General features: G+C 34.8%; 3 protein-coding genes across 5 annotated transcripts; all 3 read right to left on the reverse strand.

Moving 5' to 3' along the window:
* Positions 1-12232: 12232 nt before the first annotated feature.
* Positions 12233-18031, reverse strand: LOC104892797 (ubiquitin carboxyl-terminal hydrolase 3). The gene is made up of 9 exons (XM_010678803.4): positions 17871-18031; positions 17344-17475; positions 17152-17190; positions 16018-16123; positions 13614-13672; positions 13451-13525; positions 13239-13287; positions 13034-13110; positions 12233-12623 (listed from the first exon to the last, which is right to left on the reverse strand). Exons 1-9 carry the CDS (start codon positions 17934-17936, stop codon positions 12534-12536), a joined length of 693 nt encoding a protein of 230 aa, XP_010677105.1. The 5' UTR covers positions 17937-18031; the 3' UTR covers positions 12233-12533.
* A 6965-nt stretch (positions 18032-24996) lies between these two features.
* On the reverse strand, positions 24997-30031 carry LOC104892798 (probable enoyl-CoA hydratase 2, mitochondrial). Of its 3 annotated transcripts, XM_057394994.1 has the most exons (9): positions 29769-29910; positions 28204-28375; positions 27877-28046; positions 27635-27709; positions 27208-27298; positions 27046-27097; positions 25919-26022; positions 25753-25844; positions 24997-25306 (listed from the first exon to the last, which is right to left on the reverse strand). In XM_057394994.1, the coding sequence occupies exons 2-9, from the start codon at positions 28286-28288 to the stop codon at positions 25130-25132; spliced, it is 846 nt and encodes a 281-aa protein (XP_057250977.1). In that variant the 5' UTR covers positions 28289-28375; positions 29769-29910; the 3' UTR covers positions 24997-25129. The 3 variants fall into 3 exon arrangements, with proteins under 3 accessions (XP_057250977.1, XP_057250976.1, XP_010677106.2); XM_057394993.1 differs by lacking the exon at positions 28204-28375 and having other exon boundaries at positions 29769-30031; XM_010678804.4 differs by lacking the exon at positions 28204-28375 and having other exon boundaries at positions 25753-25829; positions 29769-30029.
* Positions 30032-34149: 4118 nt separating this feature from the next.
* Positions 34150-34812, reverse strand: LOC125497906 (histone-lysine N-methyltransferase, H3 lysine-9 specific SUVH5-like). The gene has a single exon (XM_048645624.1). The coding sequence runs from the start codon at positions 34810-34812 to the stop codon at positions 34150-34152; it is 663 nt and encodes a 220-aa protein (XP_048501581.1).
* Between the last annotated feature and the right edge of the window lie 37277 nt (positions 34813-72089).

Consider the following 72089-nt stretch of genomic DNA (forward strand, 5'->3'; position numbering starts at 1 on the left):
GGAAGAGAAATACTTCCCCCGTCCCATAATATAGTGTTTTTTTTCTTTTTTTATACGGCTTTCAAGATAAATATTTGACCGGTAACATACACCTTCAATTCCTTATTGATAAAAAATATAAAAAAATATTATTAAACTACACATTGAAGCAATTATAACAAGATCCCTTATAAATATGTTTTTTTCATATATACAAACGAGAATATTTGGTCAAAGATTTTTAAGTTTGACCTCAAGAGAGAGAAACAAGCACTATATTATAAGACGTAAGGAGTACTTTAATTGAGGAAAAAGAAAAAAGGCATTTGGGAAGACCGAAAGAGTAAGTCAAAATCATTACAACACGGATTATGTAGCTCAATTGTTGCTCTCTCGAAACATGACCAACATTTAATACAAAAAGTTAGTTGATCTTGGGATTGGTTGAAATGAAAATGGGGCCCCCTATTATTTGAGGCCCTGTGCAAATGACCATGTTGCACAGGCTTATCACCGGCCTTGCTTAGTCACTAAATGAATTAAACTAATCAGCGAAAGAAATTAACCTAGTTATTATTTGACTAATTTTCTTTTTAATATTGGGCTTACCTTTGTCTAATTTTAATTTAAAATTGTAGGCGTTCTCTTACAAGACAAACTCTCGCAATAAATTGTCATACATAATACAATGCATCTAGCCTATTTACAAGGAAGATCTCATGTAAAATAAGGTTAAAGTAGAATACACTAGGGGAAAAAACATAAAGGGCTGCGCAGGAAGGGCTGCGCTTTTCGTAAAAGCGCAGCCCTACTAGTGAAGGGCTGCGCTTATTTAAAAAAGCGCAGCTCTACTAAGCAGAAGGGCTGCGCTTATTTAAAAAAGCGCAGCCCTTCACTAGTAGAGCTGCGCTTTTTTAAATAAGCGCAGCCCTTCTGTAGGTAAGAAGGGTTGCGCTTTTAAAAAAGCGCAGCCCTACTAAGTGAAGGGCTGCGTTTTTTTAAAAAGTGCAGCCCTTCTGCTTAGTAGGGCTGCGCTTTTTTAAAAAAGCGCAGCCCTTCCTGAAAAAATTTGAAATTTCGGAATCGCGGGCTTTGAAATATTGAGCGGGGATTCGTCAAATATATTATCTCTCATTCTCTCTCCTCTCTCACGTCCCTCATTATTCCTTTCCTCCTTCTCTCTCATCCTCTCTTCTCTCTCATCCTCTCTTCTCTCTCAAAAACTCCCATAAACATTTGCGACAAAAAGCTTGAAATGATTTGCACTAAACATGGCGACGGAGTCCGATTGCCTATTGTGATACCTTTTCGGAAGCGGAACGAGCCAACGAGTCAAAATCACCGCTATGCTGTGACGTTTAGGCTTTTTAAGCCATCCGAGTTCGTTTAAGCCTCCAAATAGCCATTTTAAGTTTTTCCGAATTTTTTTTTTCCTTAAATTATGTATTTGGGTTTTGTTTTATGTATTTAAACATTATTAGGTTGTAGTTCTTGTATTTTCAGATCTATAATGTTCTTGTATACTTCTCTTTGTTTATATGTTTTGATTAATGTTCTTGTATACTTCTCTTTGTTTATATGTTTTGATTAATGTTCTTGTATACTTCTCTTTGTTTTGATTAATATTCTTGTATACTTCTCTTTGTTTATTTTGATTAATGTTATTCTTGTATGCTTCTCTTTGTTTATTTTGATTAATGTTCTTGTATACTTCTCTTTCTATATAATTTCTTGTATTTTCATCTTTGTTTTGATTAATGTTCTTGTATACTTATTGTATACTTCTCTTTGTATATTAGTTTTTGTTCCTTTTTTTCATTTTCGTTTCATTCTTTTTATTGTTTTGGGTTTAGTATTTTCGTTTCGTTTCTCTTCTCTTCTGTTTAATTTCAGAAAATGTGAGATAATGAGTAAAAAAATGACAAAATTTTTTTTTATTTTTTATTTTTTTTTTGGTAGGAAGGGCTGCGCTAGTTAGGAAAAAGCGCAGCCTTTAAGCCCAGAAGGGCTGCGCTTTTTCTTAACTAGCGCAGCCCTTCTGGGCTAGAAGGGTTGCGCTTTTTCCTAACTAGCGCAGCCCTTCTAGCTTAAGGGCTGCGCTTTTCTAGCGCAGCCCTACTTAAAAAGTGAAGGGCTGCTACTGAAAGGGCTGCTGTCAAAAAGCGCAGCCCTACATGCCTTTTTTAGCGCAGCCCTTCTTCATTTTTCCACTAGTGATATATGACATTTATTGATACATTGCACAACTTCATCACAAGGTTAACCTCAAAGATGGTAATAAAGTTAAATATTCAAATAAAGTTTATAAAGTAAAAAAAAGAACTAGTACATATCTGTATCTTATCGATAAATGTGGATATAATCTAGCTTAGTCGGTAAATTATTGTGATGATGACAATCAATTTCTGAAATCGAATTTCGTCATATCAACTATGCATGTATATTATATAAAGCCACATCATACATATAATTACTTCTTATCATTAGTCCACTTTGAGTCTTTGATAATTTCTTTAATTTCGAGATTTTGTTTTGAAATTTTTAAGTGATGTAGGAGGAGAATCTTTATAGTAGACTTGGGTTTACCATGCTTATGGTACACCAAGGCTATTTTCAGCAAATGAGCAAAATGAGCAAATGAGTAAATGAACAAATGAGTAAATGAGTAAAATGAGCAAATGAGCAAAATGAGCAAGCATTTCTACTCATTTAAGAAAATGAGCAAACTTTTACCCAAACGAGCAAACTTTATCATTTGCTCATCATCTTCTTCCTCAATTTCAAATCAAAAAATTTCTTTTTTTTTTCCGCGAATTTTAGATCTCCATTGTTGTGTTTGGAAGGAAGGAGGAGAGAGAGAACTATTGAAACAACAACAACAGATCAATTGAACAAATGAGCAACAATGAACAAAACAACAAGAACAACACAAATGAACAATGAAAAATTGAACAAATCGACAAATTTCAACTCGTTTCGTTTTGTTTCGCGGATTTCAGATCTGTCGACTTTCACGTGGAATTTCAGTCGCCTCATCATCATCATCTCGCGAATTTCAGATCGTGGAAGTTTTGATTTCTATGTTTCTGGCGACAAAGAAGAGCGAGAAAGAAGAGATCGAGAGAAAGAATTGAGAGATGAGCCCTGAAACAACGATGACGACAAAAATGACGAAGACTTGAACGGTCACCGCCGTCGTCGCACACCCCGTCAGAAATGAGCAGCGGCAGGCCCGGCAGCATCGCCGGAATAAATGGTAGTGAAAGCACGCGAAAGAGGAGAACACGCAGAAGAGGAAGAGGAGAGAGAGTACGCGGAATTACAAACGTGCCCCTGAAGTTGTAATTTATTACAAAAATACATGAGTGCTCTCGATGTAGGAGTACCATCAATTTAAGCATACTATTGGATTATTTTTGCAATTTGGTAATTATTTTGGAATAATTGTGTGAAGATAATGATAAGTACATATTTTAATGTCATTTAGTTGCACATTAGGCTAGGGTTTATTTTCATGATCATTTGTACCTCGGTTGTTCATATATAGTCTCTTTTATGGATGTTGTTACTTTGATAGGGTTAGTTGTTCAGTATTTTTGGTGTTCCAAGTCTTAAACATCTACGGAAGAATGTGATGAATAAGGTGCTTGAATGAGCTGTTGAAATGACATATCATTAATAGATTGAAATCAAAGAAGATAACTTGCTTTCCAAACTTGTGCTAGTACTATATCTGCGCACGCACTATTTTTGCTTTGTTTTTATTTTTTTTACATAAGGAGAATAGTTTTTAAAGTAGAATAAAAGAACAATCGATATATTACATGAATTTTGCAAGTATGTATAGAAATGCATCTTAAACTTCTGAAAGTGCATGTTTGCCTCTAGAATGCTTTGCACGTTCATGCACCTCCATGAATAATGGTGCTTGATATTAGTGATAAGAGTTAGACGTAGTCAAATTAAACTCTATCTATAGTTTGTTTTATTGTAGTAGATAACTTGTATAATATCTCATCATATCTCTTAGTTTGTTATATCGTAAACTTATCCTCTTGTGTTGATAAGTATCTTTAGCATTCTTGATGTATCTCGTGTAGTGTTGTATAAATAGTTTGGAGTATTAATGAAACCATTAAGTCTTTCCCAATCTCATATGGTAGAACAATAGGTTAATCTCTCCTCCTTAAAACAAAAAAAAATTCGGGCCTTCCCATGGCTACTACTACCATCCCTAACGATGTTGAACCCAACCACCCTCTTGTTGTGGCTTCCCTCACCAACATCATCAAACTCACCAACACCAATTACCTACTCATGGAAGCTTCAGCTTCAAGCCACTCTCACTGGCTATGACCTTTTCGCCTACCTTGATGGCTCTCTCCTGGAGCCTCCTACTCACCTTCACCACTGAATCTACTTCGACACCCAAAGCCAACCCTGCGCACACCACTTGGGGGCGCCAAGACAAGTTACTGTTCTGTGCTATCATTGGCACCCTTGACTCTTCCATTGACCCTCTTGTCACCCGTGCCTCCACGGTCGAGGACACATGGAATATCCTTGTCCATACTTTTGCGCGCCACTCTCAGGCCGGGATCATGCCAAACTCCATTAAAACCAACCTACGTAATATTACCAAAGACACGCATACCATCCCCGACTACATGAATGTTATCTGCATTTGTGCAGATCAACTAGCCCTTCTTGGTGAACTGTCACTCTGGAAGATTTGATTGAACGTGTCCTCAACGGGATTCAATCCCAACTTCACTTGTGTCATTGATGTCGTAAATGCTCGTGATTCCTAGATTGATTTTGACGAACTTCGTGAGAATTTATGGGCACGTGAGATGAACCTAGCCAAAGAAAACCCCACCCCACCTATCCCCACACCCACACCCCTCTTGCTACTGTCAACTACACTCGCCATACCCCTCCCTCTAACGACACCTACCACTCCCCCCCTCGCTACTCCTTTCCCAAGCTACCCCCTCACTCCACAAAAAAAATCTAATTCTCCCAAGATCGGTAGCTATCAAGGCAAGTGGCAGTGGTGTCATACCACTGGTCACTTGATGGGTTTTAAAATATACCGCAAGTGCACGGTGTCTGTTTAGCAGAAACTGGCAAATACGGGTCGATGAACAAAGGAAGAATCGGCATATCAATGAAGAAGTAGTTGAGACTGCTCTCGCAACAAAATTCAAGAAAATGCCTAAGAAGAATGATGAGTATGAAGACGAAGAGAAGTCATCCAAAGATATGAAAAAAAACTTTATTGTAATATTTGCAAAAAGACTAACCATGATACTACAGACTGTTGGCATAAAGGAAAGGCACAGTGTTGGCAGTGCAAGAGGTTTGGTCATGTAGGAAAGAATTGCAAGACCAAGAAAAACAATGAGATTGTCAATATTGACAAAGAAACTCAATAAGAAAAAACTTTATATTGAACTTTGCTAATGACAAGAGCATTAGCAGGGTGGGTTGGTGACATGAGCACGAACAACAACAAAAGAAAATTAGGAGGAAACTTTTTTTTGGGCGATGGCTGGTGACACGAGCATCAGTAAAATAGTTGGTAATATGTGTACTACTTACGAGAAGATAAAAAAATTGAAAAATCATACTAGAAGATGGGTGTTGGTAACATGAGTGCGAACATAGAAACTCAAAAGTACATATCCTTTGATTGTTGGTGATAAAGTGCATCAACAAGTTTTTTCCTTAAAAGAATTTTGGAGTTCAAGTTTTTTCAGATTAGGGGAGTGTTGAATAATCTACAAAAATCTTGAACACTTTAGAAATATGCATCCTAGATATATCTAGATTAAGGTTATGTTTAGTTCACCTGAAATTTTCTGATCTGAACTTATCTGATCTGATTTGATCTGATCTGAACTTATTTTTTCTGATCTGATCTGATCTGATCTGATTTGAACTGATCTGATCTGATTACAAGATCTTATCTTTTAGATTTTTCTCAATATATAAGAAAAAATATAGTCATGTGAGGTCTTGTTTGATTTGTCTCAGTGAGTACTTTATTAATATTCAATTATTATAATTTTTACTCATATGTAATGAAAGATATAATGATTTTTAAATATAAGCATGATCTGAATTGATCTGATCTGAACTTATTTTCTCTAATCTGATCTGATCTGATTAGATCTGAAATAAGCAAAAATAAGATGAACTGAACATGAAAAATGTAGTAACAAAAGAAAAGTTTAGAAATTCTAGATGAGAAATTAAACATGTAATGTCGGTTGACTTTGCCAACATTAACATGTATAAATAGGTTATGTCAGCTTGTACGTATGAAATGCAAAAAGCCATTAATTTCTATCAATTCTTTGTCCACTAAAAGGTCTAAAACCCATCAATACAAAAATCATTTCATTACTTCCCTGCTCTAAATTCCCATCTTTGTGCATTCTAAAACCATCAATTATTTCTTTAAGGCCGTAACAATATTTCTAACCGATGACAATATTATAAAGCCATCATTATAAAAGAATTAACAATATTTCTTATCCACTCAAAAAAAAAAAGTAACAATATTTCTTTAAGGCATACTATATTATAAAGCCATCAATTATAATTTATAGACCATGAGAACCAAACAATTTCAGCTACAAAATTCACTATTTCAGCTACCACATGCAATGAGATTGCGCTGCAGCCAACAGTTAACTTAACCGATGACCAGATTCAGAATCCACGTGCGGTTTTCTTTTCTTTTATGTAAAATAGGTCAAATGTTATCCTTAAACTTAGACCTTCAAATATAAAGACTTGACCCATTTAATTAATTAATTATGTATCTCAAACAAATTAATCTTTGACTTTTCTTACTACAACTATCTTACATATTTCGTCAATATACCTAAAATACAACACATCACAATATTATCATTATTATTATTATATAGTAGAAGTATATACAATTTATGGTGGCAACCCTTTTGAGCTGGAACATGACCAACTGCCTTCCTCTGATTGAATTTTGTTTCTTTTACGTAAAGGATTCTCTTTTCTTCAACTAATTAAATCATATATCAATTAATAATTTAATGTATATATACACTCTAATATATGTTTTTTCTGATGTTCTAGATGCATACCTAGTATGAGAATATGTCGAATAGTAATATAGTATATTACTTTGATTTTGCTTTCATTATGTTGTATATTCATACCATGATGATTGATGAGTAACGTATTACCTGCATCTACTCTTTTGAACCTGAACGTTTCCTAATTTAATAATGGTGTATCAAGTTGTTCTCATCTCTGTCATGCTGACTATATATTGAGGTTGGTTTGGGTATCCAAACCACCTTAGTCAGTTCTCTAAGGCTGATCTTGACCTCTCATAAACACAAAATAAAAATTTCTAATTACATGCTAATAATTATGATGAAAAATTAGTATTTTGAGAAAATATGTAGTATTAAGATGAATCTTACATGACCCTATTGGATTTAATTTATTCTTTCTTATATATGACTTATTATATATGTGATCAGATTTACGAAGCATTAACTCAAGAATTAACAAAGGTCGAATGATAAAAAATAAAGTTTGATTATCCGTATATCATGTCAGCTTTTTTAGTTTTTCCAACCATCCTAGGTTGCTAGAATATACTATTGCAATTTCTATTTAATTAACACGGCTTGTTTTGGGATATAACCAAGAAAAAAGTGAAAAAAGTAGGGGAGAGAGGAGACGAATAGTAGAGAGTAAGAAGTACAAAAAGTAAATAAAAGAATTCAAGACACATATTCACATCAATTGAGGTAATAAATGTTTGATTCAATATTTTATTTCCATTTTAAGCACCTTATACATAGCCCTAAGGGCTATGTATATCATTTTCCATAAAAGAAATAGAGAGAGAAAATGGGGTAGTGGGAATTTTAGGTGGGTTAATTTATTTGGTGAGGGATCACAAGGGAGACAAAAGTGAGGAATATTGATTAGATATTTTACCTTATATAGATGAAATAATAGTGTAACTATTAAGAAGGATTGAAGGAACGACCTAAAAAGAAAAGTATATATTAAAATGAAACTAAAGTAGTAGTACATAGTTTATGATGCTAAATGAGGGGAGAGCCTCCACAAGGAAATCAAACCTAAACTACAAACTAATTCGATGTGGCAAAACCGCACCTATTATTGTTAGCTTGTTTCGCACCCTTATTGGCAAAGCCAATTAGTTGCACGATTACCTTCACAAAAGAATTATTCCTCTTCAATAAAATTGAGAACCCCTCAGTTTTAAGTAAATGTAATGAGGTTAGATCCCACAACCTAATGATTATAACTTTATAAGATTACCAACCTAATCACTAGACTAAGTTTGTAGTTGGTAATAGGATGCTACTCATGCAATTATACACTCATGCTAGTATATACATCTATGTTCTAATAGATTTAGACTAACTAGATATCATCATCTTTTTAGGTAAGATAGATTAGTAAAGTCCTTAAACTCCACAACCAAAAAGGCCAAAAGAGTGAAACAGAAAATGGAATTAAGCAGGCCCACAGGTGGGGAAAAAATGTTGGTGCCCTAGCCCACATTGTCTTGGAGTTAGCCAGACCTTAAGCTAGTCAATCACTCAAATTGACAAATTCTAAAGACTCAAGCTTGATCAGACCTCGGGTTAGGTGGGGTGATACATGGGCTGCCTAGTGGCCCACCTATTGCAATAGGACATCAACAAAGCTATTTCTAGTCTTTCTTTAATTTGTTTATTTACTTATTTTGTTTAACTGTTCTAATACTGATAATATGTTCCTAACTAACGAAGTTTCATATGATGAAATTAAGGACGCTACTTTGATCTAGCTCCCTATTAATGGTTGGGGCCAGACGGTTTCCTCGTTTTTCTTTCGGAAATATTAGACATTAGTTGGGAATTTGACTGTCCAAACTAATTTTTTTTTTTTTTTTTTTGCCATTCTAGTAATTTATTACAAAAAAACGAAAAATTAATCACACCTTTCTTGCTTTAGTCCCAAAAGTCTATAAACCTTCGTGTATATCGTCCTATTAGTCTTTGTTCATCTACTATCTATAAGATCATTTCAAAAGTAATTACTAATCGGTTAAAAATTGTAATGGGTAAAGTTATTCACCTCCTTTAAGGAGTCTTTGTTCCTGAAAGATTAATCTAGGATAATATCCTAATAGCTCATAAGGTATTCCATTCCTTCGATAAGAGAACAGGTAATGAGCGGTGGATTGCATCAAATTAGATATGAAAAAAGCCGATGATAGATTGGAATGGGACTACATCCTTATTTCTTTTTAAAAACATGATTTCTGTTCTCAATGAGTAGATTGGATTAAATCTTGTATTTCTTCCCCGTCTTTTTCCGTTTTGGTTAATGGAATTCCAGGGGATAGATTCATCCCTCTAGAGGTATTTGTCAAGGAGACCCACTATCCCCATACTAGTTTATTCTTTGTGCTCAGCTTCTAGCTAGATATATCTCCTTTGCTAGCTCTCGGAAAGAAAAAAAAAATAGGAGTTTCTGTTAGAAAATCATGAATAAGAATCCCTTTTCACTTTTACGGATGACACAATGATCTTTTCTAAAGTTAATTATTAAACTTGCGCTATTATTAAGGATATATTGGATGAGTATTGTTCTATATGACAGGAAAACAAGTCAACTTTCATAAATCTGCTTTTCAATGTTCTTCCAATGTTCCGGATCTTGCCAAAACTAATTTTGCAACCATTTTGGGTATGAACGAGTCTGATAATTTGGGGGATTACTTGGGCTGCCCAATCATTGATTCACGAGTTACTAAAGAAACCTTTTGGGGAAATTTCTTTTGGGAAAATTGCAAGATCCTTACCTCCTCAGACAAAACTTATAAAAATTTCTTTTGGGACAAAGATGTCTTAAATAAATCAGCCAATTTTATTGGTTGGGACAAAATTTGTCTACCAAAATAGTATGGTGGTCTTGGTATTCATAAAGCAGATACCAGATACCAACAATATAATGCTCCAGATGAAGCTTCTTTGGAAATAATCCAAAACGCTTCTAATCTTTGGTTAGTTTGGTAAAGAAAAATTATAGCAAGTATCAGGATATTATGACTCATAATGTTTCTTCAGTGGCCTCTTGATCTGACAGTGGGAGAAACTTATAAGTCTTCGACCCCTTTTAAAGAAAGGTCTCAGGTGGCAGGTGGCTAATGGGAAGGATGTTTGTTTGTGGGATGATAATTGGATTTTCCAATATCCCATTAGAAATGTTATTGATCCTCCTCCTTTTAGTAAAAATCTAAAAGTTAGTGAGGTGATTGATAGTCATGGTAATTGCTGGAACTAGGAAAAATAGACTCTCTTATCTCTCGTTACATTGCTTCTACTATTTCCTTGTCTTTTCTTCCCTCTAATTCTCAGCCTCCTACTTTGGTTTGGAGTTTAACAGTGAATAGTGATTATTCTGTTAAGTCTGGCTCTCTTCTAACACAAGGTTTGTTTAATCCAAATTATAATAGTTGATTATGATTGGATTTGGAAGCTTAGGATCCCTTTTAAAATTAAAAAAAATTCTTTGGGAAAGCCTGTCGTGCGTGATGGGCTCCCCACCAACTATAGACTTGAAAAGCGTAATATATCTCTTCCGAATAGTGTGTCCTTTGTAGCAATGCCCCTGAGTCATTGAATCACTTGTGCTTTGATTGCCCTTTCGCTTTAGATATTTTTGCCTGTCTCCATTCAAGTGGAGATTGGCCTCTTCTCCCTGCTGAGATGGATTTCTCTAATCAATTCTCCTTTTGGGTTTGGCTCAACTCTTGTAAGTTTGTATTTTCTTCTAACATTATCGCCAAATTCTTCTTTATGTGGTGGTTTATTTGGTTTTTGTTAGAGACATAGTTATTTTTAACGATGAAAATATTTCTCCCATGAGCTAGTTTCAAATTAATAAGTTATTTTTGTAACTAGGGTAAAGCGGAGAGTGAAGATTTTGAGCATTCCTCCATCTCTCGTTTTCCTAAGCAAAAGCTCCCTAAATCGCTCAGGTCGGGTACTAAACTTATCTGGTTCCCCCTCCCTCTAATATTTTTCATATTAAATTTTGATGGTTCCAAGTTTAGTAATGGTGTTGGTGAAGTGGTGCTTGCCGGTGCTAAGTCTATGGGTTCCCATGTTTCTAATTATTCAAGTTGAGGTATGTGCTCGTAGTGAAAGTGTTAATGATGATCTTTCCCTTGATATCTCCCATCTCATTATTGAAGGAGGCAATTTAGGTGTTATCAACTCAATGAAAACAATCCGTCTTACATGGACCCGGTTTACATTAAAAATAGTGTGGACCAGGCACATGACCGGTTAAGAAGTACTCACTTATACACTATATCAAAAATAGATCCACTATATGATACATAGGTACATTATATCAAAAATAGATACATTATATCATAACTACGTACACTATACCATATAGAGGTACACTATATCATAGCTAGGTACACTATATCTATATAGGAACAATATATCATAACTAGGTACACTATATCCTATGGGAAAATATTTACTTAAACGCATTACATAAACATACACTATATCAAAAATAGATATACTATATTATACATAGGTACATTATATCATTTTAACATACACTATATCATTTTAACATATACTATATCATTTTAACATACACTATATCATATCAATATACACTATCCTAAACTCACGTGATATGAATCGGGTGCACACTAATTAGTGTGCACCTGGTTCATATTAATTTTTTTTACAATAAAAAATTCTTGCCAAATTCCGTGGATCATTTCTGACATTGTTAAAGATGTATGCATTGACAATTCTAGATTTCCAAAGTGCATGTTCTTCCATTGTTTTTGGAAAGCAAATCGAGCAGCGAATTTTATGGCTAAGAAGACTTACCCTTCCCCTTTGTATTGTTTACTTTCTTATTGTTTAGATTTCTCTCGTATCATCTGTAAGAATGTTTTAGGCTGGCCTCCGAATTAGGAGCCAAGCCTAGGTCTGTTTTCCGTATAAAAAAAATACTATCCATTATTGTGAAATATGTAAGTTCAAAGTTACAGATTTTACCATAAGACAAACTTGTGAAATACTTATTGCCTAATAGTATATGTTCATTTTTATAACACATCAATTATTTTTTAATTTATTTACAAAAAAAAAAACTATAGAAATAACAACTTTTTATGTAGCACCAATCATACTGACAGTTAATTTTATTTAATTCCTCTGTTCCAAAATAAATATAATACTTCTTTCAAAAAGCTCTCACATACAGTAGAGAACCAAACAAATTGAAACTAACTGAAAATGCAAGTGAGATTTTAAGAAACTAGATCCCATGATTTATGTGAAAGCTTCAGCAACATTGCATGAAGTAGATACAAAACTTTAAGATGTAGTAAATGCAAATAAGTCTAACTAAATTTTTTTGGAAAAAAAGTGCTCATATTTCGCTGATCTGCGAAACAATTGAAACTCGTAAAAACTAACTCGATGTGCTTAGGCGGCCTTCTTTGATACAGCTATGACATTGAAGTTCATAGAATTGGGATTTTTCTGAATCATTCCCTTTATGACTTTTGCTGCATCCTGAGGACAATAACAGAAATAGCCAATAGTGAAGAGATACTGAACATTTTAAATGCTGAAACATGAAGGACAAAGTCAGCACTGTAAGTTGGAGCTGGACTAAACATGATGGGACTGAGTCATGCTTGTATGAGCCCTATACTAGCGCAGTTCGACATGAGAAGCACGGTGGTGAGCTAAATTCCACCCAATCTTTCTCATTGGTGTAAGTTTTCAGTTATATGATATTCCGTAAAACATAGCATCCCTAAAACAAAGAAATTCAAGTACACTTCCTCACTCTCAGTGTCACTGAAACAGGAAAAAGCTCCTACATTCTCATTTACAAGACCTGGCATATTTTCGTCAACACATTGGACAACAGAGAATAGTAGTTTCAAATTATCAAACAATTTCGTCAAGATATTCACCTGAAGTAAAGTACTCGGTGAGGATTGTCCATGTGATATCGGTCTTTGTCTCCTTCCATCAAGTTCATAAAGTTCACCTGAATTCGTTGTTACATTAGCAGAAGATATAAAGATAAAACATTATTTACAGTAAATTACATGTACATGTTCTTCATACAGACTACAGCAGTCGCAGAAAGTGTATCAAAGAGAGAGGCGCAAGTACCATCAACACATGAGAAGCAGATAAAATGAGTGTCCACATCATCTGAAGCCTGTGAAGAAAGAATTATCAGACTAAATGGGTTGTTAATGCTACCGAGAAAAAACTAAGATGATATAATTACAAGGCTTACAACCAGATAGAGCATTAAGCTCAGAAGTGAATTACAATCTAACATCGCAAACTATACACGATATGACATGAGAAGTATTCACCTCAGTATCACCAGCACTAGCTGCTACGCAGTGGGCAGCTTCCATTTCTGTATCTTTCTCAAGAAACAGAGCACGCTGAAGAAAGTCTTTACGAATTTAGAAAAGCTTGAAAATGTTAAAAGATAAAATAGGAAGTGACTTCATGGGAAGATCAAGATATAACCTCTGTAGAATTCATGTCTGCTGTGGATTTATAAAACCTATCCAGGAAGGAATCTTCTCCTGAGCAAACAAGAAATATGAACAAGTGAAAAAAGAAGGAAAGTCTTAACATCTGAAATTAAATATTATAGCCTTTTCACAAAACAAAGTGAACCAGATGAAGTAAACAATAATAGGTGTCTACACTTTCTGGTAACTAAACTTTCAGGAGCCTAAACCTCTCCAAATTCATTATGGATGCGACTTTGAAGACAATACTTTCAAAAGGTACACATATTTAAAGTAGGAATCTTAGAAAATTGTCGTACTACAGTACTACACTGAAAATTCTTAAAAACCTTGTGAAGGTTTATGTAACTCAGAGGTCAACATATTCAACTTAAATAACTTACAATTACAAGAGAACCCATATGGCGCTTGGAGTATAAAATCAATATGAAAAAGCCATGTCTGACTCTTGAATCTACACTATATTGGGTCTTTGTTCCGAATTTGCTCCCTGTATGAATTCCAAAAGTTCTTCTAGGGATGCTTCTGCCACCTTCTTGCTAAAATCGAGAAATAACCTAAACATTGCTCTAGTGACTTATGCTGTTTCAAGAGGTAACTAATGGTGCAACGTTAGGGGGCCCCAAATCATGTCCTACACAATGGAATACTAAGGTTTGTTTGGTTGGACAGAAAATATTTCCAACAGAAGTAGTTTTCCATGAAAACCATTTTCTAGAGGAAATCTCAATTCTAGATTGATTTTTCTTTGTTTGGTTGCAAGGAAATTAACTTTCCTTTGAACCTATTTTTCTTTGTTTGTGTTGTAGTATTGTTTAATATAGCGGGGGAAAGTGTGACTTCCCTTGACTCCCTAAGGAAATAATTTTTCACCCTTGGAAAATGAAGTTTAACCCATATTTTCCCTTCGTTGATCCGGTCCAAACCAAATACACCCTAAAGGTATCTTATACTCGAAAAACAGCTACCAACACCTTTAAAAAAAGGGCATAGGGCCCTGCACTATAACCAACTTTCTCCAAAAGTGCATGGACAAAGGGTCTATCAAGAGTTGACTATACGTGGGGCAACCAACAGTCAATGGGGGAAAATGATCCTCAAGGCAACCGGACCAAATTATCTGATGAAATTGCACCGAAATTTGTTCAATATATATTGGTGCAAATAAATGAAAGATTTCACCAAATCGATCCTAATTCAAGTTGGTCTTTCCAACCATCCAATCTCATCTGCATGAGGTTAATACAAAATGGCCTTTTATTCTGAACCAACAACCATCCAAGTAGCTAATATACCCAAACTTAATTGCACAAGGTATATAAAAGATAGCCTTTTCATCTGAACCAATACCTAAACCAAGTAGCACAAGGAACAAACAATAGCACCTCATTTGGACTTGCTCTGTTAGACATCACATTATACACCTGTTCCAATCTACTTAACAATACAGGTTCTCTTCATGCAAGATAGCCGAGCAATCCACCAAGATAATGACAGCATCTCTTTGGTCTCATCCAGAAAAACGTAAATAAAAGTGTAAGTTAACCCTTTAACATCTCCAAGGGTCAAAAGCTACTGAGTAGACCTCTCTCCTCTTCCATTCAGTAATTCTCCCTCTGTTGCCTTTTGTTTGCTCCATTGGGGGTAGGGTAGTTTTTTAACTTTAGCTGGGTGGAGTTGATATGAGAAAAAAGTGTTGAGACGAAGATCTGTCTAGGGATATGTATTATAAAGTTATAAAGCTTAAATTCAACAACAATTTAGTTTGCCAACAAACATGGGTTTACAGTTTCCACAAAGGTAGTTAAACAAGATCATCAACTAGACCAATAAGCCCAGAGAAGCCACAATTTTCCAGGAAAATCCTCATGCTCTTGTCCTATCCTCAACAAACACATCTAATGTACTCTCAAAACTTTTCACGTTTCCATAAAATATAATTAGGATTTAGAAAGATATTAACAACCCGCCATGGTACATAAACCTTCCACGTACAATTTCCAGAGAATGCACATGATAAGCAAACCAAAGGCGGCAAAATTATAGTCCACATATAATGATACCACCTTGCTGAGCTCAAGCTCTTAACTTACAACACAGCAGTGACACGTAGCACATGAAAACTAACAGACAGAGTTAGAAAGCATTACTCGTCACAAAAAACTATATCCTCTCCAAGTAGGTATCATAGTAAAGAAAGCCATCACCATATATCATAGTCTTACACGAGTTACACCACCATTTCAGAGAGCACCACAAGGACCTCGGTAGTAGAGTCATAATTTAAAGAAAGAAAATTAAGAATGATTATCTCAATTACTATAATTACTATTAAAAAATAACCTAGAAGCTAGCCGATATTCCCTTTTATATAGAACTTTATAGAAGAAACTTACGGAGCTTGATCTCCGAAGTAACATTCCCAAGAGCATGTAGAAGTCCGACAGTCCCACAAGCATTTCCCACAGTCTGCTTCATGAAGTATACCTTACTGTTATAGTCCTGAAACATTAACATGCCACATCCTTTAGTGAGAACTGAAAAATAAAAGGACGTCCCAAATCCAGTAATTTACTTTTAAGATTTCATTGAGCATCAATAATAACTTGTTTATTCTCGCTAGCAATCATGAAAATAAGTTTTATGTATTCCTGCTTAAATTTATTAAAAAATTGAGAAATTTGATTTCTACCATCCACGATACTGTTAGCAGTACTTTCTATTTTATCTCCTCTCCATTATCATGAATTAGTGGGGTTGCCCTAGCTTTACATACCAAATTGGCATGGTTGATACTCAGAGGTTGGAGCTTGAGATCAAATATCAATGTTATGCAAACATATAGTCATAAAATTCTATCTGCTACATGATTACATTCTGTGACAAGCTCTACAAACCAAGCAACAATCACAGAAGGTCAAAGCAATGACATTTAACTTCTATCAGAGTCCTTTTTCTTTTTGACAAATATCAAAGTCCTTAATCTGCCATATCTTGCAACCCAAAGCAACAATATGTTGGCATGAAAATTCCATCAATTTTGTTACTAATACATGCGTTATGATCATCCTATATGTTGATGTCATCAAAGAGCCTCCAATTTTAATCAATCACTCATTTCAGGTGGTAGATATTCTTCGCTCTTATCTTCATTAGATAAGTATACCATTTTCCAGTCATTAGTCAAGGAAATGACATCATTAAACCTTGTAATAAAAACAACGAAAACCAAAAAAGAAGTCCATATAGGTATATCAGCTTAAGTAGAAAAAATACAATGACATAACATTCAAACCCTGTAAGAGATGAGAGAATCCCATGATCCACACAACAATCACATGGTACAATTAGTGTACAACCTGTGAATAGTTTCAAGTGGAGATTTATCATACTACTCTAAATGATAACTAGCCAGTTAAAATGTAACACCAGTCACCTAGTGAATGTGAATCAATTCATCAATCAATCTAACAACTTCCATACTATGAAAGAAATAGCTCAGGTAGTAGATACAAATTCCTTCAACTCACCTTCTCAATACTATCCTCCTTCACTCTCTCGGCTTCGCTCTGTAGCAAGCAAAAGGCTTGAGTAGTCAGTAGCATGTCAATATAAGATGACAAAATGCAAATGAAAACATTGCCTAAAAATTGAGTTACTTTACACAAATGGCATACATTTCAGCAGTGCATGAAGATGCATCACAGAAAAAGGGGACATACCTCAGAAGTAAGGGGATAAAGAAAAAGCACAGCAAGAACCGGCTTCGGAATCATTGCAAGTAATTCTTCATCCAATCCATAAACATCAGAGCACTCAGCTTCTTCTGCAGGTAAACCAAGACCCCAAAGAAACTGCAATGATGATAACAAGTTTTTTTAAAACTAAAGAAATCAATTGATATATGTTAACATTAAAATCCAACATAGGTGATTGATTTTATGTTATGACATTAAATCCAACATGGGTTTCTCCAACTAAGAACAAAAACATCAAAAGTACACCCCTTTCAACTTTTCAGAAAACTCAATGATGACCCAGATGACATGAGAACATGTTGAATGAAATTTCCCCTAAAATTCAACACATTGAGCCAACCCAGATGAGAAAACAGCAATTATCAACAAAATTAGACGTCAGATGAATCAAAATTTTGGTTTTTAAAAGTTCTATCTAAAATCCAAAAACAACAATCGCGAGAAAAGTGAAGAGCATAATGATCAAAGACGCAAATGAAATAAAGAGAAACCTGATTCATAATATCGGGATTTGCTTCAAGGGGAAGCCATCTTTTGGTAGAGCGAGTTTCGGCCATTTTTTATTCTCTCAATAACGAAAACGCCAACAATATAAAAAAAGAACTCTTTGTTTGATTGGAAACTGAAACGGAGCTCTTGAACCAGATACCGGAAACTGCTATATATATATGTACTTATGTACATGGGCTTTTTAATTCTAGCCCAAAATATTCAAATTTTTTTTTTTTGTGTTAGGAGCGACTAAAGTTTTATTCGGTTCAACTTATTAACTAGAGTTTGTCTTATAAGAGACCGCTTATTTTTAAATTAAAACTAGTGAGTGTCCCGGGCGATGCTCTAGGTTGTTTCTTTTCTTAGATTTTTGTCTTGTGAGGAAAAAATTGACCACAATAGTTTATTATCATTACCATTAATGTGTTAAATATCTAACTACTTGTATAGTCTTTTAATTAGATATAATTACAAAACCTTATTATATTTTATTTTGAAATATTAATCAAAGATGTTATGTTGGATCAATGGTTAAGCTCTCAAATTTCCTTTCAAAGGTCACGTGTTTGATACCTTCTAACCACACAACATTATTTTTTTTTTTTGAGAGGTCGTTTGACATGAAAATAGAGCTAATGCCTTAGAGTGGGTGCGGAGGATGGTACCTCCACACCCGCACCCGCATAAAATTCCAATCCCCATCTCCGCCCCACCACCCATTGTGAGGGAAAATTTCAGACCCATCCCCGCCCCACCAGGTACGTATTTATACTCATCCCCGCCCCACCACCCGCATGGGTACCCGCACCCAGTTCATATCCGTGTCGTACCCACTTCATCCCCACCCCTACCACCAACATGAGTACCCACACCCGCTTCGTACCTACGTCACACCCACATATTTATATTTTGCAAGATAAAATAATTAACAATATAAGTATATTAATAGAATTTTAATCATATAGATGTGGGGCGGGCGTGGGTGGGGCGGGGATGAGGCTGGGCGGGCGGGGATAACATAAAATCCATACCCGCTCCACCACCCATTGCGTGTAAATTTTAATCCCCATCCCCACCAAACCTAGACCCATCCCCGCCCCATTTGGGCGGGGATGGGGCGGGTCTCCTACTTGATCCGCCCCACTGCCATCCCTAGGTAAGCCCAATATTAAAAAGAGAATTAGTCCAATGGTAACTAGGTTAATTTCTTTCGGTGACTAGTTTACTCCATTTAATGACTAGGTCTACTTTTATATTAAAATTAGACCGTCTCTTTTAATAATTTTTGTATTAACTATTAGTAAAAATAAGTTAATTTTAACAAAAAACAAGTTCAGAAAAAATAAGTTAACTTTAGCGAAATTAAGTAAAGTTCAAGAAAAATGAAAACTAAATTTTAACAAAAATAATTTAAGTTCAGCAAAAATTAGTTAAGCTAAACAAAAATAAGTTGGTTGCAAAAATAAATTAAGCAAAAATTAGTTAAGTTAAGCAAAAATAAGTTGATGAGAACAAAGGCTTAGCGCAATGATGCATGATAGGTCGATTTTCAAGTTTGGGGAACAGCCGATCCGAAAAATTCGGATCCGATTCGGATCGCAATTCCTCCGATTCGAAACTTTCGATCGGATCCGATCCGATATCGACATTGGACAACCCTAATTCCTAGAGACTACTCACCAAATGAGTCATCACAGGATCAATAAGTCATAACCATGATCAACACATACACGAAAAGCACGTAATCAGCAAAGTTGGGTACTACATAATAAATAAATAAATAAGCAATCCTAACATGATACTAATAAGTAATAAGTAGGGATTATTATTAATAATAATATAACATTGCATACTACTTTTACTGAACTAAACTTCACAACTAATAGATTAATAGATGAAATAGTCAATGGAACGAGTTGTCGTACCAAAACCATACTTCAATTTAGAAGACGAAATATGGGCGCGACTCCGTATTCCCCTAACCTACGATATCGAGGAACCTTTAAAATAAAAATAGGACACGATGATCAATTTGATCCCAAGAAAAGTCATGGGCTACCACCATGTACTCCAACTCATACTTGTCTAACACTTCAGACGTGCACAAGTCTAAAGCTATTGATATCCACATACGTTTCACTTTACATGATTAATAATTTATTTAGTTGTTATGACTCACAAGTAGAAGAAATAATATAATCATCAAACAATCATAACTTTCATTTTATCTTAGGATTAGATAAAGTGATCAAAACAACCTAACAACCCAATGTTAATTAATTCCAACATTAATTCATAACTTTACTTTATTCGTTGAACCAAGTCAACAACCAACCAACCTTTCATAGGTATAATAATCAACTTACCAAATAAGGCCATCGGTCCTCATAAAGTAATGAAATAACTCAAATTGAACAACATGATTCAATCATGATCCCGACCAACATAAATTTTAATCTCTCATGTGTGAATTAATAAAGTAAAGTTCCCAAATCCCATGTGCTTGCATCGATCTTCCATACAAACATAATATAAATATCATAACCAACATGCTTCACACAATGGCATAAAACATGCAAATCCAACTCAATAGAAATCATATATGAATTAATAATAGTTCCCTATACATGATACTACATAAATCTCGTTATTAGAACATACTACTAAACCAATCAACACATAGGTATGTATGTACCTTGTGAAGAAAAAATTCGAGTCTACTTTAACAAGATTAAAAGTCGGCTAAAAATATATTTTCCGCCTATCAAATACCAACATAACCAAGAATCAATACTCAAATAATTTTCAGCAACTTTGAAATATTTTGAACCCTCTTTAAAAGTGTTTAAAAATCTTTTCCATCATTAAAACTTCAATTATTACTACTTCCTAGTATGGTACTACTATACTAGTCTATAAACCTAAAAACTCTATGATAATACCTCCATCAACATAGTAATAAAAAATTCCAGCAACTTATAATGTATTAAAGTCCCTGTAAAACATACTTAAACATAATCATAACTATAAGAGTACTCAATTTTACAAACTATAATATACTAATATGATTTTCCAACTCATAAAACCCTAAAAATCCAAGCTTTGATGCTTGAAACCTTAATTTAAACATAGTAAATAAATTTGAAATTAATTACTTTATTATATAAATTAAATAATCTGAAATTTATATTTAAATCATCAAACTATAACTTTAATCATAAACACATTAAAATAATCATTAAAAATATAAACTTTAACACAAAGTAAAACTAGAGTAAGAAGAAAATAACCAAAGAGAAGAGGAAGGAGGACACGACTGTCGAGAAGGAGAGGAAAATGCTGATGGCAGTGCGGTGGAAACGACGGCTAGGGAAGAGAGGGAAACGACGGGTGAGGGAGAGAAAGAAAAAGAAGTGTCGTGAGGGGAGAAAGAGAAGAAGAGAAAATAGATTGTGTTTTCAATTTGGTAAAATTGTTTAATGCAAGAGTATTTAAAGATTTCCATTAGGGTTCAAAAGAAAATTGGGCTTGATATATGGGTTCGTTTAATAAAAGATGGTCATATAAAAGTTATAAAGGTTTGGGCCAATAATATTTAATGCTTGGGTAGTTGAGCCTTGAGCATATTTGGGTTCCTCTAACCCATTTTAAAATCCTTTTTACTAAACTCAAATATGTTTAAGGTATTTATATAATTTTCAAAGTATGACTAAATAAAATATTTGATTACTTAAAATCATTAAAAAATTCCTTTAACTTTCAAATAGTCAAACTTTCAAAAATAAATAATTTAAATACTAAATTATACTATGGTTTTTTCACCATATATCCTTGATAAATTTTTTTGTATACCCTTTCAACTTTCCAAATTCACCATATACCCCTCACTTTTTGAAAAATACATCAACTTACCCTTTTGACTAACGGTGTTAAACTTCCGTTAGTTATAAACCCCTAATCTCCCCTTTTAATCCTAATTAACTATCCTAAACCCTAAACCCTAACACTAACCCTCAACCCTAAAACTAACTAACCAAAAAACCTAACTATAAAAGCCCACTGGCCCCTACCCTCCCCTAGCCCACCACCCCCAACCCACCACCCCACCTCTAGCCCACAGCCCACCACCCCCTAACCCACCCTAACCCTAACTAGCGCCACCACCTGACACAACCTGCATTCCCCTCCAACATCCCCCCTTTCCTTCGAGCAAAGGACCGACAAAGCAGAGGAAAGAGAGGTGAGACCCCGCCCCTTCAAAAAACAGATCGGCGAAACATAGGAGAGAGAGGCGAGACCCCTCCCCTTCGAAAAACAGACCGAAGAAACAGAGGAGAGTGAGACGAGACCCTTCCCCTTCGAAAAACAGACCGACGAAACAGAGGAGAGTGAGGTGCGCTTTTTCAGTGAAAAACATAGGAGAGAGAGTGTGTTTCGTGCGTAGGAAAAGGGGGAGGGGAGGAGGATCGGAAGGGAGCTGGTGGGGGTCTTATGGTGGCGTTAGGGAGGGCTGGTGGAGGTCAGGTGGTGGTGGGGTCAAGTAGTGGCACTGGGGAGGGCTAGTTAGGGTTAGGGTGGGTTAGGGGTGTTTAGTATTAGAGTATTAGATTAGAGATTAGGGTTAGGGTTAGATTTAAGTTAGTTAATTAGGATTAGAGGGGAGTTTAGGGGTTAATGTCGCGTCCCAACCTCTAATCATCATTATTAGGTTAATTAAAGAGTCATTAGCAGCGGAACCTAGAAGGTCGGTGCGCTACCGCCGTACTTCCCGATTGGAAAGCACAAGCCAAACATAAATTCGTAACTTAAACATATTATAACTTAAAGCATCATAATTGTCCATTTATGAAAAGACTAAAGTTGAAACTTAGCAACTAACATAGTTTGACATAAACTAAACCATAAGTGCTTTATGAAAGCTTAAAACTAAACAACTCCGCACAGCTACGCCATCCCGTTATCATCATCAGTACCTAAAACAGGAAACAACACGTCATGAGCCGAGGCTCAATAACATACTACTCTAACATAATAAAACATTTCAAATCATTTTGTTAGCAATCAGGGAGGAGAGAAATAGTAAAACCATTTCATAAACATATCTGATCATTTCATAAATATATCATAAGTTTCATCATTATCTTTTCATCTTACTTAATCATATTGGTAACTTAGCGAGTATAACATAAGGGACGTCTCCCCAAAAACTTACAGAAAGGCGACCACAACATAGGTGACACTTTCGGTGCCCACAATTTATCAGAAAGGCGACCACAACATGGGTGACACTTTCAGTGCCCATATTTTATCAGAAGGACGGTCATAACATAGGTGACACTTTCGGTGCCCACATACTGCCAAGAACCATCTTTCACTTTACTTTATCATGTTTCGTTCCTTTTACATATCGTAATTAAATTACATCATTGTAATCAAAATCATAAAACATAATTAAAATCATAGTATATATTATCATACTCATATTTTTCATAAACATCAAAGTCATTTCATATCATCGAAAATCATCATATTCATAAAACCATTCATATCCCACAATCCATACATCAACAACCTAATGCGAAAAACCCTAAAACATCACTAGAAAGGGCTTGTGGGTGTTAGCAGTACACGTTACCTGGCATAGTAGTTAAGTTTTTTTTGAGAGGCGGGGGAGGCTTGCTTGTAATATTCCTTCTTTTAATCTAATAAAGAATTGAAAAGCGGGACTTGTTACTAACTAAGTGGCGTTTCAGGAAAAGTTTATACTTCATATTAATTCTTATTCTCCTTTATTGAGGTTCTAATAAATAGGTTCAACTTATGTTTTACATCTTTTAAATATATAAGTTATAACGAGGTGATTCTAATGATAATTAATCTTGTCCTATAATTCATGTTTTAATAAACTATATGTACATATTACTCCCTTTGACCTGTTTCATGGTTGTAAAATTTGCAAGCTCTAAACTTTCTGCCTGAGTTATCATGAGTCCATGATGTCCTTATTGCAACTGCAAATCCACAACCGCATTTCACCATAGCACTACAACAAAGAAAACAACAGATTAAGTTCAAAGGAATGTCCTAATTCAATTGATAAGATAAGCCCTAATTCAATTCAAAAGATAACCCTAAATGTTATGAACAAGAAGGAATTAATTGAGATGAAAAATCATAAACTTACCAATTGAAGAACCCTAAAATAGAGCACACCAGATTTAGGGATTTTGGTTGGGAAATTTTCGAAATTGGGGTTAATGAGGAAGAGAGAGAAGGAAGTAGTTATATAAGGGTGGGTTATAAGAATGAAATTGGAGGAAAAGTTAATACCAAGTAAAATAAAAGAGATGGAGGGGGTAAAAAAAAAGTCAAGGCCGGAAAATCTCAGTCAATGCTGGAAAATAGGCACCAGGTCTGATTTTACAAAAAATTGAGTTTAAAGGTTGTTTTTGACAAAAAAAAAATTTATAAGGTTGTTTCTGACAAAATGACACTTATAAAAGGTTGTTTCTGACAAAAACTTTTAATTTAATAAATTAAACATGGCTTAAAAAAGTACCAAATCAGCTTTAGTTTAACTCCATTAGCCCAAATATTATCAAGTGGCCTAGCTCAACTAACATTAGAAAAATTAGGTTTGAGTCCAAATAGTATACACGCAACAATTAAATTAAGTTGGTTTAACTAATGACAATCAATTTTTAGGCCCAACTAAACTAATTAACAATGGGTGACAAGCTTGAAATAAGTTTTTGGAGGGAAAATAAAAAAGAGGTGTTATACCTCTGCTCTCTTGGAGCAGGGACGAACAACACAGGGCAGGGGCCCTCAGCGAGCTCCAGCAAGTGGTGCAGGCCACGGCACAGGAGGTTGGCGGCAAAAATAGACCAGCGTCGGCCGTCGATCTTCGGAACTCCGACAGCGGCAAGACGACAAAAGCAGTAGCAGCGAACGAAGCAGAGGAGTTAGCGAAGGAAAAAGGAGAAAGAGAGAGAGCAGCGACGGGCTGCAAGTACGGTGTGGGTCGCCGGCGAAAGTGACCGGTGATTCGATATGTTTAGTTTCTAAAACTAGCTCCTTTTGTATTAAGCACATTGATACAAATACAACAATGTGCAAGTCGCCTTTTTCAAACAATTTTCAAGCATTAACACGCAACTGCGATATCAATAAGAGTGTTGTAAGCAAGTACAAGTGTACAAGTACAACAATTTGCTCCCTTCTACATTTTGAGAAGACATCAGAACATCAAACACTCTTATTCACCAGTATACTTTGGCTTCCGCTTCTCAGCAAATGCTTTTAAGCCTTCCAATCGGTCATTGGTATTTAAAAGTTGTTGATAACACTTTTCTTCCAATCTTAAGGCTGATGCCATGTCCATATCAAGTCCTTCATTTATAGCGCGTTTTGCTGCTCTCACTGCCAATGGACCCTGTTAATTACAGAAACAAGAGATGAAAATGTGAAATACGATGGAAACATGTTTACAAGGCTTCATGAGAAAATAAGAATAGAAGTTTCAAGTTTTACAATCCTGAAGTATCTATAACATTCAATCAAACGAGCTCAAGTAACAAGAATCAAACAAGCTATCAACTTAAGAGATGTCAAGTTCCATCTACATTCATGGAGGAGGTAACTGGTAAGTATCATGAGTTCACGACGTGCCTGATCTAAGGAAGAAGATTGTCATATACATATATTTTTTAGTTGATTAGGAGATTTACTGGCCAAATTTTTTAAAAAAACAAGCCGTAGGTAGGTGGAGCTCTACCATTGACCACTTGGTTTTCCACATTTTAGAGATTAACACAACAAAGTTTGATGCTAAAGGCCTTTCAAAGAGTAAAAAATATTTCAAAGGCATATTTTAAGAACCTTCTGATTTATTTCCCGTGCAATTTCGAGAGCCTTGGAATAAGCTGAACTAGGCGGCACACAGTAGTTAACAAGACCTGCATCACAATCCGCTTTAAAGTGGTAAGTTTAAAGATCAATTGATTATTCTAATAAAAAGACGATAGAATGCTTAGATTCAACATACCCACTGATGACGCCTCAGTGCCACAAATTGTACGACCAGTGAAGATAAGTTCCTTTGCTAAAGACTTTCCAATCAATCTAGCAAGCCGTTGAGTGCCACCTGCTCTGCGGGAAGATCCATGACATGAACAAAGATGAATTAGACATGTGGAGTCTCATCTTCTACACAAAAGCAGCAACATGAACACAGATATTGCTACACAGCAGTTTGCTATTCAACTTCTAACTCCCTTATATTCATTGGTATAAGAGAAGCAAATTCCAAATATAGAAACTATATTAGTTACTCCCTATAATTTCAATCAGTTGTTCCGCTTTGACTTTCACAGCTGCCCATGTAAGCATACACAACTTTGTAGCAATGTATTTGACTACCAATTAGTAAAAATCATAAAAAGTTGATATTATGAAAATATACATCATCTTTTATTAGATGTGTTTCACATCTGGCATATGCTAGTGGACTCCATCCGGCTTAAAGCTTTTTTAATAAGAAAGCGATCAGATAGCAAGTGCAAGTGCCAGTAGAGCAAGGCAGCAAGCTTCTTCTTCTGAGGGTTAACCTCTTTGAACCTTTCTCCTTTAGGTATGCCCTTCTGTTGCAACTTGCAACTAAGGTAGGGAGACTTCCATCTTTTTTCGGGTTCAAAAGCTTTGGACGAGGGCCATCCTTGTTTCTTAACTTTAACAGGTTTGATTTAGGACTAGAACCCTCCTAAAGCATAAGGGGGCCACCCACCCTTTTCCCCAAAAAATTCTTCAAGTACTTGCTTTTCTGAGAAAGAAGTCGTCTTGGTACATACTACCTTGGGGTCAGATGAGCTTTTGGGGAGCTACAGTAATTACAAGCTTAGCTAGCGCTATACCTGTAGTAGGAGATAGCATAGTGACTTGGCTTTGGGGCAAGGAAGAGATAGAAAACAAAGATGCTCCTGATGAAGAAAAGATCCAACATCTCACATAATGTAACTTGCTTTTATATATTAGTAGAGATTTAAAGGTAACTGGGTTATGTGAATAGTGCAAAAGTCAAATTAGATCCACTAAACAAAGACGGAGTACTATGCATCAAGCTATCAGAAAAATTAGAATGAGAAATTTCAAGTTAAAGTTATATCCAGCGCCTACCCTGGTATTATAGCAAGTCCAGTCTCTGGCAAACCCATTACAGCATTTTCACCTAGCCAAGCAATTACAAACATCAAGATGAGGACCTCATTACAATTGATAGCATTATATTGGATTCATGTTACTAGAACTAATGATAATTAGACCAGGAAACCCATATACCACATATCCGGAGATCGCATGATAAGGCCATCTCCAGCCCTCCACCTAGAGCTGCTCCTTCTATAACAGCAATAGTGGGAATATTAAGTACCTAAGTACCATTAAAAAATTTCCAGCCATCGTCACTCTTGATCGAATGAAAGGATATTAAAGAAAACTAGAATAATTCCTCAATAGATAGTTATTTTCTAGCTTTCTAACACCCAGATTTTAGTAAGAAAAGATCCTGATAATTATTTCCCTGTGCTGCTCTTTATATGTCATTTATTCACAATGTTGTCACCATCTCAAAATAAATGCAACATTACCTTATTTGGCATTAAGTTCTCTCTATCTCTCTTTTCATCACATGGGTCCCTCTTTAATCCCCGTGCCCTTCCCCATGTTTCATTGATTTTAGAGCGGAAAAGTCTATAGAGCTACAAACCTCCAATAGTGAAAATGTGGATCGAAGTGCATTCACAAAGGACTGGACCTCAGCTGGTGACATTTCCTTTCGTTCCTGAAGAAGCAACCCAGAACAAATATATGCTTGAGATAATTAAACACCAAAACAACGAGAAGCATAAAAACCTAACGTCTCTTAAAGCAATCATGGTGGACAGTGGACTAGTTGGTTGTTAAAAGATCAATGGAAGAACATAACTACCGGCATAATGTCAACCATACCTTTAAATCAGCACCAGCACAGAAAACCTTTGGAACCGAACTGCACATCATCAAGACTTTGGAAGAGAGATCTCTGTTTATTGTTTCAAGACTATGCTGCAAGCCTATTAGCATATCCTTTCCAATGGCATTTTTGGATCCTGGCCTATCTAAGGTAAGCTCAACAATCCCTGAAAGACAAAACAATCATGTATTCATGTCATAACAAACATTAAAAATTCGCAACATAAACTCCAGCGAATTGGCTTTGGAGTGATAAGCAGACAACTTCTTGTTGTTCTTATCATCATCATTATTATTACTATAATAGGAGTACTATTTTACTACCACTATCATGGTATATACACAATGTTTGCATATATCTGTTGTCGCATCTTTTTCCCCCGCAATTTCCTAGTATTTTTTTTCCCATGTCTTTCTGGAACAGTCTTCATGTCTGTTCAGAAATAGATAAACTTGACAGGAGGCAAGTCTGGATACATTAAAACCTTCCCAGACCCTGTTAACAGCAGAATCCACATAAAGTTTGTTGTCATTTATTTATTCATATTTTTGTTTGAAGGGGGTAACAATTTTGGAGGGAGGATGATAGAAAAGAAAAAGTAGAAGTAGCAACATGAAATTCATCCCATGCTGAATTCCTGCAAGACAGATAAAAGCAAACACCAGAAGTTGCAGGTCATTTGGCTTCACTTTAATTAAAAAAAGAAGCCACAACTTTCTGTAACCCAGCAGCTAGCAGGTGAGTTCAACATATATGGGTAAAGCTTTGTAAGATGATAATAAAAGAGGACAGGTTCAAGTCCAGCAAATCACACCAATTCCAGTTGTAAAGATATATTATGTTGCATTGAAAGGAATGGAAGTCTCGACAAGTCCTGTCACCAGTCTCCATTCCCATCTTCCAGAGCTTTCATTTGTAGTCGAGAAAAAAGATTGCGGTTGCAGTGACAACTACCGTAATGGTTGTGGATACAGAAGTCCATAATGAGTTGACAAACAGGGAAATTTCATCTTCATGATTTAATCTCAAGTGCTTCTCGTTTAATTTTTAGTTTATACAAAAAACTGGTATGTAACAGCTTACCCTATTATGAAAGCAATTCTTTGACATTTGTCGGGATTGAAATATATGTCAAATGTTTCTTATGAATTCAAACGACTATCTACTGAACTCTTACAAGTTACGATGGATGTTATAGTGGAGTATAGCTTCAAAAACTTCATGTCAGCTTGTCAAGGAACGAAAATTTGACTATCCTTCACACATGTGATGATATGTAATAGAACCTTATTTACATGGAGTCTTCAATTCACTCGGGTACTCGACACTCAATTGTGGACACCGACACTTGGACACCTCATTTTGGGCCAAAATAATTGAAATTTTTCATAACATAGCGGAGTCAGACACTTGGATATGTACCCGTGTCAGGCATGGGTATATGAGTCTAGGTAACCTAGAATAGAACAAAGTTTACTAATTCCATATGGCAGGACAAGTCTTATATGTTTAATTAATGTGGTATATGTTAAGGATGAAAAATGGCATCTAAATCACCAAGGAGAAAACATGTTAATTAAAGCCGCGGCTATGTCAGTCCGATTCAGTCAGGTCTATTCATATTGACTGAAGCTGCTAATCAGCGTCTACATTATTTTAAGTTTCCAACCAAACAAAACCTTAGTTTCTCAATACAAATTTTCTACCTCTATCATAAAATGATAAGATAACAATGAAATATAACAGCTATTTAAGCAAACAAATAATCCAAAAGACTATCTGAAGGTAAAACAAAATATTAAATTTGACAACAGGGAAAATTCTGCTGTTTAACAATTACTACTAGATTATAAAAATTTGAGTTAGTCGAAAGTATGAATTTGATTACCGGAATCAGCATCAGATAGTCGTCGGAGTTTGACGGAATCAGAGACGGAATCTAATAAGAGACATCGGAAGGTGTGAAACTGCCATTGACGAGAGGGTTTCGAAATTAAACCAATTGATCTAGCAATTGTTGGTAGAGCAACCATTTCTGGTTCTGGTTATCCAGATCATTCAGTTTCCAGTCACCGGTGGAACTGATGATTTCTACAGCTCTATTTCTCAAAACCCAAATTAATTTTGACCCCCCCCCCCCAATATATGTAACAGTTTGACCCTATAAAAATCAAGATGGTGGACTCGTGTAATAGTAGATAAGGGAGAAAACGCCACCCAAAAATATAAAACGCGTGATAATGTAGTATGTACATCCACTATTCTTTAATGAACATGTGAAATTAATGTACATAAACTATTCTCCAATTAATAGTGATCTCGACGATTCTCCTTTGTTCACCTTTATTTTTATGTTTCTTTGTTTATTTATTGAAGGTTATTCGTTTATTGTGTTTTCGTTGCCTGTTCATTAGGTTGAGTAGTTTTTTATCAGATTTTTCCTCTCATGTTCATCTTTTTTTTTTCTTGTTATTCATTGCTAATTTAGATATTCATTGAGTCTCGTGTGTTGTTCTTTTGTTCGCTTAGTTTATTCATTAATGGTGTTGTTTTGTTCATTGTGTTGAATGGTGCACACCATTTACATAGTAGACTCGTGTCTACCATCTAATTTGCGCATAAAGGCTAAAGCAAACCACGTTTGAATTTTTTTCCTTAGATAGGTAGAATGAAACTATAAAGGAAATGCGCTATTAGGGTGAAATTTTTTGAGGTTAACTCATCTTGTTTTGGCCTTTATTATTTAGAGATCATGTTTATTGTAGTTATCTAATATGTACATTAATTTACACCAATCATAATAAGTAAACTAGTTATTAGGCCCGGGTTATGCCCCGGGTAAGAAAAAATTTCATTTATTAACATAATACTTTATGATAATAACACTAAATATTTCCTCCGTTTCTAAATAAGTGCAACATTTCTTGTTTTCACGTTTGCCAATGCATAATTTTAACCATTAATATCTTCAATTATCAATAAGTAAAAATTATAAAAAGTTGATATTAAAAAAATTCACATTCAGACGAATCTAACAAGATCCCACATGACTATGTTTTTCTTAAAATGTAAACCACCAAAGCTAATTAAAGTTTAAACTGTGAATAGTAAACACTATGCAAATGTTGCACTTATTTAGAAACGGAGGAAGTACAACTTAGTCTAGTGGTTAAAACTTTAGTATATGTACTTGAGGTCTCGGGATCAAACCCTATACAATGCAATTTCTTAATTTTCTTTTAATATATTTACTAGTTATTAGGCCTAGGCTATGCCCCGGGTAAGAAAAAATTTATTTATTAATATAATACTTTATGATAATAACAAAAAATACAACTTAGCCTAGTGGTTAAGACTGTAGTATATGTATTTGAGGTCTCGGGATTAAACCCTATACTACGCAATTTCTAAATTTTTTTATTGTACGTAGATTACATGAACTAAAACTCCCTAGAGGTAGTACTGTAGTGGTCAACACTGCTCTTCAAATGGTATCATGCATACATAATTAATTTTAATAAACATGCAACTTTATTTATTTTTAAGGATGCAAGGGATATGTTTAATAACATTAACTAATTACAACACATATTTTTAATTTTGTGGAAACATGGATCATTAAGAGATGTTACATGAGATGGTGATTCTTTGAAAACCCTTACGTAAGGTCAAAGGTTCGAGCCTAGGCTTCAACATATTTATTTTTTAAATAATGACCACTTGACTTTGTTGGTTAACAGACACGTGGCAAAATTCTAATGGCAGGAGGCTAGGAGAGTGTCACGTGGCACATCGACGTTGTTACGCACGCCTTTTAATATATATATGTAGATTTGTTTCGAAATTAATTTCGAACAAATTTTTTAGACCAAAATATTTAATCGTCATGTGACACTCGATTAGAGAGTTTTTACCTTATTATGTTCTAGAATTGCTTGATAATTGTGAGTATGCCACATAATATTTTGTATTTTGCTTTAGAAAATTATATATGGATAAGCAATGTTTATAGTATCTAAAATTGTATGAGATTGATGTGGAGAGGCCATTTCATTAATAAAAATAGATTGTCAAACTTATATGTTGCGTAGTATAAAAATTAAAATATTGCAATTTAATAACTTAAATAAAGAGTAATTTAAAGTAAATGTGGTATTTGGATTAGATAGTAAGTTAGTAACAGAGGGAATGATAATTGGTGACTGATGAGTGAAAAATTTGATTACGAATCCTTCTCTCGTTTATCTTCATTAATTACACATTGTGGTAATCTAACCTCACTATTGCCTACTAATTTCATCCCTTTATTACCCGCCCTCCGTGGGACTATTATTTTGTTAGAACTTAGATGTACTCCCTATTGCTTTTCCATCCGTCATCTTGCTCTTGTTACCCGAAAACAAATCAAGAATTTTGGTCAATTGAGATTACCATCTCAACCTCGCCCTTATTACGGTTTATTTAGGATCGTAAATGATGATAATGGTAATCTATCTGAGTGTAAATTGTAAAGAAAGTTTATTGATCGATATCCTTATTGATGTTACTCCAACCTTGAAACATATTTATTTTAAAAAAAATTCATTACCATCAACTACTACTTGGGAAGGAGATTTTGAATGATAAAGAAAACTTATGAAGAAGAACACATATTTGGAGATCAAATCTCATAATCATGATTCATGAATAGTAACATGATAATAAATTAAACTCTAATTCATTATCATCATCATTTATAACCGCTTACTGAATGGATCGTTAAAAAAGGAGAACGAAAATATGATAATTGTGGTAGGCTGAGCTATTTCAATCAACTAGAACTTGTAGGTTGTTTGCAGGCCAAATGTTACTCAATAATGTGTAAGAATGTTAGGTATGAATTATGAGTATATTTGCAAATGTCAAATACTATAAAGCTCATTTTCGGATAAAGACCTAATATCAAAATTAGACGTGATAAAAAAGTACTATACATGAAAATTGGTATGGGTCAAAAGACGTGCCATTGGTAAAATTGAACACAAGATCACACACTGAGCTATAAAAAGGTATTGGGTTGTGAGTCATGAACCTGGCTGGTCCAAATGGGGAAAGAACTAGCATTTTTTGGCTTAAAAATTCGGGTTGGGTTAAGGATTGGGTTGGTAGAAGCTCGACCTTATACCTACCCACTAGGCGGACCGGTTCAGGTTTTGCATGGGTTGAGACTGAGATTGACCTGAGTAATCTGACGCTAGTGGTTGAACCGGCCCAGTGGCCACCTCTAGACCTTGCAACCAAAGTATATGTGTTTGATATGCAGAATATATTTTATAGGATCTGGTCATCTGAAAGATGCTAAGGAATCAATACTAGAATAGGGAACGATGAGCAAGGAGCCCATGGAGGTGACTCACTAGCTCACTCCTCTGCAGTATTACAAATGCAAATAATGGCACAATCCAGGACCATAATCTTGATTATTCTTGAACATACATCTAATAAATTTGCTATCATACATCAAAGCTTATACTCTACATATGTTCAAAATTTATACTATATGCTCAAAAATTTACTAGTACCTTCACAACTTTTGAACATTTGAATAAACAAAAGGTTGATAAACCGCCTTCTGAATCATAGGTCTAAGAAATAACCTCCCCACAGGCCACAGTCACAAGGAATCACAAGGCTAAAGTCAGATCTCAGATGGATTAGATTACCTTACCCTGACTTAACAAGAGCCACAACAGTAGATTTTATGATAATTAGTAGTTAAGTTACAGCTACTAATCTTGGTTCACATAAGCTATTTCCTTGGCGTTTTCAAATCACAACATTTTAGTGTATCATTATCCATCTAAAGAAGTTCGCAAACAGTTGGCTACTGCATACACTCAATACTCTGTTAACCAGAGAAACTGAACCCAAATCCTGATCTTCTACAGATAATTGTAATCAAGAAGACAAATAAAGAAACCCAAACTTTCCACTCTTTGGTAGGTTAGAATAAAGCAAAATTTGTATAAGCAACTTGTGCAATATAACCCTTCAACAGCAAGAATTCCAACATAAACCAAACATTTCATTGTGCCCAAAAAAGAACTGTTTACAATCAAAATTCTACCAACAAGTCAACAAGACTCTATAATATGTAGGATTATCTGCCAAAAAAACCTACACTTATTCACAAACTACATTCATATTCACTTCTACTATATTAGTCAATCCATCAAAAGGTAAAGTTAAGTGGTATTACCATATTTTTTTCAGCTAGCTAGCACAAAAACTTAGCAAAACATACCAAAAGAGGCATTACTCTTAAGCTCATTCCAAGGAACAACAGTTTGTCCATCAGATCTCACAAGCTTAAACTCAAAGATCAAATTCCCAGCAGGCTCAATCTTCTGCTTATAACTCATAACTTTATACAACCCATCATAAACATAAGCAGTCTTATTAGGTGCAACGTTAATCCCCCTTACGACACGAACGTCGTTGTTGATAAAGAAGCTATTCACCATAGCAAGATTACCTTTAGTAAGTTTCTGATCCTTAGGACAATAATCTCTCTGTTTGTTCCTTACAATGCCACCTTCCCCAATGTAAGTAATCACTTCATCATTATCATTGATTTCATCTTTACACCCTTCTTTTGCAACAACACAAGTAGCAACAGTCTTGTTAAAGATTTTTGGGTGCTCCATGTAATCAATCCCATGTTCATTTCTGCTATGGAGTCCAACTATTGTGAGTTCGATTCGATACTCGAATCGATCCCCTACATGAACACCTGGAATAGGACCCAAGATTTTGCTAGAACTAATACAGAGTTTACCCTGTTTTGTTAACGCAACTTTTGCTATTGAATCAATTCTTTTAGTTGTTTTGAAACATTTTGTAGTACCTCTTGATTTTCTGATTTCATTGCATTTGTTTCTGAACATATTCATAGTTGTTATAACCATCTTTCTCTCTGTTCCATTTTCGTTTTCTTCAACTGGGGTTTTCTTGGATTTCTCAGTTCTTGTTTCAATGGTTGAAAAAAATAGTGGTTTCTTGATATTTATAGTAGAGGTGGGTATGGTTTTTTTAGCGGAGATTTTGCGACGCCACCATTGATGATAGCTTTGGGTATCTCGGTGAGGTTTCATAACTGTAGAAAATTTACAGAGAGAAGAAAAATGAATGAAGGAGAAGAAGACCCAGAAAAAAAATAGAAATGGATGAGAGAGAAAGTGTGCACGTTAACGGTTTAGAGAGAGAGAGAGAGGAAAAGGGAAGGAGGTACTGTGATAGACTGACAGACCAGAAAATTGTACAAATATAATGTCACTATGGTGTGAGGAGAGAGAAACTTAACAGAAATGGAAATTATATAAATGTAAAAAAGAAAAAGAAATTACAAGGAGGTTTCTTATATTTACTTTTTGATTTTTTTTCCTTCTTTATTGCTTGTTGATGAGAAATTGAAAAGAAAAAGGGGAAATTTAGTTTTTGTATTGTGAAAAAAGAGGAGATAATTACTGGTATATGTATGTTTTGTTTGTGTGCGAATTGTTCGATTGTTTTTTTAATAAAAAAGTTATTTGTTTGTTTTCCAGTATATATATTTGTTTAACAATATATAGTTAGTTCACTTCGGAAAAAAAATATATAGTTAGTTATTATTTCAAAGTCAATATTTTCTTTTGCGAGAAATAAATTCATGTTTTAAAGAAAAAAGAATATCTTCGATATAGTTAAAGTTAAATTATTTGAAAAAAAAAACATTAAAGTGAACACACACAAAATTGTCTTCTCATATCGGCATATTAGTTTTGAAACCCGCAAAAAAAAAATTATAAGGTGGTTTTTGACAAAAAAAATCTTAAATATATTTTTTAGTATTCAATTGAATATTATGGCGAAGTCTATTAGTAAATGGTATCCCAGTAATTGGTATGACCAACAATAGCTAACACAATTTTAACATGAATGATACTTGTATAGAGTAAAGGATTATAATTTAATAGATGCAGGACAAAAATAATAGAGAAAAACATGAGTGTCAGCCACAACTTCAACTTTTAATATATCACATAAACACTAATGCACATAGAGAATAAAAGATGGGAAAGCCAAAAAAAAAAAGATCATAACGACGATGGTATCATGAATAAAATTAATAAAATGTAAAAGTGACCTCTACTAATATTCGAAAATACTATTTAAGAGAAAAAAATACCTCTTCATTAATCATGACCATATCAAGACTTAAACTCTCTCCTCTCTCTCTCTCACGCTCAGCATATGACGCAGATCATGTCTGGGTCATCTGCGTCGAGGCCTTTGGCGTCGGACCCATGTGCGACGCAAATAGGCGCCTCACATCCGACGCAAATTGCCTTTTCTGTATTAGTGCCTCACAATTTAAACTCTCTCCTCTCTCTCTCACGCTTCTCTCTCACGCTTCTCTCTCACCCTCCCTCTTCTCTCTCTTCTCTCTCACCCTCCCTCTTCTCTGCTCTAATTCTTGCCATTGTGATACTGTAAATGGCGAAAACCATTTGACTGAGCTAAACCCATTTGTGTGCACAAGCGGTTCGGTTTTTTCTTTTTCTTCTACAGGAAATTTTCAAGTAAATCCTTCATTAGATATCTACTTGTATATGTTAAATTGTTAACTTTCAAAGCACAAAGTATTTCTATGAGATGTTAAGAGTGCCAATATAATTTAACATGGCGGTCGACGCCCAAAAACACATGGAAAATCAGGCTTTTAACGGGAGCCAAGAAAATATATTATTGCACCTCGGCATCAATATGTAAGAAGGAACAGGAATTACTTATACAGTAAGGAGTATTGTTAAGAGTTCAGTAAGGAATTACTGATTCTCTATTCATTTTTTCGTTAGTTGGTCTTTTTCGTCAAATCTGAACGCATGGCTAAGGGCTTTTTCGTCGTTTTCTCACTGAACGCAGGTTGAACTCCGGCAACAACAACCACAAGTTATAGATTTTTCGTTTTTCAGATCTATAATTTCTTAATCTTTGCTTGATTAATGTTCTTGTATTTTCAGATCTATAATTTTTTCTCTTCTGTATTTTAGTTTTTGTTCCTTTTTTTTTCATTTTCGTTCTTTTGTATTTTAGTTTTAGTTTTTGTTCTTTTTTTTTTCATTTTCGTTCTGCAATTATGTGATAACATTTTTTGATTTCCTGTTTTAGTTTTAGTTTTCATGACCATATTTCCTATTCCCCTTTTGGATTTGGATGGTTTACTTTAAGGTTTAATGCAAATGTTAAAATTCAGAAAATGTGAGATTAATATACGAGTAAAAAAATGTCAATTTTTTTTTTTGTAGGAAGGGATGCGCTTTTACTAAAAAGCGCAGCCCTATTTAAAAAGTGAAGGACTGATATTGAAAGGGCTGCTGTCAAAAAGCGCAGCCCTAAGGGCCTTTTTTAGCGCAACCCTTCCTTATTTTTCCACTAGTACGTGTTACATTGCAATCCTACGTGACGCTCTCTATTTCATAAATTGTAGAGCTATATTGTATGTGGATCTTATTTCAAAGCATATTTTGAGCACTACCCAATGGTGTAAAAATTATAATATTTGGAAATTGTTGTGAGAAATAGAGAGAGAAGTTATGCAAATATATCAGAGAGTATTGTATATTGCATTGATGTGTAGAAACTGATTTCTTACATCGGTATTTATAGGCAAAAAACTTACTGTGTATTTGCATAAATCAACAAATACGGCGAGAAAAACCTACCATGCATTGAATGCATGGCAGTGGAATTCATTGTGCTCAACAGTGGAATTGGTCATTCCACTGTTTTCACAACACTCCCCCTTGAATGTCCACTGATAACTCATAACAGATGTTGTCCTATTTAGAATGCTGTTAGGAAAATTCCTGTGGGAAAAATCCATAACTAGGGAAAGGAGTATAACTATAATATATCCTTATATGCTTAAAATTAACTGCCTCATTAAAAACCTTGTCAGGAAAAACCCAGTGGGATAAAAACCTGATCGAAGAAAAAAAGAGTGCAGTGCATATAATACTCCCCCTGAATCTAGCATATATCATGAAGATGACGCATTCCAATTTTTCGGACTAATTCTTCAAATTTCTTCGCCGGAAGGGATTTGGTGAATAAATCTGCAAGATTCTCACATGATTGGATTTGTCGAATGTTGATCGTCCCTTCCTTTTGGAGGTCATGAGTGAAGAAGAGCTTTGGTGATAAATGTTTAGTTCTGTCTCCTTTGATGTACCCTTCGCTTACTTGGGTGATGCATGCAGTATTGTCTTCGTAGATGATAGTTGGATTTGTTGTTATTGTTTCCATCCCGCATTCTTCTTGGATATTCTTGATCATTGACCTTAGCCATACACATTCCCTTCCAGCTTCATAAAGAGCAATTAATTCTGCATGATTTGATGATGTGGCCGTCAAAGTCTGCTTCGTGATTTCCAAGATATTGCAGTACCTCCATAAGTGAATACATATCCGGATTGAGACTTAGCCTTTTGTGGGTCTGAGAGGTAGCCAGCATCTGCATATCCAATGAGTGACGCATTGGGTCTTGACTGATAGAATAATCCGAGATCTTGTGTTCCTCGAAGATAACGTAATAAGTGTCTGACTCCATTCCAATGTCTCTTGGTTGGTGCATTGCTGTATCTAGCTAACAAGTTTACTGAAAAAGCTATGTCAGGTCGAGTATTGTTAGCCAAGTACATTAAAGCCCAATTGCACTTAGATATGGTACTTCAGGACCAAGAATCTCCTCGTTCTCTTCTCGTGGTCTGAATGGATCATCTTTCTCATTCAGGGAACGCACTACCATTGGAGAACTTATTGGGTGGGCTTTGTCCATGAAAAAACGTTTCAGGATTTTTTCTGTATAGTTTGATTGATGGACAAAAATCCCATTTCTTAGATGTTCCATTTGCAGGCCAAGGCAAAATTTTGTCTTCCCGAGATCTTTCATCTCAAATTCTTTCATCAAGTATTTTGCAGTCGCTTCAAGTTCTCTAGGAGTTCCGATAATGTTCAAATCATCGACATATACAGCAATGATCGCGAATCCTGATTTAGATCGCTTAATGAAAACACAGGGACTGATTTGATTATTTTTGAATCCTTCTTTCAATAGGTATTCACTAAGACGATTATACCACATTCTTCCAGACTTTTAACCCATAGAGTGATTTTCTCAATTTTATTGAAAACATCTCTTTGGGCATGCAATTTTCTGGTAGTTTTAGTCCTTCAGGAACTTTCATATAAATATCTGTGTCAAGTGAGCCATACAAATATGCGGTCACTACATCCATCAATCTCATTTGCAATCCTTTCGAAACTGATAAACTTACCAGAAATCTTAGTGTAGTTGCATCGACTACTGGAGAATATGTCTCATCATAATCAATCCCTGGCATTTGCGAGAAGCCTTGGGCTACTAATCTTGCCTTATATCTAGTAACCTCATTTTTCTCATTTCGTTTTCTCACGAATACCCATTTGTACCCAACTGGTTTTACACCTTTTGGTATTTGGGTTATTTGACCGAATACTTCACGTTTTTCAAGTGATCTCAATTCTGCTTGAATTGCCTCTTTCCATTTTGGCCAATCTTTTCTACGGCGACATTCATCAACTGTATTTGGCTCTACATCATTTTCATCGTATGTCATTTCAACCGCTATCGAGTAAGCAAAAATTTCATTCAAGACAACATCTTTTCGATTCCATTGTCTCTTTGTAGAAACATAATTAATTGAAGTTTCATTGTTGTCTATGCTTTCATGTTCCTTTTCTTCTGGAACACGTTTCTCTTCATTTTTGTTTTCATCATGCTCTGTTGGGAGATTTATATTAATTTCGTTCGTTGTCTCCCCTTGCCTTTTCATTTTTCTCGGTTTTAAATCTTTAGAACCGGGTGGTCTGCCACGTTTTCGACGTGCTATTGACTCATTTTCAATTGCCTTATTGTCATTAGGAATTTCAATCCGTTCCGGAGCATTCGCAGCAGGTACATGTGACTTTGTCACTTTCTTAGAATCTGTGAATGCATCTGGCAATTGGTTTGCAATACTTTGCAGATGAACAATTTTCTTGACTTCTTGTTCACATGAATTTGTTCTCGGGTCCAGAAACGACATTTGCGATGCGTTCCATGTAATTTCCGATTTTATATTTTGTGGGTCCACTTTCTCTCCCCCTAAGGATGGGAATACCGACTCATTAAAATGACAGTCGGCAAATCGAGCCGTAAATAGATCACCAGTTGTTGGCTCTAAATATTTGATAATTGATGGAGATTCAAATCCAACATATATTCCCATCCTTCTTTGTGGACCCATTTTAGTACGTTGGGGCGGAGCAATAGGTACATGTACAGCGCACCCAAAAATTCTCAAATGTGAGATATTCGGTTCTCGACCAGATACTAATTGTAATGGTGAGAATTTGTGATAGGCTGTCGGCCTTAATCTTATCAATGTTGCCGCATGTAATATAGCATGACCCCAAGTAGTAGATGGCAATTTTGACCTCATTATTAATGGTCTTGCAATTAATTGTAGTCTTTTGATTAATGATTCAGCAAGACCATTTTGTGTATGTACATGAGGTACAGGGTGCTCAACAATAATCCCAATAGACATGCAATAGTCATTAAATGTTTGGGATGTAAATTCCCCAGCATTGTCTAATCTTATTTTCTTTATTGTATGATCTGGGAATTGAGTTCTTAATCGAATTATTTGAGCCAAAAGTTTTGCAAATGCAACATTTCTGCTTGACAGAAGGCTCACATGTGACCATCGAGTAGAGGCATCAATTAATACCATGAAATAACGAAATGGTCCACATGCAGGATGAATAGGCCCACAAATATCTCCTTGAATTCTTTCTAAAAACATTGGAGATTCAGTGGCAATCTTATTTATAGATGGCTGATTATCAATTTGCCAAGTGAGCATGCAGAGCATGTTAATTCATTTGACCGAGGAATTTTGACATTCTTTATAGAGTGTCCATTTGAGTTTTCAATGATTCTATGCATCATTCCTGTGCCAGGATGGCCTAATCGGTCATGCCATAGAGTAAATGATTTTCTATTATCTAACTTCTGGTTAGATATCATATTAATTTCAATCGGACGTATATCTATGCGATATAGTCCCGAGGAAATTGCTGGCAATTTTTCATAGATGTATTTCTTGCCGTTTTTCTCTGCCGTTAGGCATATGAATTCCTCTTTGTTCACCGTCATTGTTTCCAAATGGTAACCATTCTGACGTACATCTTTGAAACTTATGAGGTTCCTTCGAGATTTACTCGAATATAATGCGTCATTAATTATCAATTTTGTCCCATTTGGAAATATAATGCAAGCTTTTCCAGAGCCTTCAATTAGCTTGGCTGTCCCAGAAATTGTACTAACATTTGCTTGGAATATTGTAAGTTTTGAAAAATACTCTTTATTTTTCAATATGGTGTGTGTTGTCCCACTGTCCAGGAGACATTGTTCTTTAGTTCCAACTTCTGATGAATTCATATCTTCATAAATAATAAATACGATGATTAGTATAAGAAAAATACGTATTTTTATTAATAATAAAGGAACAAATACATGAAAGTGGATATTGAAGCAGTTGAAATAAACTAAGCACATTAATCGATTGTGATCTAAACAAACTTATTTTCAACTTCAGCATCATCCATAAAAAAATCTGAAACATCAAGGCTGGGCATGGATGTAGTGGCTTCATTAACAAAGTTTGCTTCAGCATTTTTTCCTTTGTTTTTTATTGAAGCTTGATATAGATCTACCAAATGTTTGGCAGTACGACATGTGCGGCCCCAGTGCCCAGTCATGCCACATCTATGGCAAGTATCATTTCCTTTATAGGACGTCTGCCTCTGATTTCCAGATGATTGTCCCCAATTTTTATCAGAATGTTTAAAATTATTATTTCTTGGGGAAAATCGGCCTCTTCCACGTCCACGCCCTCGGCCACGGTAATTACCACGTCCTCTCCCACGACCGTTGTAATTACCGCGTCCACCACTATGTATAGCATTTGCTTCTGGTGGATTAGAGCTTTCTATAGCATTTATCTCATGAGTGGCTGAAGACCCCGTAGGTCTAAGATTATGATTTTTCAGCAAAAGATCATTATTTTGTTCAGCCACAAGTAGTACTGAGATTAGCTCAGAGTACTTTTTGAAAGCTCTGAACCTGTATTGTTCTGCCAATATGATATTAGAGGCGTGGAAAGTGGAGAGCGTTTTGTTTATCATTTGCTCTTCTGTGATGGGATGATCACAATATCTTAACAATGATACAATTCTAAACAATGTTGAATTGTAATCACTGACCGTTTTAAAATCCTGGAACCTCAGATTGGTCCAGTCATAATGTGCCTTTGGGAGAAGCACATTTTTGTGATGCCCATATCTTTCATTTAGGCTATCCCATAGTTCTTTTGGATCATCCACAAGTAGATATTCACTTTTTAAACTTTCATGTAAATGATGTCTTAGGAGGACTAAGGCTTTTGCCTTTTCTTGTACAGTCGCAATTTTAACTGATGCGGCTGTTGTAGTTGCATCCCCTTGTTGGGTTGTCACATCTTTAATTGTATGTTCCAGTCCTTGGGCCTTTAAATTCATTTGGGCGTCCACCGTCCATTCTAAAAACTTTTGCCCAGATAGATCTAGTATGTTAAATTGTCTTTTCACTAGATCTCCCATTCTTTTGACTACAAATAGGTAAATATTTGAAATTAGTAATGATGATAAATCACATATATATATATTATCTCCCCCTGATTTATATCATTATTATTATAGATAAATAATACAAACAAAAAAAACTAAAAATAGCATACAACAATAATGAAGCTAAAAAAAAACAAGAAAATACCAAAAATAGAAACAAAATACAACAAGTAAATAAAAAAAAAAACTTCCTAAAATGCACTTAAAGACAAAAAAAATTGATATTCATGTGCATTTTTCGCCATTCTTCCGGGGGAAATTTTTTTTTTTGTCTCCTATTTATGTATTAGGAGATATATCATTAATGCCATGAGGAGGAAAAAGAAACCGGCTATAAGAAATAAGTAGAGTTTTATTTTCCTAAAATCCTCTTCAAAAGAGGAAGATGAGGGTGGAGGACGGTTGTCGTCGGCGTTAAACATGGTGGCCGGAAGGTTGAGGAAGAAGAAAAAAATTTGTGGGTTTAGAGAAAGAAAAAATCGGAAGAAGATAAGGGATATGTGGTGAAAATGGGGATGGTAATCCGCTTTTATAGAGGGTTATCCCTAACTGTGCAGTTCATATACAGTTAAAAAATATACAACGCAATAAAATTCTAATATTGACAAATATATATTAGAGCATGCTAGTAAATTGGTAATATAATATATGTAACTATAAATGCAAAAAAAGTAGAAGATTAGAGACAATAATATATAATAATGTTCTGAATGCTTGTTCCCTGCATACATACGACATTATTGCACATATAAGACATAATAATGCTATCATTTCACTAGGCCGTCCATATAGGGGCAATAAAAAAAATTAACCTGTCCATATAGGCGGTTTAAGAGCAGATAAAATAAAATAACGTAAATAAAATGTCCTTGCCCTCCATGAAGGTGGCGTTAAAATTATTTGTTTTCTGCGTTAGTAGTATGGTGACGTTTACTACTAGTTTCTTCCTGTTCATCTCTATCTCTTTTATTACTGGGCGGAGGTTGATTTTCAGCTGGTTGTATAGGAGGGTTATTATTGGTGTTGGGAACAGGGGTTTGTGGGTTTTCTCTGGTATGAGTATTTGTACCGTTGTTACGGTTACTGGGTCGGGGCTGTATTACAGTTCCCCTCGCTGGGTTGGTAGTGAATGGCACATTGTTTCGCTCTATCCAAAAATAAATACCCGAGACAGAGACATTGTGTAAAACAATGTTAATCCCGTTACTTTGTTGGTCCATGTTCGGGTAGTAAAAGGTTGGGCTTGGAAAAAAATTTAAACTTAAAAACAAAATGGATGTAAAAATTTTAAAGATACCTTAAAAAAAATTTCCGGTAGAACACTCGTGCTGATAACGTGTTGTGAGAAATAGAGAGAAAGTTATGCAAATATATCAGAGAGTATTGTATATTGCATTGATGTTGTAGAACTGATTTCTTACATCGGTATTTATAGGCAAAAACTTACTGTGTATTTGCATAAATCAACAAATACGGCGAGAAAAACCTACCATGCATTGAATGCATGGCAGTGGAATTCATTGTGCTCAACAGTGGAATTGGTCATTCCACTGTTTTCACAACAGAAATATATATTGAAAGTTATAATCGATCTACTATACTTAAGTTTTTCATTGTGAACCCAACTATATTTCTTGATTTCTTGTTATTCAGAACTCTATATATGTATTTTTATTACTTTGTAACTCTATTTATTTTTAATAAATCACATGACAGTTAATAAGCGTGTCAAATGGCGTCTAATGAGGACGCTAAATTTCGCAACCTCGTGAGCTGACTTTTGGACTCTGCTTTATATATTAAAAGTTATATCGATTTACTATATTTAACTTTTTCATTGTAAATCGAAGTCTATTTCTTCTTATCCTAAATTTTATATATGTATTCTTATTAATTTGTAACTCTGTTTATTTTTAAAATAAATGACATGACAATTAATAAGCGTAATAAATGGCGTCCAATGAGAACGCCAAATATCGCGACCTCGTGAGCTGCTTTATATATATGATATGATATTATGATATATTAAGATTATGCATAGTTTTTTCTTAATTTGAGCCTTGTCCCTCTTATTCACCAAAAAATTTATAATGCTAAATAATAATGGCTACAACTATAAGTCCTTTTACAACATCAAATTTAATTGTCATAATTTGATTTAATGGGTTCACTCAGCTGGAAAATAAAATACATTTCAAAATGAATGGACAATCTTTGGAGTAGGCTTTCTCGAATTATGTTTGTCCATGATGGACACCTTTCACTATGAGACTTGTGACCCATATCTTTTTTTTGTTATTGATTCAGATGATGAAAACTGGATGAGCTGAAACGTAAACTTCTCTATTTTCAAAACAAATATTATGGGCCTCTAGAATATTATGAGCTCGATTTCTTGTTAGTTTATTCCGATGGCCATCACTTAAAGGGCCTGCTCAACACTTCCTGTTCATGTACCATGGTTGCATCTCACAAAAGGTTCTGTTGCACGCATCCTCTTTTCGATCTTGTGATACTTATTTGTCATAATATTAGTATACTTCTACTTTACCAATTGATCGACTTGATTGGAGGTCAACGTTTTTTACTTTTTTGAAAAAACAATAGAATTATTGACATTTTAATAATCTTTATATTCTCACTTTACTTTACTTTTTTTTTTTTAAACAAAGCCCTTCATTCATTAAACATTAAAATTCAACATATTACAATTCGAGGTTAGATGTTCATTACAATAACTAGGGGATTGGTGAAAAATCCTAGTTACATACAACATAGTCACCATCTATGACCCTACATGCCTTGGCCATGCTATCCGCCGCTTGGTGTGATTTCTGCTACAATACTTAATCTGAGTCTCCGGCCGTCTCGTGAGCCAAAACCTTCACGTAATTATCACATTTGCATATAAATCACAGTTACATAATGTAATAATGTCAATTGCATTTTGGCAGTCCGAATAAATAATAGGCTTGGGTAGATTATGCGTCTCCACAAAGTATAAAGCTTCGAGGATTGCAAGGAGTTCCGCTGCAAGGGAATTCTGTGCATAAATTCTGTGCATTTTGGTAATCTTTGATGAATTTCAGGTATCAAGAACATAATTGGAGTATTATTGGACAAGCTTGAGTACTTAGGAGCAATTGGAAGCAATCTACATTGATTAGGATCATTTTGGACGTATTTGAGTGCAAATTGGAGCTAAATTGGAATTGGAATTCATTGATAGAATTGTGAAAATCGAGTCATCATGTTCACTCTTTTATCCATAACTTCTGACTCAATGTTGATACCGGGTTGATTTCAACGGCATTGGAAAGTAAGCTTGAAGAGCTTTCCAACGATAGGTCGCACAACCCAAGACGAGTTGTATTTTGAGAGATATGGGCTTCAAAAGTTGGCCCAATCTGTCAATAGCTTCTAACGCGCACGCGATTTTGATAATTTCGGCCATTTAATGATTTTTGGCTTCTTTATCTTGTAATTTGGTTCTCTACCAGTATTAGGAGTTAGAACTATATATTAGGGGTTTTCTAATTAGAGTATTAGGACATCTATTACTCACTTTTCAATATCACGTTATTTTTCCTCTCTAGCTTATGCTCTAATTTATTTTCTATTGCCACTTTGGAGATTCAAGATTCAAGCTTTCATACTCATCTTCAATTCAATCAAGTTTTATTCTCTCATCTTCTCTTTATTATTATTTTAATTATGTTTTCCATTATATTTATTGCTTTTATTGCCATGATTAGTGAGTAGTCTTTTTTATCTAGGATTGAGCTGAGCCATAGTATGGATTGATCATGTAAATTCTTCTATGATTCCCATGTTATTGAATTATATGTTTCGGGTTTGGTAATATTGCTGTTATGGTCAATTATGCATCTTAATTTAGCCCTAGTTTTATATTATCAAAGAAAGTTGGAGTTGAAATTAGGAATATTTGTTCGATGCTAAATTTTTATTTTATTAATTGAGTTTCATCAATGAAAGTTGGGTCTTAATTTAAATAATCTTGTTATTGATTTAAATTCTTCCATGAAAATAGGTGAGAACTAGATTTGGGAATTATTTGACATTAGTTCTTAATGCTTCTAATTATGTATGTAAGCCATGAGAATGGGAGACATGCATGTTAGTTAGGCCTTTTTGCTATCACGAAAGTGAGTTCTAGGTATTGAGGAATGACCGAGTATTTAGTTTCGGTTCGCATCTGTGCTTTATTATTGAGTCATAAGGGAATGTCAATCTCGCCTAAACTTTAATTGAATAACTGAGATGTGAGTATTATTTTGATCAATTCGTATTAGTGGTGATACTTAATTCTAGTATTTTAATTATCACATTCATATAGTTTGCCATATATCGTCAGTAGTTTAGCCGTTAGTTTACAGACAATTCTTCATATATTTGGATTGTGTAACTATTTTGTAATCTAAAATCAAGTAGTGGTTAATCTTGCACCTCTTTGAGTTCGTCCCGTATGTGCTACGACACCTGGCACTTGCGGTATTAAAATAAAATCCTAACACTAATGGATTTTTTTCTCTAGCTTTCGATTCGGACACTAATGGTTCGAATGCACTTTCTCTGCCTTCAAAGAAGACAAAGCGAGTCGGGCCTCATGAAGGCAGAAGAAGGGCCCCAATCTGGCATCATTATGTGTTCTCATATGTGAATGTTAAGGATGAAATGGAAGGTAAGATGGAGACATTTACCACATGTAGGTATTGTGAAAAAGCTAAGTATAAGGCATACCTTAGTTATGGTACCTATAATGCTACTAGTCACATTAAGTCTTGTGCTGCATACAAGTCTTTTCTTTCTGAAAATCCAGAATGTGGTTCTGCTTTTGATCTGAAGGTCTATTGTCAATTGTTTGCTGAAGCTGTGTTATGCCATGCATATCCTCTACGTTTTGTTGAACATTAAAAATTGCGAAAATTGCATTCATATCTTAATCCTAAAGTAAGACACATATATAGGAATACAATACTTAGGTATTGTACTTTGGAACATCAGAAACTTAAGTTGAAATTGCGTGATAAACTTGCCAGAATTAGTAGTTGTATTTGTTTTACTTGTGATTGTTGGTCTGCCATTACTAATCGTGGAGACTTGACTCTACCTGTATATTATATTGATAATGATTGGGTGTTTAAATCTCAAATTTTGAACTTTAGGTATTTTCCCCACACCATAGAGGTCCTGATATATATGCATTAGTTTTGGGGTTGATTAAAGAATGAGGTTTGGAGGGTAAATCATTTCACCCATCACCCATGCGTGCGAAATCATATGTGAAGTGTTTCTATCTGGAAATTAAGGATCACTAATGTGTGCTAAGTAGGATTGATCCCCAAGAGCGTTCGCCTGAATTGATTGTCCGTACGCCGGAAACTTGAAAAAGACAGTTAGGCTACCCCTGGGGTTGTTCCGGGATCCCCCCTCTGACGCTCAAGTCAGTTGATGATTAAGGTAGAGAGAGAAAGTCTAGAGAGAGATGCTCTAGTTTGTTAGGTGACAATTGAATACCTGTTCATTGATGAGACTGATGATATTTATAGTGTTCGGAATTCTCATACCGGAAGCATTGATGGGATGAGCTTCCTTGGAATTAATGGCTATGTTGCCTTTTCAGGCAATTAGCCTTTTCAACCATATCAGTGGATCCACAAGCCACCTAGAGCTATTGGGACCCACCATTCCACCTATGCGGCCACTTATGAAGATGTGGCATAGATATTGAGCGGGCCAACAAATGAGCCAAATATGAAGCATGAATTATAATACTTCATCCGTTCTGCTTTAAATGAAACATTAGGTGAAATGACACTATTCATTGATCGATTTTGACTCCAATTTATCGTCATTATATAAAGAAAAACATAGTCGATCAAGCGGGATCTTGTTAGATTCGTCTCGATGCATACTATCAAATTATAACTTTTTTATATTTATTTACGTGTGTAAAACTAAAGATATTAATGATTAAAAAAGTGTGTTGGGTTGCATGAAAAAGCAAATGTTTCATTTAAAACAGAACACAAGAAGTAGTAAAATTTAAAAATTTAGGTTATTTTTCATGAACATTAAGTAGGTATAAAAATGTTAATGCATTCTTAAAATGCTTGAATTATAGTAATTAGATTACAAAACTATTCACATGAAAGGGAATCCCCATTTTATACAACTTTCATCAATAAAATTGATTTTTTTCTGCTCTTTGTGAATTTCTTTGCAAGAATAATAATGGTTTGTAGTTCTTTCTACTAATGAAGTGTCGAAGTTTTTTATCTACCAAGTTGCGTTATATAAGTACTTCACTATGGTCTATGAGAAGAGGCCCTATCAGGCCTGTATACTGCAATAATTTCTCATATTAGGTGAATCCTAAGTCGACCACAATAATTGAAAATATATCAGCGGCAAATGTTTCCCAACTTAGATTTTCGAAGTACTGCCAAAGAAACTTATGGTATGACTACCCCAACACAAACAACACGAACTCATGCTTAAACAAAATTGTGGTAGATTTACGACAATAAAAAGTAGACTATATTAAATTATAGTAGTTGATAGAAGCTATGTAAATTGATCAGAAATTGTACCATATTGTTTTGATTTTTGTTTATTTACTGTTCTCGGTTTAACATTAGATTATTATTTTTTTCAAAAAAAAAAAAGAAGAAGCTGAATTAGGCATTAAACTTGAAATCCCAAAAATGCATATCTTCTAAATTTATAATGAAGATTGCCCTCTAATAAATTGCACAACACTAATTAACCACGACAATTTTTCCAATTAAACAGTAATTTAAGTTCTACAACATGTGCCAAATCTGAAAAAAATGATTTCAAATGATATAAAAAGCAAATTCGATATGTACGAAATCAAGTAAATTATATTAAAAAATGGAGGATTAAAGTATTGTGAATTTCAAATTATAAAAAATTAAAAGAGAATTATGATTTGAGTTCAAATCCATATTATAAAGCTTCAAAAATCAACTACATTTAATCAAATTAATATTGTAGCAACTACTCAATTTCACTCAAGCTGTAAAACAAACCAATCAACGCATGCTAACACGAAGTCAAAAATCTAATAAAAAAAACATTACTTTTTTTAGGGGAATAAAAAAAACATTACTTGAGCATGTGATACATCACATAGGAGCTAGACAAGCTGATTGTAGGAATAATTTTCTTGATTATACGATTAAGTGTATATAGTCTCTTTTATTAGGTTGTTTCATAAATTAATCATGCAAACAAAATTACAAAAACTATTTAATAGAATGAAATCTAAAGCTACAAACAATTTACTAAGAATTATACATATGGTCCGATATGAGTGTGAAGATACTATCAGAAAGAATTATATGGGTGTGAACACTTTGTAGGAACTAAAACCGCTAACAATATAAATTTAACTTATCTGGAAAACCGTGGCGTGAAGAATTCACTGCCCTAAAGTTGAATTTGCCCCGCTACAACACACGGCCTCTTAGCAATCAACCTCCAGGGGTACACGGTCTCTGAGTTTCCAGTGTAGATGGAAAAACAGATTGAGAACGATCTTGAATATTGCCCAGAAAGATATTTTTGAGAGAGGAAGAAGAAGGTGTTTATAATTTTCTGTGTGTTAATGAGAATAGTAACCTCTGTATTTATAAAAGAATAATAGGGTTAAAACGTGGTTACCAGCCGACTTAGTGGGAGGAGATAATGGCCCGTAATTAGGAAATAACGGCTCATTAAGAGAGGAAATCCGGGAAAAAACGGTAACCTAATTACTGGCTAAAAACAACAGATTTTTAACCCAAAACTTTAGTTAAATTAAGTTTATTCCCCAAAGCCCAAGGCCCAAGGCCCAAGGCACAAGGCTCATGGCCCTGGCCCGGACCCGGCGGGCGCGCGCGTGTGGTGACTCCACTCACCACATGCCCACTAAAAGTCCTTTTGTCACACAACTCAACGGGTATAGAAAGTGTAATGGTTATAAACCTTTACAGTTCCCTTATATTCTTTCAATGGGGGACAAGAGACTCTTCACATTCTTTTGAAGCAAACTTTGAGTTTATAAAACCTCTTATAAACTCCAACAATCCCCCACATGATTCAAAAGAAGAAAACAGAAAGAAATAGGGCTGAAAACAAATGATCTGGGCAATAGATACTAAGTTTTGAAGTATCAATGTCTTATGGACTTGAATTGACACTCAGTGCATACAAATATGTCTTACTGTCATAAGAGGTAGATTTCTCTTTGAACCTTTCACGAAGTTCGCAAAACATAGTTGCGCACTCAACCTTTTTCAAATCAAGATACGTTCTCGCAAATATAATACAGGTGCCCGACAATTAGCCTGGATTCTCGTGAATGCTCTAGAGAGCCTAAACCTTTGGACTCTCATAGGGGATTGGGCGTAACCCCCACATTCACATAGGTAAGTTCATCAAGTTTGTACTGTCACAAACCACCTCAAATAAGGCTATGAACTTATTAAGAGCTTATGCTCAACCTTACACATATAACAGTAAATTAAAACAAAATACTACATCACTTTAATTAATAGGAATGGTAGTAGTACACAATAACTTGAGTTGTTTTGTGATTTCGTTTGACCCTTTGAACATAGAAATTCCTAAGAAGGGTATCGATCACAATTCACTCAACACTAGGCTTTAAACCCATTCCTTGTGCTAACTCTAGCACCAATTTTCTCCAAAGGCCTTTGGTGAGAGGATCAACAATATTCCTCTCCAACTTTATATATACTCGAGTCACATTTTTCTAATTAGATTTCTCACAATAGCATTCCTTAAGCGAAAATGCCTTCTCTTTCATTATAGGCTAATTATTCGCTACCTTAATTGTTGCTTATGAATCACAACCCATAGAAACTGATAGAGCTGGCTTACACCACAATGGAATATCAACAACCAAACCCTTTATCCACTCAGCTTCCTGTCCTGCCAATTTTCAGGCATTTAAATATTTGTTAAGCAACAATGTATTAACCATAGGCAAATGAACACTAGCAAAGTCGATCACATACAATACACACATGCATGAGGTTACATAGCCAAAGAGAAGAATAGTTCAATAAAACTTCTCAAACCATTACTTAGGTCTCTATAACTGAACCCATAAGACCTTTTCAAATGTACTCATCTTGCGTTCTTTATGAGGAGACACACACAAAAGAATTCATCTACTTCTCACTTTCACATCTGAATTGCCACACCAGAATGCCAATCCACTATCAAATACCAAAGGATAAAAGGCAATCAACTAGAAGATAATACAAATTACTAGAGAGACAAAACAAATGGTTAACACCAACATGATAGTGAACCCTCTTGCCCTTAGCCACTCTACTTGGCTTTCACCTTTCAACACACTTATAAAAGTGAACCTTACTGCCTATGACCCTACTAAGATTAGGCAGGGATGACACATCCCTAAGTATAATAAATTATAAAGTACTCATCGAGCACTAATATGGCTTCTTTTCATTAACTAGCACCAAAAGAGACTCATGACCTCTTAACCAAATTGGAAAACTAATCCATCACTTCTTTAATAATGTCCATGATTTCACCAAGACACTAGTATATTTCTAACCAAGATTGCACTGAAACACTAGGACAAATCTAGTTTAAGGACTCCATCTATGTTACTCCTTAGCTGATCTACTCACCAACTATGGTGCACATGAAGGGAAGAATCCAACAACCATAGTTAGAAAACCCCTAAACGAACAATCCAAGTTACTATCACAACTTCCTTAGACAAACACGGGAGCATAGCTAATTACTCACGAGCTTATCTAACGCAAAACTCTAACTACTGAAAATGACAGTCACCCCCAAGCCCCCACATAGGAGATGATACCCAAAGATGATCAGTAAGAATCTTAAGGAACACTCATGTTAATTTAACCTTGAATGATCTTACTCTCTTGGCACAAAACCTACACAGTAAACTTCTGCTTTCAAATATGAAGCCGCAAATGGTCTCACCTAGACCCTTGACACAAGGAATGCTAGTTTCTAATCAATCAACACATGAAACATGAAAGCATTCACCAATTATTACTCGAAGTTTGCCAAAGAAGCTAAGTCCTCAAGAATTAATTCAAATAATTCAATAACTCTAATGATATAACAATGGGGTTACTCTGAGACACGACTTAACACTTGAGTTGCAGCCAATAAACCCATAGGGTCTCTCAACCAATACAAAAGTCTATATGACTAATTTAAACTCCTCAAAAGTTTTACAAAGCAACTCTATAATCAAAAGTATTCAACATATACATAATAAGCAGAGTAAACCAACTCTCAACCCAAGAGTCAAATGAATGTTCTCAATTGATTAAAGTCCCATAGAAGTTTCCTTCCTTATGCTCACCTAAGTGAGTCTAATTAACTACGTGATAGTCTCAAACAGTAACTTACCCCCACATTGCACCACAAATTCAGCAATAACATGAATTATTCAAAAAAGAACAAATAGTGGGGCACATAATAACATATTATGCAAAGTTAGAGTTTGACAGTATAGAAAGTAGATAAGAAACTTCCCTGAAGTTGTCGGAATCACTTTGGTAATTTAAATGTGCTTAATCACTTCCCTCTTAATCTTTACCTTTCTGTTCACTTTTCTTGAGATTACAATAGCCCCGCAGCAATAACTACATTGATGCTATTTATCCTCTTAAGTCACCACATATGATATTTATACCGTCATATAAATGGGACCCTTATCAAACAAACAAAACAATATAATATTCATGAACTCATTTTACGACATATTGTTAAATTTGGGTTAGTACATGATAATCCGGAAAAAAAAAACCACTTTAATAAATGTGGTAGCCTCCATAATTTGTAGAAAAGAACAAAGAAACAAATATTAGAATATCAAGTTCCATGAACTTCTTCCTGTAGGACCAAAACTAATACATGACAACTCCACGTTATTAGAAGTGCGAGTTGACTTTGCTTCAAAAGCCATTGCTTTACTTAATTTAAAGAATTAATCAACATTTAAATTAAACACTTCACAATTCACATGGTTAGAGTCCATCATATATGAATATGCCGAGTGACAACCCATCAGAGGAGATGATTATACTAATAAAAAACCATGAAACAAAAAGTATTAATTCACTGCATGATTTAGAGAAATCATGTGGTAATACCTCTATGAGTTGACATATCTGAATTGAACAAGATTGTTCATTGGTCCATTGCGACCCATTATTTCCTTAACCTAGGAAATTTGAATCCTTTCCTTTTACAAGATTCAGCGATAAAATTGAGGAACAAACAGATCTAATACACAACAGCCAGAGCTTGTATTCACAAGCAACCTTTTTACACCAAGAAGTTGACTATGTTCGCTTCAAATTCACAGCACAACAACAAATTAATTTCCGATTATAACACAATTCAGAAAATTAATCGGCACAAGATCTGAGCAACCAATAAATAATTTCTCATCCACCCAAATCAACAGCATATTCACAAACACATATAATCAACACTAAAATTACAATACCGAATAAATCCAAGAAGACATCCGAATACTCATATAATCAATAATTTAAAGACGCTTATAGATCTAAGGAAAGATCAACAAACAAAAACAATACTGGGTTACCAAGAAAAAAAAAATTCAACTTTAGAATGTAGGAACTAAAACCGCTAACAATATAAATTTAACTTATCTGGAAAACCGTGGCGTGAAGAATTCACTGCTCTAAAGTTGAATTTGCCCCGCTACAACACACGGCCTCTTAGCAATCAACCTCCAGGGGTACACGGTCTCTGAGTTTCCAGTGTAGATGGAAAAACAGATTGAGAACGATCTTGAATATTGCCCAGAAAGATATTTTTGAGAGAGGAAGAAGAAGGTGTTTATAATTTTCTGTGTGTTAATGAGTACAGTAACCTCTGTATTTATAAAAGAATAATAGGGTTAAAACGTGGTTACCAGCCGACTTAGTGGGAGGAGATAATGGCCCGTAATTAGGAAATAACGGCTCATTAAGAGAGGAAATCCGGGAAAAAACGGTAACCTAATTATTGGCTAAAAACAACAGATTTTTAACCCAAAACTTTAGTTAAATTAAGTTTATTCCCCAAAGCCCAAGGCCCAAGGCCCAAGGCACAAGGCCCATGGCCCTGGCCCGGACCGGGCGGGCGCGCGCGTGTGGTGACTCCACTCACCACATGCCCACTAAAAGTCTTTTTGTCACACAACTCAATGGGTATAGAAAGTGTAATGGTTATAAACCTTTACAGTTCCCTTATATTCTTTCAATGGGGGACAAGAGACTCTTCACATTCTTTTGAAGCAAACTTTGAGTTTATAAAACCTCTTATAAACTCCAACACACTTAAGACAGGAAAATAAATGTAGAGGAAGTATAGATTATAGGACATTAACAAATTAACCGTTTTTTCCTTTCCTAAACATAATCTCCCCCCCCCCCCTTTTATTTTACAGGAAGTATAGTATTGATTTATTTTGTTGATTAATGAAGGCAAAACATACCTTTTTTTTACAGGAAAATAAATTTATTAATCAAACAAGGATAACATGTCCTTCAGTACAACACCTCTAGCTACATTAGGATAAATCCGTCTCATAAAATTAGGGGCCTGTGCTAAAATAAATTATAAAGATTAATTTTTTTTGTAAATAAAAGAGATGGAAGAGTTATAAATGGGGTTTTCTTGGAGAATAGGAGAAGAAAAACACCAAATAGAAATTAATCTCTTTATGTTTGTAATTAAATTTAGGTTTTTTTTTTCTCTTTAGGCGGACCACTAATAAAATTGGACCTTTATATTTTGGGGCCTTGTGCATATGGCCTTAGCCGCCTATGAGGATAATCCTCCAGCCAAACCACCATATCATCTAACTGATTGCAGTGCTTAGCTAGACTATACAAGATCTCTTTCTCCATCTTCACACACCATTCTCAAAGTGATGCACACTTAACGTTGTTCCCCACCTCCAGTCTTAATGTTGAATAATACCAGACCTTGTGAGCCTCCCTACACATAACACATAACACATAACACATAACAAGAGCATGCTGAACGTTCTCCACACATCCACATTCATTCCCCTTAGTTACTAATTTTGTACGGGATCCCATTGACAGTATATGTTCCATCCTTCGAGAAACACCATAACCACTCATCACTGGCATCATACAACAGAATTGGGACACTTGGAATATATAGCCTCAACCTCTTACATTAAAAAAAATAGTTTCTTAAGTACTCTTGCTGCCATTACCCAAGAAATCTCATACCCATCAAATGATCAAATTAAAGGAAGTGTTAGTAATTTATATATCATACCAAAAGTGGAAGAATGATCGAGTAACTCGATCGATCTACAGTATACGAATCTATATAATGAACATTGATAAATCAAGTCTTAAATGGCCTGATAATAATGCTAATGATATAAACACTTAAACAAATTAAGACATATGCTTCTCTTTAAGTTCTTAACAAACTATATATAAATATAAACAAGTAATGCTCAGCCTAACTACATACTACCATAATCACAAGTCATAATATCGCTCCCGAACATGTTGAAGTTGAAACTCTAGCAGTCTGATCTACGCTTAACAATTGCAATTGCTATGTGAAGCCTCTCGTTAGACCGAAACGACACAAGCCGAATAATATCGTCTACCTTTAGATTATGCTCTTCCCTAAGGTGACGCCATCCATGTTTCAACGCATATCTCCATCCTGGCTCGTTGTTGTTGTTGTTGTTGTTGTTGTTCTTCTTCTTCTTCTTGCTGTTTTTGCTCTTCTTTTTAGCAGGGTAGTTCCATCTACTTAGCTGCAAATCATACTCAGATGACTCTATGATCACCTTTACGTCTATCTTGGCCTTTCTATAGGGATCAACCTTCTGTTGAAGTAGTAGTTCCTCTTCTTTTGTCAAAAACGGAGCAAGAATCTGCCTTACTGGCATTGACAATCGCGTTTGGTGATCATCAGCATCAGTATTTGTAAGCTTCCTATCCTCCATAATTATTCTGAAATCTCTTGCATCGTTATATTTCATATTAATCCGAATATGATCCATCAACGATCCTAACTTATCAATATCATCACCTGGTGGTGGTACTGGTACATCATTAGGAATAGGAATCACTTGATGTTGATCGGAAGTTGGAGATGTTTGTGGTAATTGGGAAGAAACCAGATAAGCACAATAACGCTTCTTAGGTGGAAGGAGTTTAGAGCGTAGGGATTCAGATTCCGCCATATAAGCATAAGAACGCTTCTTAGGTGGGAGGCGTACTAGTGTGTTATTCTCGTAGCTGTTGGTAGAGCGTAGCGATTCCGAATTCGATTCCGCCATTATAGAAACAAGCAAGAGGGCTAGAAAGGGACGAAGAGAAGTAGGGTTGAATGAAACTTGAGGGTTAGAAAATTTTTAAGGAAGAGAGTGTGTGCGTAAGTTGGTGAATGAAAGAGATAAAGGCAGGGGGGTATGTAATATATAGCCAACATAGGAATTGGTGTAGATAAATACCGAGAGAATGTAGGAATACTACTAACACTAACATTAGGATTCATGTTGACATATAGATGAGTTACTTGGTGCCAAGAGTAAAAATGTACTTTCCGAAAAATACATTAAGAGATGATCATTGTTAGTAAACAATTTTACTTAGGCGGTCACTGTTTTTTTCCTAAATCATAATCCAACTAGGCAACGAACAATTGTAAGTATGTAACTACCAATATAAAATAACCTTATTTAGTGTATGGATTTCTTCGATACTATAGGGATAGGATTATCTCTTATATCCTAATAACCTATTGTCTTATCTAAGTAATTTGTTAATGAATAGATTAATTTAGTGATCACAAGCTCACAAATAAAGGCCATTCTACAATAATTTTATCGAAAATATAATGATATTAACAACAAATTTCATTTTACTTTTTAAAATAACTATCTAATAATTTTTTTTTGTTTTGCTACCATTACTTTTTGCACGTAATTTACCAAATAATCCGAATTTTCTTTCCAATTCTCAATTAAACTAATCCTCTAAAAATATTTATTTTGAAATTTTCGGACATATCTTAACTATAATGATATATCTTAACTACGAAAATTATTTCGCTGTTTGAAAATAACTATTTAACAACTTATTTATTTTAATACTGTCGACTTTTATTTGCACGTAGATTTCTAATAATATGGTTTTTCCTCCTTTTTCTCAACAGTACTTCAAAAATCCTCGATTAAAATCTTAAAATTTTGAATATTTCGAACAAAAGGTGGTGGTCCTCTTTAAAAGAAGAGATTTACTAGGTAGTTATTTTCAAAAAGTGATACAAATCAATCAATATATGTATAAAAAGAAGGAATCTTTCGGGAGCATAGAAAGCTACTCAAGTTTTCGAGCTCATAGAGCGCGGCATGTAAGATTGTCACGTCATCAATTTATATTTTTACTTTTTACAAAAATAGAGTTCTACATAGATTTAAAGACATATATAAAATTTTAGATAAGCGAAATTTAGAATTTTGTTTTGAATCAACAACCTAATATATCAAATTAGGTAAATCGTGTATAACTTTAGCTACGTAATTCAGAATATTATGATTTTATACCGTTTAAGAGCACTCGAAATATGCTTTGAAATAACTATCTAATAATTTTTTTTGTATTTTTACAATTACTTTTTGCACATAATTTACCAAATAATCCGAATTTTCTTTCCAATTCTCAATTGAATTAATCCTCTAGAAGAATTTATTTTGAAATTTTCGGATAAACATAGTGGTCCTCGTTCAAACAAGTCCACAGAGATTTATTACGTTGTTGTTTTTATTATTGACAATAATTATTAGTTATTTGTACACAAAATTTCATGAACAATTGAAAATTTGCTTTATATATAGCTGATCAAGCAATATTTTCTAATTAAAAGATTAATTATCGACTAAAAGTTAATATAAAGGCCATTTTACTATATAATTATCAAAAATATAATGATATATCTTAACTACGAAAATTATTTCACTGTTTGAAAAATACTATTTAACAACTTACTCCATCCGTTTCCTAAAAATCTTCCCTCTTTCCGTTTAAGTGCGTTTCCAAAAGATCTTCCCTCTTTTACTTTATTCCTTATTTGGAAATTTTTTTCCCTTTTTACCTTCTCATGTCCCTATCGTACATCATATGGTCCACCATTACATTATTAATTCAATTTTACTCTCTTTCTCTCTCCTACTTTAACCCCTTTTTATTTGTTTATTTATCTTAACCCCTTTCTCTCTCCTACTTTACCGACCTCACACTCCACACAAATTGATTTTCATTGGTATCTGTAGTAACAGTAACAAGGAAGATCTTTAGGAAACGGAGGGAGTATTTGTTTTATTACTGTCGACTTTTGTTTGCACATAAATTTCAAGTAATATGGTTTTTACTCCTTTTTCTCAACTGTACTTCAAAAATCCTCGATTAAAATCTTAAATTTTTTGAATATTTCGAACAAAAGGTGGTGGTCCTCGTTAAAACAAGATATTTATTACTCCCTCTGTTTCATATTAATCTACACACTTTGACATTTTACACTAGTCACAAATTTCACTTTGACCATCATTTGTGAGTTATACGCGGATGAAAATATAGTCATGTGGAATCTTGTTAGATTCATCATAGCATGTATTTTATTAATATATACTTTTTATAATTTTTACAAATACAAAACGAAAGATATATGTCCTCAAAGTTTTACATTGGCATGCGTGAAAAGTGTAAGTGTGTAGATTAAAATGAAATGGAGGGAGTACTAGGTAGTTATTTTCAAAAAAGGATACAAATCAATTAATATATATATATATATTATATTATATATATATATTATATATATATATATATATATATATATATATATATATATATATATATATATACAGGATGGTCATGTATTTTGCTTCCTACTTTTGTTTCTTATCTTCTTATTCGTTGGGGGAGGGTTGGTTGGTGTGGAGGGTTTAGTTTTTGTTCCAAGGAGGAAGATCTTTTGACCATTTTTATTATACTCGACGTAAGTATGTAACAGTTAAAGTCCTGATTTTTGTTGCAATTCTTGCTGAATAATGATGTCTCATGTTAATCTAAAATTTCTAATGTTCACTGTAGAATGTACATGGAGAAGATTTCGAGTTTGTTTTGAAACTTTATGAGTTGTTCTGTGTGAAATATGTAATACAAAAAACATCATGTTAATTTGAATTTTCTAATGTTCACCATACAATGTACCCAAGATAAGGTGCAAAATGAGAGCTGAAATCTGTGCTTCCCTTGTTTTGTGTGATACCAATAATGTGTGGAAGGAGGTCATCACAAAGATTCGTGAGTTCAATAACATATTTGAGACAAGTTGCGGATGAATTACAAGGAACAAGATAATGCACCGAAAGAATTAGCTAGTTTGAAGGCAAAGAAACTGCGGTTGAATGATTTTCACACATTTATAAGTATATTGTTTCTACTTTTGTAAAGGGATATGGTAGTAAGGATTGATCGACCAAATCTAAAAGTACAATTTCTTTCATATTTGCTTATATGAGTATATTACTTGTTTCAACTTTTACGAGCATTATTTATATACCGAGGGATAGAAAGAAATTGCAATTTTTTATCACGGTGTATGCCATGATTATATTCTAACAAATTAGTTATGAATTTAAGTTCCTATAACTCTAATCAAGTGTAGATATAACTCTAATCAATACTTCCTATAATTCTAACAAATATTGTTATAACTCTAAACTACTACTACCTATCACTATGGAAAAGTATTGGTATTAATTCTGACGACTAGTTCGTATAACTCTAAAATAGATGAGTTGGCATAACTCCGAATAACAAGCAATGTTATAACTCTCAACATATATTGCTAACATGATAGATCCAATTACTAAACTAGCACTAGTGTAACTCTAATTAGTTTTTCATAAAACTCTAATCAAATACTGTGCTATAATTCTAATTAGTATTTCATGTAACTCTAAACAAATATTGTTATAACTCTTGAATACTACTTCCTACAACTATAGAAAAATTGTTGCCATAAGCCTATAATTCTAATTAGTACTTCTTACAACTCTAAATGATTTTTGTTGTAAATCTTTATTACTTCCTACAACTTAAACTAGTGTCCCTAACTTTATCAAATTCTCACTTGACTAGGATCTCACATATTGCACAGTATCAAAAATAGTCATTCCGTGTAAAAACTATCCGCCAAGAGAAATACTTGGTATTGTCCTTGATACTGAGATGTACCATAAGACCAACTAGTTGATTCCAGGTTTCTTTATCAATTTTTTGACCTAAAGAGTATAAGATTTATATCCTTTAGAAACGAGTCTGTTTTGATAATATTGGAAAGCAATGTGTACATGATCATTGATTGTTGCACTACAATTGGAGTAATAATTATTTAGTTTTTGAATATTTGCAGGGAGTTGAACTCTCAGACAATCAAAAACAAGTTCCCCATTCCTGTAATTGATGAGTTGATAGATGAATTGTCAGGAGCCATGTGGTGTTTAGTAAGTTGGACCTGAGGGCAGGGTATCACCAACTGAGGTTGAACCCAGCTGATGTTTTTAAAACTGCATTTAAAACTCATACATGCCACTTTGAGTTTCTGGTAATGCCCTTTGGGCTTACCAATGCACCTTCTTCCTTCCAAAATTGGATGAATCAAGTCTTTAAAACCTTGTTGAGGATTTGTGTCCTAATATTCTTTGATGACATCCTAGTGTACAACAAATCCTTGGAAGAGCACTGGCAACATTTGGCTCTAGTCTTTGAGTTGATGAGGGAAAACAAAATGTTTGCTAAAGATAGTAAATGTGTTTTTGCCATAGATAAGATTGAATACTTGGGACATTTTATATCAGCTAGAGGTGTGGAAACAGATCCCAACAAAGTATCAGCTGTGCAAGCTTGGCCAGTGCCAAAGACAGTGAATGGCTAAGGGAGTGATGGCTAAGAAAATGAAGGTGATAGAAGGAGCACCGTCTAAGAGACTTTTTGAGGATTTCATTCAATTTTGTTTTTTTGCAAGTGCATCAAACTACAGACACCAGTGGCCCTGCTATATTGCAATGTGCTGTGGAACCTGAAGCTGATCTCAGTGAGCCTTTGTTGTGCTTAAAACAGCAGTTTCATATTATTTTCGGTTTTTTCACCAAGTACCCCGCGAGTTTTCAGAAAATTCACCTGGTACCCTCCAAGTTTTCAAAATTCACAGGGTACCCCTAAGTTTCAAACTAATACACGGGGTACCCTTAAATGTCCTTAATGACTAACGGCTTTAACCGCCGTTAGTCATTAACCCTAATTTTCTGTTTTCAACTCTAATTAACCTCTAAACCTAACCCTAACCCTAATCCTAACCCTAACACTAACCCTAAACCCTAAACCTAAACCTAACCACCCTTCCCCCACCCTCCTACCACCCCTACCCACTGTCCCACCCCCAGCCCCCCTCCCACCCTAGCAGCCCCCTCCCCACCCTCGCAACCCCACCCCACCGCAGCCCCACCCTCCCTCCCCCCAACACGCAATTTTCGCAGCCCCTGAAATCTCACCCTCCCCACACCAGCACCCCACAGTACACCCCCACCCCGCGCCACCACAAACACCTCGCTTCCATTTTCGCACCCTCCCCCACCCCGCGTTGCACCACCCTCCTCCAATTTTCGCGAAACAAAAAGTCCCCCACAGCGAAAAAAACAGAGGGAAGAAGAAAGGGTTGCAGGCGGCGCGGGGGGCGTAGGCGGTGGGGTGCTAAAATGAAAGGGGGTGGTGCTGTATTTGGCGCGGGGTGGGGGAAGGTCGGGGGGCGCGATGGGGAGGGAGGGTGGGGGATGCTGAACTGAACTAAGAGGGGGAGGAGGGTGGGGAGGGGCTGCAGGGGGTGCGGGAGGAGGGCGTGCGAGGGCGCGAGGGTGGGGAGGGGCTGGGGGGTGGGGAGGGGCAGGGGTGGTGGAGGGTGGGGGGATGGGTGGTGGGGTGGTGGGTTAGGGTTTAGTGTTAGGGTTAGGGGTAGGGGTTAGGATTAGGGTTAAGATTAGGGGATTAATTAGGATTAAAGTAGAAAATTCGAGTTAATGACTAACAGCGGTTAACGCCGTTAGTCATTAAGGGCATTTCAGGGTACCTCGTGTATTAGTTTGAAACTTAGGGGTACCTGGTGAATTTTGAAAAGATGGAGGGTACCAGGTGAATTTTTTGAAAACTCGGGGGTACTTGGTGAAAAAACCGTATTATTTTCGAAGAACCTGAGCAGCTGCCACCTTTCAGAGGGGTTTTTGATCAGAAAATCCCTGTGATGCCTGATGCAAAGCCAGTTAGTATCAGACCCTACAGGTACCATTGAAGCAGAAAGATATAATAGAGCAGTTGGTTCAGGAAATGTTGGATAGGGGAATAATTTAACATTGTGACAGTCCTTATGCTTCACCTGTAGTGCTTGTGGGAAAAAAAGATGGTAGTTGGAGGCTGTGTGTAGATTACAGTATTGTAATTGGACTACAATATATTAGAGTCATAGGTAACACCTTATACAGTCATGGTGATAACCCATAAGAGTCATGGAACCAGAGTTATGACTTTTTCATAAATTTTGCATTTAGACACATACCTAACTACCCAAGTTCAGAGTAAGATAGTGTGGAATAATCCTTCTAATGTATTGTGTTTTGGGTTGCTAACTTTTATGCAGAAGAAGTTGTGAATTAATTGGTTTCTTGGCTTGGGTTTCTAAAAAAAATAAGATGTTTAGTGTCTGCGTTTCCTGAAGAATTTTGCTTTCCTCGAACATATACTGCTTCCAGTTTGAGCTTTTGATAAGCGAAATAGAGTTTCGTGTTGAATGAACAACTTAAATTATTATATTGTATAATTTGTGTATGACTTTTGCTACGTCATTCAGAATATTATAATTTTTGTACCATTGGATAGTGCTCAAAATATGCTTCGAAATAAGATCTATATACAGTATAGTTCTACAAGTTATCAATAAAGAGTACCACGTAGGATTGTCACGTCATTAATTTTTATATTAAATATAATAAAAAATAGAGCTCTACACATATTTAAATATATAAAAAGAGTTTTGAATAGGGAAAAATTTATGTTTAGTTTTGAATATACAATCTAAATTATTATATTATGTAAATTAAATATAACTTTTGCTACATAACTTTAATGGTTTTGGACATGATTTTTAAGGAAATGAAAAAAATGGGATAGTTTAACATAGAGGTACCCCTTTAATTAACAAGTGTAGGAGGTAAGTAAATCGTTAATAAAGTAAACGCAACTTTATAAGGCAATTTGATGAGTAATTAATGATGATTTTATTAACAAAAAGTAAAGACAATATTGTCAATTACTCCATCGGTTTCCTAAAGATCTTCCCTCTTTTCATTTAAGTGCGTTTCCAAAAGATCTTTTCTCTTTTACTTTATTCCTTATTTGGAATTTTTTCCCCTTTTTACCCTCTCATGTCCCTATCATATGGTCCACATTACATTATTAATTCAATTTTACTCCTTTCTCTCTTCTACTTTAACCCCTTTTTATTTGTTTATTTATTTTAACCCCTTTCTCTCTCATACTTTAACCATCCCATACCCCACACAAATGAATCTTCCATGGTATTTGTAGGAACAGTAACAAGGAAGATCTTTAGGAAACGGAGGTAGTATAGTTGTTTTTTTCTTACTAAAAGTAGAGTGGTCCAAATACATAAAACTACCCAAAGATATTTCAATAGAAAAGAACATAGGAAGTATGTAAATAAAATGATGCTCAAAAATCTCATTTTACAGCAAAATAAAATAAACAATGTTCACAAAAAATTTGCAAAAAAAAAAAAAAAAAATAAACAAGAACCTGTGCAACACACGGGCTTCGAAACTACTATATATATATAAAGGAGGAAAAATGATAAGAGTCAGCGCAAGTGAGTAGAGCGCTCCCCTTGGCCACTGAGGTCAGGGGTTCGATCCCTACCCCCAACATTATGCTGGGGTATATCCTTAGCATGCTATGCGTGCCTTACCAGCCAATGTGTTGGTGTTTCCTACAGGCTAGTAGCCTTGTAGGGGTTAGCCCCCGGGCTGACTTAATATCCTAATAAAAAAAAAGGAGGAACTTTTTGGGATCATAGAGAGCTCCTCAAGATTTCGAGCTCATAAAGCGCGGCATGTAAGATCGTCAATTTATATTTTTACTTTTACAAAAATGAGTTCTACATAGATTTCAATACATATATGAAATTTTATATAAGCAAAAATTAGAGTTTTGTTTTGAATCAACAACCTAGCTAATTTATCAAATTAGGTAAATTGTGTATAACTGTGGCTACGTAATTCATAATATTATGATATTTATATCGTTGGAGAGCACTCGAAATATAGTTCGATAACTTATGAAATGGAGAGCGCCACATCGAATTGTCATGTCATGCATTTTTACTTTTAGCTTTTAATAAAATAGAGTTCTACATAGATTTAAATAAATATAATGACTTGTAGATAATGGAAATTAGTGTTTGGTTTTTAATGAACAATCTAAATTATTATATTATGTAAATTGTATATTAATTTTGCTATGTAATTTAAAATAATATAATTTTTGTACTATTGGATTGTGCTGAAATATGCTTTGGTTTAAAATCCATTTACAATATAGTTCTAACTTATGAAATAAAGAGCGCCACATAGGATTGTCATGTCATTAATTTTTATTTTGCATATTTTTTTTTTAAAAAAAAAGAGTTCTACATATCGTTAAATACATAAAAGGAGTTTTGGACTAGGAGAAATTAGTGTTTCGTTTTGAACAAATAACCTAAACAATTATATTATGTAATTAAAGATAACTTTTGCTACCTAATTCAAAATATTATGTTTCTTTTACCATTGGAAAGTGTTTGTAATATGCTTCAAAACAAGGTCAATTTACAATGTATAGTTTTACAACTCATCAACATATATTTTTTAGATGAATTGTAAGACGTGTGTGTGTGTCTGTGTGTGTGTGCGCGCGCGCGCTCGTGTGTTAAAAGACGGGTCATTGATAAAATTGAACACATGATCACACACTAAGCTATAAAAAGGTATCGACTTGTGGGTGAGCAACCTGGCTGGTCCAAATTGGGAAAGAACTAGCATTTTTGGCTTAAAAATTCGTGTTGGATTAAAGATATGGGTTGGTAGAAGCTCGACCTTAGACCTACCACTAGGTGGGCGTTCAGGTTTTGCATATGGGCTGAGACCGAGATTGACCCGAGTAATCCAATGCTAGTGGTTGAACCATCCCAGTGGCCACTTGTAGACTCTTGCAACCAAAGTATATGTGTTTGATATGCAGGATATATTTGACAGGATGTGGTCATCTGAAAGATGCAAGGAAGCAATACATGTGAGTAAGTCGAAATAGACATTAAACTGCAATGGAAACCAGTCAAAATTTGGGTTTCATATAGCAAGCCAAACACTAAAACAGGAACCCAACACCTAAAATAGAATAGTGAACCATGAGCAAGGAGCCCATGGAGGTGACTCACTAGCTTACTTCTCTGCGGTATTACAAATGCAAATATTGTCACGGTCCAGGACCATAATCTTGAACATACATCTAATAATTTGCTATCATACATCAAAGCTTATACTCTATACTAGCCTTTTGTGCACGCGATGCGTGCGATGATATTTTTAGGCCTAATACTACTTAGTAGACAACTGAAAATGCAAGTCTATATATGTTCCAAAATTTATACTATATGCTAAAAAATTTACTAGTACGTTCACTACTTTGAACATTTGAATAAGCAATTTGCGCAATATAAGTTATGTAACCCCTTAACATCAAGAATTCCGACATAAACCAAACATTTCATTGTGCCCAAAAAAGAACTGTTTACAATCGAAATTCTACCAAAAGAAAGACTATAATATGTAGGATTATCTGCCAAAAAAACCTACACTTGTTCACAAACTACATTCATATTCACTTACTCCTACTATATTAGTCAATCCATCAAAAGCTAGCACAAAAACTTAGCAAAACATACCAAAAGAGCCATTACTCTTAAGCTCATTCCAAGGAATAACAGTTTGTCCATCAGATCTCACAAGCTTAAACTCAAAGATCAAATTCCCAACAGGCTCTATCTTCTGCTTATAACTCATAACTTTATACAACCCATCATAAACATAAGCAGTCTTATTAGGTGCAACGTTAATCCCCCTTACGACACGAACGTCGTTGTTAATAAAGAAGCTATTCACCATAGCAAGATTACCTTTAGTAAGCTTCTGATCTTTAGGACAATAATCTCTCTGTTTTTTCCTTACAATGCCACCTTCCCCAATGTAAGTGATCACTTCATCATTTTCATTGATTTCATCCTTACACCCTTCTTTAGCAACAACACAAGTAGCAAGTAGCAACAGTTTTGTTAAAGATTTTTGGGTGATCCATGTAATCAATCCCATGTTCATTTCTGCTATGGAGTCCAACTATTGTGAGTTCGATTCGATACTCGAATCGATCTCCTACATGAACACCTGGAATAGGACCCAGAATTTTGCTAGAACTAATACAGAGTTTACCCTGTTTTGTTAACGCAACTTTTGCTATTGAATCAATTCTTTTAGTTGTTTTGAAACATTTTGTAGTACCTCTTGATTTTCTGATTTCATTGCATTTGTTTCTGAACATATTCATAGTTGTTATGAGTCCCAGATGCACGGACACTCTCTACAGGTCAACGTGTCGCGTTTTCGACACTTTAAACGTTTCCGACACTTCAGGACACTTTCAGACACTCTGAATTTTCTTTTGAAGATAAATAGTGAATTTAAACGAGACCGACGAAGTTTTTTGTTACTATAAGAAATGGTTTCCCTCTCAACCTTATTTTTTCCTTTCAATATCTCTAAATTTCTAAAAATATAGCCTAATCTACTATCAAAACTGCAAAATATTGTGTTCTCTAACGTTTCTGTAGAATTAGGGTAAAGTGCTTGCCTTCTCATTAATGATTGCCACAATATATATAATACACAGTTTAGGAAACCCTAACAAATATAGCTTGCTAATGATATACAACTTCCTAAATATATTCTCTACACCCTCCCTCAAGTTGGAGCAGGGGAGGGATCGAAAATGCCCAACTTGGACAAAAGAAAATCAAACGGTGACTTCCCGAGAGCCTTAGTGAAGATATCAGCCAATTGATCCTTGGTAGAGACATAAGTAGGGGCAATCAAACTCCAGAATAGCATCGCGCACAAAATGACAATCTACCTCAATATGTTTGATGCGTTCATGAAACACCGGGTTTTGAGCCAGATAAAGAGCAGATTGATTATCACAGAATAAAGGTATAGCCTTAGGATGATGAACGCCCAAGCTCAAGAGCAAACCTTTTAACCATTTCAACTCACAGGTAATAGCCGCCATAGAACGATATTCAGCTTCCGTAGAGGAGCGAGAAACTGTATGCTGCTTTTTGGTCTTCTAAGAGAGTGGTGAGTTACCCAAGAAAACAATCCAGCCGGTCAGGGAGCGACGAGTAATGGGCAGGCGGCCCAATCAGAATCACACCATCCCTGAAGAGTAAGCTCACTGTCGGCTCGTAACAGAAGGCCTTGACCCGGAGAGCCTTTTAAATATCGGACAACCCTTAAAGCAGCGTCCCAATGCTCCTGAAGAGGAGCCTGCATAAACTGAGATAAGACATGAACTGAGTAAGCAAGATCAGGCCGAGTAACGGCCAAATAGATCAGACGACCAACGAGCCGTCGATAAGCAGCAGCATCAGGCCAAATAGATCAGATTGATTTTACCTCAGGGTCAATAGTGTTCATAATCCAGGAAATCAACATGGCTTGGACGGTAGTCCAGTCGGCCGTGGTATAGGGAGGAGAAGGGCCGGTTATGGTGCCGTCAAGGAAGCCGAATTTTCAGCGAGCTTCAAGCGCCATCTGAATGTCAGAGGCCCACGCATCATAGTTATCATGACTTAAGCGAGTAGGGGTGATGAAGTCCCCAGGTCGATCTCCGGTGCCAAGGAAAAACGGAGACGTGAAATTAATGGTGGGCTGAGGAGGTGGTGGTGGCGACGAGCTCGCTGCGTCATCCCCCATGACAGCCGAAAAAAAAAATTTGAGAGAAAAATTAGAGAGGCTCCGATACCATGTAGAATTAGGGTAAAGTGCTTGCCTTCTCATTAATGATTGCCACAATATATATAATTCACAGTTTAGGAAACCCTAACAAATATAGCAAGCTAATGATATACAACTTCCTAAATATATTCTCTACAGTTCCCTTGCGTTTTTTCACTTTTAGAATTTGCGTTTTCCCGTGTCTACGTGTCCCCGTGTCCGTGTCAGTGTCCCGTGTCCGTGCAATTCTCTGTTCCATTTTCGTTTTCTTCAACTGGGGTTTTCTTGGATTTCTCAGTTCTTGTTTCAATGGTTGAAAAAAATAGTGGTTTCTTGATATTTATAGTAGAGGTGGGTATGGTTTTTTTTAGCGGAGATTTTGCGACGCCACCATTGATGATAGCTTTGGGTATCTCGGTAAGGTTTCATGATTGTAGAAAATTTACAGAGAGAAGAAAACCCAGAAAATAAAGAAATGGATGAGAGAGAAAGTGTGCACGTTAACGATTTAGAGAGAGAAAGGGAAAAGGAAGAAGGTACTGTGATAGCTGACAGACCAGAAAATTGTACCGAATATAATGTCACTATGGTGTGAGGAGAGAGAAACTTAACAGAAATGGAAATTAATAAATGTAAAAAAGAAAAAGAAATTACAAGGAGGTTTCTTATTTTTACTTTTTGATTTTTTCCTTCTTTATTGCTTGTTGATGAGAAATTGAAAAGAAAAAGGGAAATTTAGTTTTTGTATTGTGAAAAAAAGGAGATAATTACTGGTATATGTATGTTTTGCTTGTGTGCGAATTGTTCGATTGTTTTTTTAATAAAAAGTTATTTGTTTGTTTTCCAGTTATATATTTGTTTAACAATATATAGTTAGTTCATTCGAAAAAAATATATAGTTAGTTATTATTTCAAAGTCAATAATTTCTTATGCGAGAAATAAATTCATGTTTTAAAGAAAAAAGAATATCTTCGATATAGTTAAATTAAATTATTTGAAAAAAAACATTAAAGTGAACACACACAAAATTGTCTTCTCATATCGGCATATTAGTTTTGAAACCCGCAAAAAAAATTTATAAGGTGGTTTTTGAAAAAAAAATCTCAAATTGTATATTGTTTTAGTATTCAATTGAATATTATAGCGAAGTCTATTAGTAAATGGTATCCCAGTAATTGGTATGACCAACATAGCTAACACAATTTTAACATGAATGATACTTGTATAGAGTAAAGCTAGGATAATAATTTAATAGATTTAGGACAAAAATATAGAGAAAAACATGAGTGTCAGCCACAACTTCAACTTTTAATATAGCACATAAACTAATGCACATAGAATAGAAGATGGGAAAGCCAAAAACAAAGATCATAACGATGGTATCATGAATAAAATTAATAATATGTAAAAGTGACATCTACTAATATTCGAAAATACTATTTAAGAGAAAAAAATACCTCTTCATTAATCATGACCATATCAAGACTTATCAAACCTCCCCCATTTTTATGAATTGTGGTCTCAAATTGTCTAGAAACACGAACCTTGATTTCCCAATTAGTTTTAGAAGAATTAAGTTCGTGGATAAAAGAATAAGATCTGACATATATATATATGAATTGACAAACATAAATAATTATGTATACAATAAATATTAGGAAAAATTGTTTTAAATAAGCTAAGTCAACCTTTGCACGGTCTTCATTTTAAGTCTACCTTTGATTATCCCTGATTGAGTTAGGCGTGTATGTCTGTTTTCTGAGTTAACTACCTAGTAAGGACCTAAAGTATGAGAGTTTTTTCCAACAAGGACCTCAACAATTTTTTTTATCTACTAAGGACCTCATATCTACTATGGTTACATTTTCCATCCAACATTATTAACTTTGTTTTCTTTTTGTTTTAAAAAATTGGAATGGCCACCACTCAATAATTGTTTATCTCTTTCCATATTCCTCTTAATTTGACTTTAACTTTTTTTTCCATAAAACTATGAGTATTTTTATCAAATTGGTACTTTAAGATACATTATTTGATCACATGAACATATTTTAAAAAATTATCACATGTGTGTATTTTCAAAGATTTTCTTATAATCATATGAGTATTTCTTAAAATTTGGACTCTTATAAGTATTTAATAAATCTTCATTGACCATATAAGCCCTTTAGCTAATGTTATATTTCACCTCTATTTACATCTTATATATTCTTAGAGTAATTGTCTCAGAAGAACTCTAAAGAATCGATAATTATATCTCTCTCAATTCTTTAACTTTTTTCTCTTTCTCTCTCGGACACTAATAAAAAGTCTCGGGTCAGAGTAATTAATGAATTCATGCCACAACTACTCACAAAAACAGGATAAAGGGCAAAAAATAAGGGGTAAAAGAAAAAAAAATTACAGAAATATAAAGAACAATAAGAACATGTATTGCAATCTAGTATGATTAAAGATGGACGCCAACATATGTTAAGAACTTACCATACGAGTATTTTAAAGAAATTACTATGGTATATTTGTTTTTAATAAATTTCTACATCTTATATGTAGTCGAAATTTTAATAAATACTCATATGATTAAAGGAAATCTTTAAAAATAAACACATGTGGTGATTTTTTTTAAAATGATCATATTATCAAAGAATGTATCTTAAAGTATCAATTGACAAAGATACTCAAATTTTATGAAAAAAGATTAACATCAAATTATGAGGAAGATGGAGAGCGATAAAGAATAATTGAGTTGGTGGTGCCTTTTCAAATTTTTAAACAAAAAATAAAAAAAGTTAATAAAATTGGATGGAAAATGTAACCTATTGGATGGAAAATGTAACCATGGTTAATTTGAGGTCCTTACTAGATCAAAAAAATTGTTGAGGTCCTTGTTAGAAAAAATTCCCATAGTTTAGGACCTTATTGGGTAGTTAACTCTCTGTTTTCTTCTATTGAGTTTTAACCTGTTTGTGATTTGTTTAGTAAGTTACTTATGATACGTGTTACCTAGCAATCCTACGTGGCACTCTCTATTTCATAAATTGTAGAGCTACATTGTATGTGGTCTATATCAAGCATATTTTGAGCACTACCCAATGGTGCAAAAATTATAATATTTGGAAATATATATTAAAAGTTATAAT

The sequence above is a fragment of the Beta vulgaris genome, chromosome 5 (genome assembly GCF_026745355.1).
Source record: "Beta vulgaris subsp. vulgaris cultivar EL10 chromosome 5, EL10.2, whole genome shotgun sequence".
NCBI lineage: Eukaryota > Viridiplantae > Streptophyta > Magnoliopsida > Caryophyllales > Amaranthaceae > Beta > Beta vulgaris.

Excerpts from the sequence above, each read along its gene's own strand:
- LOC104892797 (XM_010678803.4), bottom strand. The coding sequence starts at position 17,936 with ATGGCCGAAACTCGCTCTACCAAAAGATGGCTTCCCCTTGAAGCAAAT. Across the intron at positions 13,526-13,613 it reads CAGACATGAATTCTACAGAG|CGTGCTCTGTTTCTTGAGAA; the intron begins GTTATATCTTGA and ends GACTTTCTTCAG. Across the intron at positions 13,288-13,450 it reads CTAGTGCTGGTGATACTGAG|GCTTCAGATGATGTGGACAC; the intron begins GTGAATACTTCT and ends CTTTCTTCACAG.
- LOC104892798 (XM_057394993.1), bottom strand. The coding sequence starts at position 29,913 with ATGGTTGCTCTACCAACAATTGCTAGATCAATTGGTTTAATTTCGAAA. Across the intron at positions 27,710-27,876 it reads GTGCTGGTGCTGATTTAAAG|GAACGAAAGGAAATGTCACC; the intron begins GTATGGTTGACA and ends TTGCTTCTTCAG. Across the intron at positions 27,098-27,207 it reads ATGCGATCTCCGGATATGTG|GTGAAAATGCTGTAATGGGT; the intron begins GTATATGGGTTT and ends TTGCTTGGCTAG.
- LOC125497906 (XM_048645624.1), bottom strand. The coding sequence starts at position 34,812 with ATGAATATGTTCAGAAACAAATGCAATGAAATCAGAAAATCAAGAGGT.